Below are 72,089 nucleotides of genomic sequence, written 5' to 3' on the forward strand. Positions count from 1 at the left end.
TGTAAGACTGCAAGATAGCTTAAGACATAGGAGCAGAAATAAGCTATTCAGCCCATTGAGTCTTCACCTCCATTCAATCATGAGCTGATCAATATTCCCACTCAGCTCTTCTGCTCAGACTTCTCCCCTTATTCTTTGATGCTCTGGCTAATTAAGAACCTATTAATCTCGGTCTTAAATGTGCCCAGAGACTTGACCTCGGCATCCACCTGTGCCAACAAATTTCACAGATTCACCACTCTCTGGCTAAAGAAATTCCTCCATTGCTCTCTCCTAAGTGAACACCCTTCAATCCTGAAGTTGTGCCCTCTTGTCCTAGATTCTCCCACCATGGAAAACAACTTTCTATATTTACTCTGTCCATGCCTTTCCAAGTTTGAAATGTTTAAATGAGATCTCCTCCTCATTCTCCTAAATTCTAATGAGTACAGGGCAAGAGCTGTCAAACACTATTCATATGATAATCCTTTCTTTCCTGGTTCATCCTTGTGAACCTCCTCTGAACCCTCTCTAACATCAGCACAACCTTTATTAAATATGGAACCCAAAATTGCTTGCAATACTCCAAATGAGGTATCACTAGTGCCTTATGAAGCCTCAATATCACATTCTTGATCTTTTATTCTATTCCTTTTGAAGGGAATGCCAGCATTACATTTGCTTTCTTCACCATTGACTCAACATGCAAGTTTATGACAGGTTATCCTGCATGCACACTCCCAAGTCCCTTTATATCTGAGAATTATTTTCCCGATTTAGAAAATAATCTGGTCACTTAAATTTTCTTCCAGTGCATGACCATATATTTTGTGACATTATATTTCTTTTGCCACATCTCTGGCCATTCTCCTAATCTATCTAAGTATTTCTGCTGCCTCCCCGTTTCCTCAACACTACCTGCTCCTCCAGCTACCATCTGCAAACTTGGCCATTCATTCCATAATCTAAATCAATGATATGAAATTATCCACTCCCTTACTCGGAAGAGCAAGTGCATGGATAGGCACTTGAGATGGGACAGAGGAGCCATCATCAGGAAGACTTGAGAGACTGAGTGGCCAACATTTTCCAATTTCTACTCTGATCTGCAGGGAAAGTCTCTTTAAAAAAAAAAACACCCCAGAAATTTTCATGGAAATCATCTGGTGTTTTTATTCAAAGAGGGGAAAAAAATGAGAAGTTTTAACTCCACAAAAAGTGATTTCATATTAGAGGTTACATTGTCTGAATCACATTAACATTGATTTCTTTTTCTTCTCAAAAAAGGGTAACCTTGACTAAATAAGATTAGTCACTGTAGATATAACAGACATGCACAAAGATATAATTTTTCTCCATTAAAAAATTCCATGTTTGAAACTGACGAGAGTAAACAATGATTCTCTTGCTTTTCTGAGGTTTAAAATATCCCACCCAGTCTGTGATAGTGAAACAGCATTGTTCCATGGACTTCTTTATGGACTGAATGAGCAAGATTGATATTTGCAATCAAAAAGCTTGTTTTGCCTGCTTAAATAATCTCAGTCATGTTCTCATCAACAATTTTAATTAAACAGGAGAACTGTCTTTCTGCAATGTCTCCAAATAATGTTTCCATGCAAGAACCAGCTGAGGCAGAGACGATGGCTGCCAGAAATTGAAAAACTGACTGTTGTGACAATAAAAGGCTGAGATAATGAGTTGCAGAAGAAGTGATCCCTTAAAAACCCTTGGCAATTTGTAGACTCTAAAATAACATTTCTGTAGATAGGACGAGAGGTATAATAGGATCATTGCCCTGTGTTGCTACACTCAATAAATCCACAAGCCACATGTCAGACGATAAGTAGCATCCAGAATGCAAAATGAAATATCCTACTGATGCAGAGGGAGAAGAAAATACTTTGCCACACTCGAGTCCCATCTGTGCCCCATCTACTTCCTTTAGGTCAAAATGAGAAAGAACAAAAACAAAAATCAAAAAACAAATATTTTGATGTGAAACGTGAAAGACCTTTAGACCAGTAAGATTAAATATAACATGGACTGCTTAGCTTTATGAAAAATGATTGTATGAAGTATACAACAGGGGCTGTCTTTGGAGATGAAACAAAAATTTCTGGATATTGTCAACAATTGCTGTCACATTTGAGGCAGGAGGAATGGGATGAAGGTTTCAGTTCTGCGGCATTCTAATTGTAATGTTCAAGTTCAAAGCAATAAATATGGATTTTGGTAATAATTTTCATCGTGCTACATTTTATTAATAAGAATATAATTTAAATCTTAGCTTTTAAATCATTTGTGGAAGCCCCTATGTTCAAATCAGTGTACATCTTCCATTGGTTATGGAGTTCGCACCCAGTTTTGTTAATCATTAAGATTTAGGAGCAAAAGTTAATAACTGAATGTTGGGCAATCGAAGTATATCGAGAGTAATTTTGCAATTCATTCTCAACACAGAGCTCACCAGTGCAGAATGCTAGTAAGCCATTTTTCCAGTTAAAAATCAACATTGATGGTCATCAAGTTGTTCATGTTCTTAATGATGAATCAAAAGAGGTCCATTCATCATTTGCCACTTTATCCTTCTAAGTTCCTCAGTGAACTTGGCTATGAGCTCAATCATATGTGGGGCCTGTATTAGAAAAGATCTGGCCAGCTCTGACATTGGATGGATTAAACTGCACCAATCAACACAAGTCATATATGGCAAAAGTTGATCCCAATATTGTGAAAGATGGTGGTGCGGGTATAGCCCACAGTGGCTACTCAAGATTACAGTTGCTGCAGGAACAAGTTTCAGAGAACCTGTCTGCTGAAGAACAGAGATTCAGGTACGGCCTAGAGGAAGAGGTCGAGCCACTTTGTGCTGATGTAGCCCAGCTCAACATTGCCAGAGGTCGAGAGGAGAGGATGGAGCGGCAGAGTTGGAGGTGGCATCTGGATCTGCGGATCTGTGCTAAGTTCAGGCCTCATTGCAGCATGTTCAGAGGTCAAGAATATTCATTATTTTTTCAATTACTGGCAGTTTTTGTGATGTGGTATTTCTCTATTAAGTGAGCTGAGAAAACTCAAAACATTTCAAGAAAAACTATAGTTATTATCAATGAGGAGCTACTCATCCTTCGGCATGTGATAACATTTCACCATGAATCCTGAATTGTACCTTGTGGTCACGTGTCAGATGGTGCAGAGCTATTGGGAGCACCGAAAACTATGACTGTTATCTTTCAGTTTCCTCTAATGCTGATGGAGTTGTAACAACTTCTGACCTGTGATGGCTGTATGACTAGCAGCCCACAGTGGCCCTTCAGGATCGGGGGACATTCTTCTCCACTTGAACTGACGGACATTTTTAACATCTAGTTTGCAACCAGTCTTTACTTGTGCCATTGTTTCATATTTTTGTTAAGCCGCTTTTGTAAAATCACTGTGGTCTTGGAAATGTTGTATCATTTTAATTCCGTTGCAACTTGGTGCTAAAGTGACAATAATAGCCAACAGACTGACCTTTCGGCAGTAATTTAGTAAGGTGGATTGCCTCACCATTTAAAAAACTGGTGTCCATTTCTCTGAAAATAGCCATAAAACACACAGGTAGGAAAAGATATCTACTTCTTTGCTAAACACTTCTAAATTCCAATTGATTTTTTTTCAGTTGCACTGACCACAATGTACAATTTAGGATCCATGGTGAAATGTTATCACATCCGGAAGGATGAGTAGCTCCTCATTGATAATAACTATAGTCTCTTAAAATGTTTGAGTTTTCTCAGCTCACTTAATAAGAGAAATACCATGTCACAAAAACTGCCAGTAATTGAAAATAATTTGCTGTAAACTTGTTCCCTTTTCAATTAACACCATTTTGAAGAATTCATGTTGTTAATGCAGAGGGCATTTAGCATTGCACCCACTCTGCCAACCATATCCTGTATCATTTTTGACATTTAAGACCGAACCAGCAACCCCAAGGTAGTGCTTTTACATAACATAACAATTACAGCACGGAAACAGGCCATTTGGCCCTTCTAGTCCACACATGATGGAATATCTGCAACTTACTCTATTAGATCTTGGGATAAAACATCACTTGCGAATCAGGTTTTTACTGATTAACCCTAACAATCACCTTCTTGTTCTGTTGGTACATCTTTTGACTTAATGGGAATGACTTGCCATAGACACCAATTTCAACCCACTTTCATGTGGGAATACATTAAAAACACAGTGAACTTGGGGTGGAGAATAAATGGATTTTCACAGAATCTTTCTCGACCCTCATCACCCAGGCCATGCCCTCTTCATATTGCTACCATGAGGAAGGAGGTACAGGAACCTGAAGGCGAACACCCAGTGGCACAAGGACAGCTTCTTCCCCTCTGCCATCAGAGTTCTAAATGGACAATGAACCACAGATATTATCTCACAACCTATTTATTTTTAAATGTAATTTTAGAGAAATACCTGCACTGTAATGCTGAAAAAACATCAAATGAAGTGACATGTTCATAACAATAAATTCTGGTTCTGATTAAACAATCTGGAAAATCCATTGCCAGAGTTACAGTACGTCTTCCCAGGACATAAAATTAGAGCACAAAGTTTTCTCTGAATATCAACCAAAAGATATCTCAAGCTAGAATCTAAACACATCTGATCAAGAAATAACCTTACAGACCATCATTCTTATCTTCATAAGAGTGTTCAAAAATATTATGATCTATTTCAGATAACTTGTAAAATATTTATCATTTGACATGCAGCATTTATATTTACTTTTTACGGTGGGGATTGGCAGGGTATCTATTCATTTTTGTTTTACAATGGATGGAGATGGAACAATGCAATGAGAAAAAGCTCTTGGTTCAGTTAACCCAAGTCAATGCTGTTATTCTTATCATTAGAAAACTCCTAATTGTTCGTAAGACTCAAAGGAGAGTTGCTCATGTAACCAAGCTAACAACTTTAAGTAATATATGATCCTCCCACGAGAATCACATCCCAACCATAATCAATTGAATGTACTTTAATTCAAGCAATAATTTTCCTTCGATTTTTTTGGGGTCAGTTTTTGTAGTCTATTGCAACATGTTATCCATTATAATTGTAGTGTCATCAATGAAAACAAAAAGTAATTCACAATACATAATTAAACATGACTAGTTAATGCTTTCCAGAAAGCCAAAGAGGCAAAATTAGTCTCCATTTAATTAATTTCATACATTTTACTTCAAGAATAATTGTGGAAGACTGTTTTCAAGACCATGTGAGTGGCCCATTCAGCCCATTGCTATAGTTTGGTTGATCAACTTTAAAAATAAAATATCGACGAACTCCACTAATCTGCCTGATTCTGCCTCACCGATTCAGCACAAATCCATCAAACTCCACTTTGAAGTGTTCAGTTGACATGTTTACAGTAACATTTGCGCCGCCCTTTTACATCCAATGGATCAAAACCACTGGTACGTTTTGAATGGTGGAAGGAAACCAGAGCCCCTGGAGGAAGCCTATGCAGACACAGGGAGAATGTACAAATTCCTTACAGACAGCACAGGATTCAAACACTGGTCCCAATCGCTGGCGCTGAAAGAGCATTGCACTAACCGTGTCACCCCAAAATGTTCAGCTTTTATTTTGTGTTCCATAAATTGCAAAGATAGTTTCTCTTTAGCTATATTAAGAATTCTGTTTCCGACACTTCGGGCCAGGAAACCTTTGGGAATATTTAATATTTTCAAAACCCATAAAACTTTGTAAATTTCTGTATATACTTTGAACTGCTTGTTTGATTTACCATGACCAGATTTGCTTACTCTCAGTGCAGTGAAAAAATATAGCCCATTCATTGTTTAGAAACTCCTGATCATCTGCAACTGACTTTATTAGATCTTGGGATAAAATATCAGTTGTAAGTCTGGTATTTACTTATTAAGCCTGGCAATCACCTTCTTATACTGTTGGTGTAATTGTTATGACACAATGGGAATGACTTGTCCTAGACCTCAATATGAGCCCACTTTCTTGTGGGAAAGTGTATATAGAAGCAAGTATTTATTGATTCTATCTGTAATGAACAAACTACAGTAAAATCCTCGTTTTCCTGAATTCAAGCAACTGGAAAAAAGCATCTGTCAAAAGAAAAAAATTGCAGAAAATTATTAGATTAAAAAAATACAGAAGTTTAAAATTGCTGTGCCTCGCCAATCCATGCAATATGTAATCTCAAGCAACAGGAAAATTCACTCATCCAGCATCTACCAATCCCCAAAGGTGGTGGATACCAGGGGCTTTCACTGTATTTATTACCTTTCTATAACTATTCTGGCATAATTTTGTTTCTTTTGTCCCTTTCTGCCATCCAATATTTAGCTGGGTACTACTATTGAATTGGGCAGGTTCACCCAAACTCTATATCCAAAAAAAAGACACCATCCATTTTCTCAGTAACCAGTAGAAGCAGGCAGAGCAGGCACAAGGAGTTGTTGGCATTGCCTGTTTCCTTAAAGTGCAGACAGGTCTTTGCAGAAATCTCCCGGACTAACTCCTACCACGAGAACCTGATGGGAGCCCTACAGCCTCCAATACACAAAGAACATGCTTCCTGCTTTTTACAGCCTGTCCAGGTCCCTCTCATTCTACCAGCCCATTGCAGAATCCATTTAGTCACAACAGTCCAGCAGCGGATAGGGTGCTGTCTGCACTGTGGTGTGTCTCACTGAGAGCTAGCTTTAGAGACCTTACCCTCTGGGCTTGTATGTCAGCAGCAAGAAGAACTTTATACATTTTTCACAGTATAGTTAAGGCCAACATTTATTCTCCAACCTGATTGCTCATTGAAGATGGTAAAGTTACAACTATTGGGGTGGCTTGGTCACATGGCAGTTAGCACAATGTGTTACTGTGGCAGCAATGCAGCTTCAAACCCGCCACTGTCTGCAATTAGTTTGCACATCTTCCCATGTCTGCATGGGTTTCCAGTGGGTGCTCTGGTTTCCTCCCTCCAAAATGTACTGGGGTCGTAGTTTAATTGGGGTTTTTGTGTGGCACTGTCTCATGGGCCTGAAGGGCTTGTTACTATGCTGTATACCTAAATTAAATTAAAACTTGAAGCCTCTGAGATGCTACTATTTTATCCATTTCCAACACCATATCTGGCAGCCTGTTCCAAACTCCTGCCACTCAGGTATATTAAAAAAAAAAGCTTGTCCTGCATATTTAACTCCCTCCCCTCCATAACCTTAAATGCACAGTTTGTCCTTTCATATGTGAAATTTTTACTCTAGGTAAAAGATTCTGTCTACTTCATCTATGCCTCTTATATAAACTTCTGTCAGATCTCCCCTCAGCCTCTACTGCTCCAGAACAAAGCAATCCTAGTTTGCTCAACTTCTTTTTGCTCATACTGTCTAATCCAAACCACAACCTGGTAAATGTCTTGTGTCCTTTGCAAAGCCTCCATGTCCTTCCAGTATTGGGAGGCCAGAATTACCCATAATACTCCAAAGCAGCCAAATCAAAGCTTTATGGAGCTGCAACATGACCTCCTCCTCTTAAACTCATTGTTCTGCCATATGCATGATATCTCATCTCCTATATTTGATGCCCTGACTGATGAAGGCAGGCATGTCAAATGTTTTTTTCTCCACCCTGTTTGCCTGTGTCATCTCTTTGAACTAAATATGTACATACAACCTTTGGTTTCTCTGTCCAACATCACTCTCTAGGGCTTTGAATTCACTGCCATCATCTGACTTACAAAACCTCATACTTGTCTGAGATAAATTCCATTTGTTTTAGCTTGTCTCACATTGACCTGGACCTTTTGTAATCCTAAATAGCCTTCCCCACCATCCACTAAACCAGAAATTTTTGGCTCATTCATGAAAATATGGATATTATGTTTACAGTACCTGGTATAGATTTCAGACCTCAGCCAACACTTGCAACTCAATGCTTATGCTTTGTTTTTCTGTGGTTATTGAAATAGAACTGTCACAGGGTATTGCTGCAAGATGAATGAATTACGACTGCTGTAGTGATAGAGTGACACCACCAGGAGGAGTTGGAGATGGAGTGTGTAGCAGCTAAGAAATGTTGCATCTTTTGAATATTGTGGCATCTTTAGTAGATTCAAGATGAATGCCTTCCCACGAGGTCTGCTATTTGTGTGTTATTTTCAGTGCTGGTTGTTTAGTTAATAAATCTAGCTGCTTTTGAATGAACCCAAGATTCTTATTGTAATAAAAGAAACATCACATGATATCAGGAGTGGAATAAACAGCCAAAAGTGGAAAAAACACATAGGACTGGAAGAAGAAAAAAGTGTGCATAGTGAGTAACAGACGATATCAGCAGAGAAAATATTGAGGGCTTAAAAGGTCCTAATGCTGTAAAATGGACTGGAAATATCCACTGAGTGGACATTGTTTAAGCAAATGTTTATGCTTTACCTGCAAGTGATTGGAATCAATAGCCAACTAGACACATGGACGATTGCACTGTGACTTACTGTGGTGGGACCTCAAGCTCTAGGTTTTCAATACATTTGTTTTTGCCAAGGCAGAAAACCAGAGCAAATGCAACAAAATTATCAAAAGGTTTGATGAACAATGTTCACCAAAAAAAATGAAACCTTCGATAGGTACATGCTTCACTCATGCATGCAGCTACAGGGAGAGAGTATTAATATTCTTTTAACAGACTTCAAACTAAAAGCAAGAACGTGTAATTTTGGATTGTTGCAAGATTCACTAATCTCATCAAATTCTGTTCAGGATTATTGATAAGCAAGTGAGAGAGAGGTAGCTGCAAGTGACAAAGCTTACTTTGATGGGAACTGTGCGATATGCTACTGCAGTGAATTAGCTCTGCAGCTCATGAAAAAGTTTGGTGATAAGGCAAAAGCCAGTGAAAATGAAGACACAGTTGTAGCCACAGTGTCTGGACACAAACAAAATATGAGATACAGAAACCAACAAAAGGATGGAAAGACATTCAATTGTAAACAATGCAGAACCAAGCATGTGCCAAATCAATGCCCAGATTATGGGAAAGTCTGTAATAAATGCAAAGGGCAGAATCACTGTGTAAAGCAATGTTTTTCCAATGGAAAACTGAACAGAAGTAAAAGTGTGCGCGCGCTCGAAGACACCGCTCTCAGAGATACACATTTTGTGGACATGGTGGTGCCAGGAGTGAACAGTGTTAAGCAGAATAACTGAACTGTGTCATTGCATACAAATGGAATAAATATTCCTTTCAAGGTAGGCACAGGGGCAAAGGTCAATTTTATTTGTGAGCATGACATCAGGACAATGAAGATAATGCCATACATCTATACAAATCCTTCACTACTCAAAATATACAATGGACAGAACATCAACATGAAAAGGACATGCAAGTTCAAGGTAAAGTTAAAGATAAAGAGCATTACCTCAGGTTCACAGTAGTCTCAGATGGACATAATTCACTGCTTGGTGATAAAACTTAATCTAGTCCAGAGGGTGCATCACATTAACAGTGATCATGCAGAGAACAGTGTAGAGAAAATGCAGGATCAATTTTTCCAACATCTTCAAGGGAGTTGGAGTTAAAATAGAATGCACAGCTGGTAGTACATGCCCAAGGTAGGTTCTAATGCCACTAAAAGAAATGCTCAAACAGAAATTCAACTGAATGTTGGCACTAGAGGTCATGAAGAAAGTGGAGGAGCCCACAGAAAGGGTGAATTCAAGAAGAACCCCAAAGACTTGAATGCCAATATAAAGAAGAATTTGGTTCACTTGGTGAGGAGCCTTTCAGCCACAAGAGTTGTTGGCTTACAGGTTGCCTTGAAAGTCAAGTGGTGGCCTAGTGTGCAGGTATGTGACATTAGTCAAGCGGGAGAATTTAAAAAGGGATGGAAGGCTTACCTTGCTGTTCACTTGGTGAGGAGCCTTCAGCCAGGCAAATCTGGTGACTGCTGGTAATTTATTATTGTGGGTGGAATTAATTGAGTAATTAATAAAATTAGCAGGAACCAATAAAAAAGAGGACTTGCTAGTGGGACTTCAAGGATTTGGTTCAAGAGGCTTCAGTGAGTAGAGGAAATGGTAATATTTGGTAAGTTTTTTTGAGTTTATTTTAACTATGTTAATTTAAATTGAAGAGTGGGTGATGGAAGCAGTTAGGGCAGTTGAGTACTCCAATTGCAGGATGTGGGAGGTGAGAGGCAGCACAGATGTTTCTGATGACTACACCTGCAAAAGGTGCATCCAGTTGCAACTCCTGGGAGACTGGGTTAGGGAACTGGATCTGCAGTTGGATGAACTGCAGATTGTAAGGGATGCAGTGATAAATAGGAATTATAGGCAGGCAGTCACCCTGAACAGTCAGGGAAATGGGTGACTGTAAGGAAAGGGAAAGGGGGAGGGGATAGGGAAAGACAGGCAATGCAGAGTACCTGTCAACCACAAGTATCCTGCTTTGGATATTGTTGTGGGGGGGGAGGAATGATGAACAAGGGACGTCATAGAGTTTGGGTCTCTGGCACAGAGGCTGGACCCTTGACACAGAAGGGAAGGGTAGGCTTCTTGTAGTTGGGGACTCACTGGTTAGGGGAGCAGATAGGAGGTTTGCTAGATGAGATCGGGGGGTCCTGGTTGGTATGTTACCTCCCAGGTGCCAAGGTCAGGAATGTGTCAGATAGTCCACAGCATTCTGGAAGGGGAGGGTGAACAACCAGAAGTTGTGGTCCAGATTGGGACCAATGACATAATTAAAAGTGAGGATGAGGTCCTAAAGAAGGATTATATAGAGTTAGCAAAGAAGTTGAAAAGCAAGACCTCAAGCTGCCTGTGCCATGCACTAGTGAGGGTAGAAATAAGAGGATGGAAGTGTGGCTCAGGAGCTGGGGCAGGGGTTTAGATTTTTGGATCATTGGGATCTTTTCTGGGGAAAGTCTGACCTGTACAAAAGGGATGGGCTGCCCTTGAACTGGAAGGGAACTAATATCCTGGTGGGCAGGTTTGCTGGAGTTGTTGGGGAGGGTTTAAACTAGTTAAGAAGAGGGGTGGGAATCTGAATGAAAGGAGGGAGGAAGAACACCTAGATTGGAAGGAATGGAGGGAACCGAATGTAAAAATAAATGGAGGGAAGAAGGTGAAGGTAGTTAGTAACAAAAGGAGTGTATCTTGAGGACAGTCTTTCAAGTGCATATATTTTAATGCAAAGAGCATTATAAATAAGGAGGATGAGCTTAAGGCATGGAAATATGATATTGTGGCCATCAGTGAAACTTGGTTGCAGGAAGGGCATGTTTGGCAGTTAAATATTTCATGAACAGTTGTTTTTAGGCATGATAGAACGGCGGGGGGGGGGGGGTGGGGGGGGAGGAGTTAAAAGTTGGAGGAGCTGCATTGCTTATTAGAGAGAATTTTACAGCAGTGCTGTGACAGGATGGTTTGGTGGGATTGTCCAGCGAGGCTATTTGGGTAGAATTGAGGAATGGCAGAGGCCTGAAAACATTAATGGGAGTGTGTTATAGACCACCAAATGGGCTGATGGAATTAGAGGAGCACATTTGTAGGAGATTGCACATATATGTAATAAATACAAGGTGGTAGTTTTGGGAGATTTCAACTTTCAGAACATTAACTGGGACACCCATACAGTAAGAGGGCTGGATGGGGTAGAGTTTGTGTGTTCAGTAAAGTTTTCTTAATTAATACATAGAAGTACTGACTCAAGAGGGGTCAGTATTGGATCTCCTATTAGGGAATGAGAAAGGTCAAGTGACAGAGGTTTGTGTTGGGGAACAGTTTGGGTCTACTGATCACAACACTATTAGTTTTTAGGCTAGTAATGGAAAAGAATAGAGTTGGGTTAAAGGTTGAGATTCTTGATGGGAAGAAAGTAAATTTTGAGGGGTTGAGAAAAGATTTGGAGGATGTGGATTGGGTTAAGATATTTTCAGGGAAGAATGTAGCTGATAAATGGAGGATCTTCAAAAGAGAAGTTCTGAGAGTGCAAAATTATGTCCCTGAGTGGATTAAAGGAAAAGTTAGAAACTGTAAGGAGCCTTGGTTTTCAAAAGATATTGGGAACTTGGTTCAGAGGAAGAGGAATGTGTACAACAGGTATAAACAGCAGGGAATAGGTGAATTGCTTGGAGAATATAAGGAGTATTAATAAAATTTTAAGAAAGAAATTAGAGGTTTAAAGGAGACATGAGGCTGCTTTGGCAGGCAAAAGTAAAAATAAATACAAATGGTTTCTATTGGAACATTAAAAGTAATAGTGAGGTTGACCCCTTGAAGAGGAGTGGGTTAGGCTCCTTAAGAAGCCAGAGGAGATTTTTGAAATTTTAAACTTTTTTCTTCAGTATTCACTAAGGAAAAGATGAAGTGAATAAATATAGTAGGGTTCTCGTGGATAATATAAGAATTGATGAGGAGGTAGTTTTGGCTATATTAAAAAAAGATAAAGGTGGATAAATCTCCATGTCCTGACAAAATATTCCCTAGGACCCTGGGAAGTTTAGTGAACAAATAGTGGGGGTGTTGACAAAAATATTTAAAATGTCACTGGCCATGGAGGAAGTGCTGGAGGGTGGCTCATGTTGTCCTGCTGTTCAAAAAAAAAAGGATCCAAAAGTAAACCTGGTAATTATAGGCCTATAAGTCTGACATCAGTGGTGGGTAAATTAATGAAAGTATTCTTCGAGGTGGTATATACAACTATTTGGAAAAGCAAGGATTGATTCTGAATAGTCAGCATGGTTTTGTACATGGTAGATCATGTCTAACAAACCTTAGAGTTTTTGAAAAGGTTACTAAAAAGGTTGATGAAGGGAAGGCAGTGAATGTTGTCTATTTAGACTTTAGTAAGGTTCCCCATAAGAGGTTGGTAAGGAAAGTGGAAGCCTTGTGTATTAATGATGAAGTAGTAAAATGGCTTCAGCAATGGTTGGATGGGAGATGGCAGAGAGTAGTGGTGGAAAATTGTTTGTCGAATTGGAGACCAGTGATGAGTGGAGTGCATCAGGGATCGGTACTGGGTCCATTGCTCTTTGTGATTAATGATCTAGATGATAGGGTGGAAAATTGGATTAGTAAATTTGCAGTTTATACAGAGGTTGGTGGGGTTGTGAACAGTGAGGAATATTATCGCACCTTACAGGGTGATATTAGGACAGTTAGAAGAGTGGGCTGAAAGATGGCAGATGGAGTTTAATACTGATAAATGTGAGGTGCTACATTTTGGTAGGACTAATCAAAATAGGACATCATGTTAAATGGTAGGCAATTGAGGAGTGCAGTGGAACAAAGGGATTTAGGAGTCATGGTATATAATTCTCTGAAAGTTGAATCACATGGATAGGGTGGTGAAGAAGGCATTTAGCATGTTGACTTTCATAAATCAGAGTATAGAACACAGGAGTTGGGATGTTCTGTTGAAATTATATAAGGCATTGGTGAGGCCAAATTTGGAATACTGCGTGCAGTTTTGGTTGCCGAATTTCAGGAAGGATATAAATGGTATATAGAGAGAGGGCAGAGGAGGTTTACCAGAATGCTGCTGGGTTTCAGGGTCTGAATTATAGGGAAAGGTTGAGCAGGCTGGGACTTTATTCCCTGGAGTGAAGAAGGTTGATGGGTGATTTGATAGAGGTATTCAAAATTATAAGGGGGAAAGATGGTCAATATGGATAGGATTTTTCCATTGAGAGAGGGGAGATTTGAACAAGAGGGCATGGATTGAGAGTAAAAGTGGAAAAGTTTATAGGAAACATGAGGGGGAATTTCTTCACGCAGAAGGTGGCGGGGGTGTGGAATTAACTTCCGGCAGTGGTGGTAGAAGTGAGATTGATGTTAATATTCAAGCAAAGGTTGGATAGGTATATGAACAGGAGAGGTGTGGAGGGTTATGGGCCAAATGCGGGTCAGTGGGACAAGGAGGGGGAAGATGTTTGGCATGGACTAGTAGAGCCAAAATGGCTGTAAATGTTTATATGGTTATATTATCAGATTTCAACTAGGGATGAAATTACAAGTGAGATGGCTAAATTCACTAAATTGGATGTATCCCGGGGGCTCTCGCAAATGAAACTGCATGAAGATAGCGCAAGATAATGTATATTGAATATGCCATTTGGCCGATATTCCTGTCTGAGGATCCCTTTTGGAATGTCCTCAGGTCTGGAAGTGTTCCACAAGACAATGGAGCATATCATAGAAGCCATAAATGGGGTATGTGTGTACATGAATGACATGATTCTACACAAAAACAACACAATGAGAGGCTCATCAAAATACTACAATGCATCCAGAAGTATGGATTAAAGTTAAACAGAGAAAAATATCAGTTTGGTGTGAAGGAAATTGCCTTTCTGAGAGATAATCAGTCAGAGGCAGGTGTAGAGCCAGACAAGAGCAATGTGAAGGCAATTTTAAAGATGCCCAGACCCACTGACAAAAGGCATATTGAGAGTGCAGGGAATTATCAATTTCATTGGTAAATTCATACTAAATCTGTCTTCCAAAACAATGTACCTAAGGAACTTGTTATAGGACAAATGTGAATTCAAGTGGACAGACAACCACAAGGAAGAATAGGGACGACTGAAGACCATTCTAACTACAGAACCAGTACTTTTGATGCTCTTTGATGCATCCAGAAAGTTGAAAATATCCATAGATGGAAGTGGTGCCGTACTACTTAAGGCTGTGGGAGAAGATTGGACACCAGTCGCATACGCATCAAGGATGATGACAACATCTGAATGTCTATATGCTCAGATCAAGAAAGAGTGTCCAGGTCTGGTCTATGGACTTGAGAAATTCCACAGTTATGTGTATGGTTGACTAACATTCATGGCAGAGACAGACCACAAGACATTAATAGCAATAATCAAGAAAAATATCAGTGAAATATCATTGAGATTCCAAAGACTGATGGTGAAGCTGCAATGTTATGACTTTGAATGGTGTACACATCAGGGAAACTTATTGTGTTAACTGATGCGGTCAGTATCTAGGGCAGTAATGCTCACTGAGTTTCACAGAGACACATGTGAATATCCATGTTAATCTGAAGTGAAATCTAAGCAGATCGGAGCTGGAACATAAAAAGACACAGTTCCACAAAAGTTCATCAAGAATCTGAATGAAGAATAGCCTAAAGGTGAATGTCAGGCATACAGTAACATCAGAGCTGAGCTGAGTGTTGTCAATGGGCTTCTACTCAGACAAATGCTGAAAATTGTGCATTAGGGGCACCTTGGAATTGAAAAATCCAGGAGGAAGACCAGACTGCTGTTTATTGGCCAGAGATAAATGCTGACATTGACAGGATGGTTTCAAGCGGTGAGACATGTTTGGAAAAACTGCACATTTATAAGGGTGGCTGCTGACATTCATATTACATTTGTGTTGAATGTTTAAATTGAAAAAATATTGTATTAATGTGTCATGTTTGATTAAGCATCTAAAGGAAAGGGGATGTAGTGATAGACTGCTACCACCAGGAGGAGTCGGAGATGGAGTGTATAGCATTTTGTGAATGAAGTAGGTTCAAGATGGATGCCTTCTCATAAGGTCTGCAAGTGTGTTCTGTTTTTGGTGCTTGTTGCTTAATTAATAAATATACTTGTTTTAAAAAGAACCCAAAGTTTTTTGTTGTAATAAACAAAGCATTATAACTGCTGCCAGATTAATAGGTATTAATCTGCACTCGTTCTGGTTGCATACACATTGATGGACTGGAGTCCCTTTTGATTCAGGTAAATGACCAAGTTCAATGCAGAACATACAATGTGTGTTCAATTAATAACAATCTGCAACAAGACAATTCTGCAATCCATACCAAATCTCATGGCTACTTTTCCAGTATGCCCATGGCAGGAGAAAATAGAGGAAAAAAAATTAATGTTCTTTTCCTAGAGAGTCTCCATATCTCCATTGAAACAAACTGAGTACTTCCCTCTCCAGAAGCAGCATGTAATGCACATGAAGGTTCTGAGTCTATATCTCAGGAGTCAATGTGTCAGATGGAGAACATTCTAGAATCACAACTCCATTCATTTTTAAATGTTTATGTTTGTAGGTAAAGGGTGTCTGACAAGTGGGAAGATTTAAAAAGAGAGATGGGGAAAGCTCGGGGACAGCACATTTCTGTTCAAGTGAAGAGCACAGCTTGCAAGATTCAGAAATCATGGGTGATCAGAAATATTGAGGATCTGATCAAGAAAAAGGTGCAAGTTATAGACAGTTGAAATTAAATTAATCCTTTAAACAGTATAGAAGATGTGAGGCTTTACTAAAGCTGGAATTAAGGGGGGCAAGGAAGAGATATGAGATGGCTCTGGAAGATGAAGTTAAGGACAATGTGAAAGGCCTCTGCAAGTATATTAGAGGCAAAAGGATAAAGAAGAGAGAGAATGGAGCTCCTTAAAAATGAACAAAGTTGTTTGTGTGGAACCTGAAGGGATGCCTTTTGAGTATTTCTCATTTCAAATTACAATAAAGATGTGGAGGTTTGGGAACTCTGCATTAAGTTGCAATGTCTTGGAAAAGAATCCCGGTTACAGAAGAAGAGGTGCTCGCAGTCTGAAGGTTCATCAGATAAACTTCTAGGGTCTGACCAAGTGTATTCTTGGACATTATGGGAACATAAGAATGAATTTGTAGAAGCCCTGGAAAAGATTCTTGCATCATTGTTGAGCAACAGTGAGATGCCAAAAGATTAATGAGTGTCCAATGTTGTGCCTTTAAGAAAAAAAATGTTAAGGTTAAGCCAGGGAACAATAGGGCAAGATCTTTACATCAGATATGTGCAAGTTAGTAGAGGGGATTTTGAGAGACCGGGTCAGTTTTGATGTTGAAATACAAGGACTTGTTAAGCACAGTCAATATGGATTTGTGTTTGGGAAATAATATCTCAAAAACCTGATTCATTATCTTATGATATAGTGACTCAAAACATTGTTAAAGGCAGGACTTTATGGACTTTAGCAAGGTCTTTGACAGGTCCAGCATGGTAGGCTGGTCTGGAAGTTTAGATTGCATGGGATCCAGGGTGATCTACCTCATGTAATATGGAGTTGGCTTGATGGTAGGGGAGTAAAGGTGGTACCTGTAGTAGAAGATTGTTGCTCAGATTAGAGTTTGGGGCTAGGTCCACTATTGTTTGTCAGTTCTGTAAATGATTTGGATGAAATGTCGTCAGCACAGTTAGTAAATTTGCAGATGACACTACAATTGGTAGCATAGTGGGCAATGAAGAGGGTTAGCTAAGATCTAGATGAAATAAGAGAGGCCCAGGAATGGCAGATGGAACTTAACTCAGACAACTGAGGTGTTGCTCTTTAGCAGGTTGAAGCAGGGCAGGACTTGCATGGTGAATGGTAGGGCTCTGGAGAGGGTCGGAGAACAAAGAGACTTGGGGATACAGATACATATTTTCATGAAAATAAAGATCCAGGTTGACGGGGTGTAACACGAAGCGTCACCTCACTGTTTAGAAGTCATGGGTTGAAGGTCACTTCCTCTTGTCAATTAAAATTACTCCTATCCATAGATTGAGCCTGTTCTGTCTGGCCATCTTCCAACCAGAAATCATGTGAATGAATATCCCAGACTAAGCCACCTTCCAATTGGTCATTCTCCTCACCTGAAGTCGTGACTTGATCCCTGTGCCAGTCTCTAGCCCCAGGCATCTTTAAAAAAAAAACAGAGCATGCGTGATTGTTTCTCTTTGTTAACCTGAGCTGGCTCCTGAATGTGATCTGCAGGTGATGCTAGAAAACCAATTGATAAATGTGTGGCAAATGGGGTGGGAGGCTGAATGTGGCGTGCACATGGGGGACCATAGTCGTTCACCCAGTTTAACAGTTTAACTGCACATACACTTAATTTCGTTAACCCAGTGGTTCGCAACCATTTTCTTTCCACTCACATACCACTTGAAGTATTCCCTCTGCCATAGGTGCTCTATGATTAGTAAGGGATTGCTTAAGGTGGTGTGTGGGTGGAAAGAAAAATTTTGAAAACCAGTTTTAATCGTACCTAATTGACTTATGTGCTCAGTTTCTTAACTCTAAAGGAAATGGGCCAATGACAATTTTTCAAAATATTTCAGTGATAATTGGGTCCAGAGCAGTGGTTCTCAACCTTCCCTTCCCACCCACATAACACCTTAAGCAATCCCTTACTAATCATAGAGCACTGATGGCATAGTGGTATGTGAGTGGAAAAGAAAAAGGCTGAGAACCACTGTGCTATGCCTGTACATTGGTGAGTGGGTGAGGAACTGTTTGTTCTAACCTTCAGTTGGATGAATATCTTCTCTAGGAATTTGTAGTTTGGTGAATTTGCACACTGGTGATACTGGTTCATGGGAATGTGTTCTGTCTCAGGTTTTGTGTTTGCTTCTGGTTGTAAACAAAATTTGAATTTTGTTGCTAATATGTGTTCAGGGTTGGAAGTCCTTGAACACTTTGAAACAGTTCCCTCAACCCTCACCACTAGACATGGTGGTGACAATGTTTGGCATCCATGCTTCATTGGTTAGGGCAGGGACTCTGTGTTACAACTGTACAGGATGTTGTTGAGACTGCACTTGGATTAATGTGTGCAGCTTTGTTCACCCAACTCCAGGAAAGGTAGTGTTAACCTGGAAAGGGTTGCCAAGATGCTGAATATGGGCTGGGACTTTTTTCCTTGGAATGTAAGCAACTGAGGGGGTGATTTGTAGAGCTTTACAAAAACATGAAGAGCATAGTCTTTCCCTTTTTTTTTAAAAGGGAAGGTGAATCTAAAATCAGAGGGCATACTTTTAAGATGGGAAGGGAAAGATTTAAAAGAGAATTGAGGAGCAACTTCATGTTGCAGAAGGTAAATGGTGCCAGTTGCCAGAGGCAGTGATATATGCAAGGATAATTGTGACATTCAGAAGATATTTAGACTGGTATGTAGCTAGGAAAGCTTAAGAGGGATGTGGTCCAAATTGAGGCAAATGGGGCTATCTTGGTTATCATGGACAAGGTGAAGCAAAGGGCTAGTTTCTGTGTTATAGAACTCTGACTTAGTAATCCTATGACTCAATTGCAGTGGTTCTTAACCTTTTTCTTTCCACTCACATAACACTTTAATCCCCATCTCATCAATGCTCTGTTTATTAATAAAGGTTCAGGTGGTATGTAGGTAGGAAGGAAAGGTTGAGAATCATTGCTCTAGACCCAATTGCTTTTTTTTTTGTAAACTTTATTTTTGATTTTTTAATACATATAAGAAAGCAAAATAAAATAACATAAACAAAACCCACTCTCCCCCTCCCACCCCTCTCCCACAAAAACCCACAAGGGGAGCAAAAATCATAGATCAGTTGATTATTTACATATGTTGTGTGATATTACAAACTTACAATATGTTTAAAAAAAATTAAGATATATCTAAACCCATAATTTCTATATAAGGTGACCACATCTGGACAAAAAAAAAAGTATCATGCAAATTGTATATTTTCTCCATATAAATGCAAGATCTCAACTCATCATGCCAGCGGGCTATATTTAACTCTACATTATCTTTCCAAGTAATTGCAATACATTTCTGCGCTACTGCCAATGTTAAATGAATAAATGCCACCTGAAACCTGTCCAACCCTAAACCAGTCAAAGATATAGCATAACCCAGCAAAAAAATTAATGAATCTAATGGTAATTTAATCTTAAATAATTTTTCCAAAAAGACTCTAAATTTTTTCCCAAAATAGTTGAACTTTATCACAAAGCCAAACTGCATGTACAAATGTTCCAGTATGGAGTCCACATCTAAAACATAAATCTGAACTACTAAAGCCATATATTTTTTTAACTTCTCAGGAGTCAAATACAACTGATGTAAAAAAAATTATAATTATCTAAATTATATCCTACAAATCTTCCCATTCTTCCTAAAATATATTAAAAGATAAATCTTCTTCCCATTTAATTCTAGATTTAGTTAAATCTGGTTAATTTATCTTGTCTTGTAACAAAGCATACATATCTGAAATAAATCCCTTTTTTAATGTATCTAAAATTAAAAGCTCAAACTTAGTCAAGTTTATTATGCCATCATTCCTATTCCAAAATTATCTATCACCAAAGCTCAGACTTAATAATATACAAATAAAGAATTAAGTGGTATCCCAAATTTTTCCCCAAGTCTAGTAAAAGAAAGAAACTGTCCATTTTCAAAACAATCATCAATCACCTTTATACCTTTAGAATACCAAATCTTTAAATATAAATTATCCATCGAAAAGGAAATAACTTTATTTTGATATAATAAAGTTTGGGCCGCAATTTTGCCTCCAGAACCTATAGCAGAATTACTTTTGGTCCAAATCGCTAACAAATATTTTAAAACTGGCATATTATATCTCTAACAAATAACTATTCCACTTAAATATAAATTGATGAACTTGAGATTTAGATATCTGAGCCAATTCAACTTTAGCCCAACTAGGAGGTTGGGAAACATCCAAAATCTTATTAACAAAATTTAATTGTGCAGCTTGATAATAATTCTGAAAATGGGGCAGTTGAAGTCCACCTAAAGCATATTTCCATGTCAATTTCTGCAGTGCTACTCTAGCTAATTTACCTTTCCACAAAAACCTCCTTACCACAGTATTCAATTCTGGAAAAAATGCCCTTGGAAGTTGATATGGAATTGATTGAAAAATATATTCATCTTAATACAATTCATCTGACCTATTAATGTTAAAGGAAAATCTTTCCACTTATTTAAATCCAATTTAATCTTTTTAATAATGGTACATAATTTAATTTGTATAAATTTTGATAATTTACATCAACAATTACTCCTAAATACTAAAGTTTATTATGCCATCATAATTTCATAATCTGTTTACACTGAGTATAATCATCATCTGCAACTGGTAATATTTCACTTTTATCTCAATTTAATTTATATCCAGACAGTAATCCGTATTGCTCCAAACACCTCTGCAAATGTTTCAAAGATTGTTCCAGATGTATTAAATATATCAACACATCATGAGCAAAAAAATTAATTTTATATTCATCTTCTGCAATTTTTATTCCTTTAATATTCTCATTATGTCTAATTGCTTAAGCCAATGTTTCTATGACCAATTCAAATAAGTTTGGCCATTCGTCACCACTCTAGCAATTGGATTTTTATATAATGCCTTTACCCAACCAGTAAAAAGTGGTCCAAAATTAATTTTTTCTAGTATTTTAAATAAAAGAACTCCATCCCACCCAGTCAAAAGCTTTTTTGGCATCAAGTGCAATTTGATTGGTCTGATTTCTCAACACATTTATCAAAGTAATCAATCTAAGTATATTATATGAAGCATACCTATTTTTAATAAAACATGCTTGATTAACATGTATCAATTGTGGTAAATATTTAGCAAGTCTATTACTAATACTTTAGCTATTTTATAATCTACACTTAATAAAGAAATTGATACAAAGCTACTTTCAAAGGATCCCTTTTTCTTTGGAATTATTGTAATTATCACTCTCAAAAAAGAATCTGGTAATGATTGCTCCTCTGCCTGTTTAACTATGTCTGTAAATATAGGAGACAAAATTTCATAAAATTCTTTATAAAATTTACAGTAAATCCATCATCTCCAGCATATTTCCCATTTGGCATAGCCTATATAGACTCCTTAATTTCAAAGTCTGTAAATGGAGACTCCAATGCTTTCACATCTTAAAACTGGTAAGTCTAAAGCAGATAAAAGAACTATTCAATACAACCATTATCCTGAATCCTTTCAGAAGTATGCAACTTTTGGTAAAATAAACAATTGATCATTAATTTCCTGTAACCATCAAATCATTTCTGACAGCATTAATAGTCCTAGATGCCTGCTCAGTTTTCAACTGCCAAGCTAACACCTCTATCCCCTAATTCATAATAATGTTTAGATCTCTGAATTAATCATTCATATTGATATGTTTGCAACCTTAGACCCAATTGTTACTGAAATATTTTGCTTGAGAAAAATTGTCATTGGCTCATTTCCTTTGAAGTTATGAAACCGTGCACATAACGAGTCAATTAGGTACAATTAAGTGTTTTTCAAATTTTTTCTTTCCACTCGCATATCACCTTAAGCAATCCCTTACTAATCACAGAGCACCTATAGCATAGGGAACACTTAGTGGTATGTGAGTGGAAAGAAGAAGGTTGAGAATGACTGCATTAGGCAAATCACTGTCCCAAGCAATGGAGCTGTGACTGTGGCAGAGAACAAATTTCGCTTTTGCAAGTTTCGCTTTGGTGGAAAAAAATCGTGAGCATCATTTTTCACTGGAGTTTACCCCACTTACCATTAAATATTCTGTTCAGGTATGGTCTCTGAACATGGGTCCTTCTACTTCTTCCTCTTTCCAGAAGCTTTTCCTACTCATTCACTCAATCATATATATATGTACTTTATTCAGTCTACAATTGTATGATTGTATTGTGTTGTACATGTTACTGTAACAACAGGCAAATATATTGTTATGCATTGTTTGTTCTGTTCCATTAAAAGATCTTTAAGTTACACTAGATTTCTTCTGGGAATTGCCTTGTATCAGTTGCTGCTTTGAATTAATATCCAAAGGAATGCTTGGTGGCTCAACTGTGAAAATTATTTTCAGTAGGTGGTTGCGATGAAATATTTTCTATTGCAGCCTCTTTTCTATGAAGTCATTTTGTCAATACCCTTGGGTATAATTTTAAGACATCAGCATCCACATCACTCTCTCAAAACATCAATCCTAAACATAGACTTAGTAGGGCAGAATGATGTACTCATGGGCTGACATGCAAATGGGTCCTCAGAGGAATTATTATGACTTCATCTCTAAAAATTAAATCAGATACATTCCAGCACTTCATTATATATTTTTCAGAACAGCAGAAGCTACGTTCATGTCCAGGCTCCTTAATGTTTCAGGTGTGAATATGATGTTTTATCAAATCTGACAGCTTGTGTTGCTTTATACCTAAAAGTGACTAATTTGATTCCAAACTTCTTGCCTTCAGTAGTGCATCCTCCTGCTTGCAACATTGACAACCAATTATTCACATGCAATTGCTGGGCTAATGCTGGCCTATAATTAGTGAAAACATCTATAACACTCGGCAGGTCAGTTGGAATCTGTGGAAATAGAAGCAAGGATAATGCTCCTTATCAAAACTGGATCTCAGAAACTAAAATATTATCTTTGTTTCCCTTTCCACAAATGATGCATGACTTACTGAGCTCTGATATTTTCTGATTTATTTCAGATTTACAGCATCTGCAGTATTTTTTTTTCATTTTGTGCTTTGCCATGGTTTCAATTGCAATCAAGAATATCACATCTACATTTAAAATATCTGAACCTTCCTATTTTATTTTGACCATGATAGAAACAAGTCAGCCCTTGGAGGCCTGCAATAGTTTTGTGAGAAAACCAACAAAAGCTTCAGGCACATGAGATACTGCAGATGCTGGAATCTGGAGAAACACACACTCTAATGGAGGATCTGCGTGTTGAGCAGCATCAGTGGTAGAGAAAAAAAAGAACTGTCAATGTTCCAGGCTAGAACCCTTCATCAAGACTGTGGGTGTGGACGAGAGAGAGAGACCTGGTATAATGACAGAGTAATGCTAAGTCCATAAGGCAGAAGAGCAGAAATAGTCTATTCAGCCCATTGAGTCTGCCCCACTTGATCCATTTTCCCACTCAGCCTTCTCCCCATAGCCTTTGATGCCATCACTGTCTAACAACATAGGGGCACTCCAAAGCTGCATTCTTAGTTACCTGCTCTATAGCCTGGACACTCATGAATGGATAGCCAAGTTCAGTTCCAATCCAAACTATGAATTCATTGATGACACTACTGTTCTTTCTGAGTAACTGGAATTAATAATCTGGTTGGGTGGTGCCAGAACAATAATCTTGCTCTTAACATCAAGACCAAGGAGCTAATTGTTGATTTTAGGGAAGGGAAGGCTGAGGTACCATGCAACTATATGCATTGATGTGATGCACGTGCAGAGGGGTAGTACCTTCAGATTCCTGGGAGTTCATATTTCAGACGACCTCTCCTGGAATTAGCACATCAAGGCATCTGTGAAGAAAGTACACCAACACCTGTACTTTTTTGCATGTTGTATCAAACTTCTGCAGGTGCACTGAGGAAAATATCCTGACTAGCTGAGTCACTGGTTTGGTAATGTGAGTGCCCAGGAATGCAGAAAGCTGCAGAAGGAAGAGAGCATGTTCAAGTGCATCACAGGCTCAAACCTCCCATCCACTGAAGATATCTGTGTGAGGCATTGCCACAAGAAGGCAGCCAACATCATAAAAGACCCCCACCACTCTCTTCTCACTTTCTTCTTTGAGAAGAAGTTACAGAAGCTTGAAGTCAGTACCTTTAAGAACATTTTCTATCCAATTGCTATCAGGCTCTTAACCTCCCTTTATAGTAATCATGGACTACTCTAACACCACAAAAAGAACTCTCTGCACAATTGTAACACTACTCTTTATTGCACTGTGGTAGCTGCCCATATTTACTATTTACCTGTTGCATTTGCAACTTTTTAATTTAACTTAGTGTATACTATTGTAGCTCTTGTCTTTGCACAGTACCTGTATGGCTGTAGTAAATAAGACTTTTGATGCAAATGTACATTGTGCAAAGTATATGATAATTAACTCTTTATCAGAGTGGGAGAGGTAGGTAAAGGGTTAATGGGGAATGGATGGACTTTGGAGAGGTGAAAGATTACAGTCAGAGGTAGTTGACTGGCAGATGTGTAGTAGAGGAGGCAGAAGCAAAGGGGTAAAGAGGAGGAAGATAATGCATGCAGGTGGGGTGGGTGGCAGGCTGGACAAAGGGTGTCAGTGCTAGAATCTGATAAGAGAAGGTGACAACAGTGATATTATTAGAGACTACATAGAACCAAAAGGGTGGTGTTGGGGGGGGGGGGGGTGGGGAAGAAAGAGGAAGAATCCAAAGGGGAAATTGGGTGGAGAAAGGAACCAAGGAGGGATAAGGATGAGAATTAGAAGCAAAAAATTCAGGTTTATTCAAGAGGCAATTGGATCTGATGTGAGTTTTATTTAAAGCATGTCGTGGGCAGAATGGTTTCCTCCACTAAACTTTGCCCTGTGTAGTTTCTACTTTTAACTTTTTTTTGCTTTGCCCAATTGCTGTCTCTCCCTCAGCCATGTACAGTACCATCACATCCTCAACCCACACATCCATCTTTTAATTTGCTGCTTTTCCTAATATTTCCTTGATTTCCTGAATTTCAGGAATACTAATGTACCTCACCCAAGAAGGCATTCTTTTGGATTAGCAGGCTGTGTTGAAGACCCCCCCGCCCCTGATCCTGTACTCATCCAAGCTCAACACAACAAAGGTAGGGGATTACAATCAAAAGTGAATGATTTTTCCCTCTGAAGATCAAAAGCACACTTTGAATCTTGAATCTGTTACAGGATCATGTTATTATTAATCTTTAGTTTATAAATGTTTCTGGGTTGGATACAGGGACACTTCTACAAAGATAGATAATACATTCATGTTAGCAGATAAGAAATGTCTTTCAGAGACAGTTCTGCTAATTCAAATTCAATCAGAAGCCATCAAAGCCTTATCATTGTTCAGTTAAAAGCCAGAAAAGACATGATTGTTCTCCATTGAAAGTTTGAATACAATGGATGTTTGTTCAGAAAGGCACCTGTGTACACAAGAAAGGCACCTGCTTGTTAACTGTGCTGACAACTTTGAGGCATTTGCTCATAAGCTTATGGAAGACATGAACTTCAAGGAAAACCAGTGGTGATGTCATATCATGTGATTGGAATAAGTCAAGAAGGCATCTTTAATAATGAACCATGCTTCATCTGAAGATAGAGATGCAGTAACCTTCAGTGAGAGAGGTACTGTTGTGTATTCTCCCTTTGATAGGGGAGGAACACCAAATCAGTGGCTTTGAAGGAAAGGGCCACTTCAGCTGTCTCTTTGTCAAGAGGGGGCAGTTCTACATGTCCATTCATAATGGTCACTTTATTTAATACTTGGCTAGGTTGGTGAAATCATTGTGTGAAACAAGTTCTGAAACCTCTACACAAGAAAGGGGAATTTTGTTTTTAAAGAAATATTCCTCTGAAAGCAAATCTACAAGAATTTGTGAGTTTGAGAACTTTTGAACAGCAGTTTAAAGACTGAATTTCAACACAAAAGATTTCTAAGACTGAACTTTAAAATCACCTCTTTAGAATTATGCCTGATCTCTCATGGTTTAGGATTTGACGCACAAGTTAAGTTTAGAATTAAGTAAGATTTTACGTTATTAATAGTTATTAATAAACATTGTTTTGAAGATACCATTGTCTTGATGAATTTCCATTGCTGCTGGTCTATGACATAACAATGATGATCAGCACAAGACCAGCTAAATCAAGAGTAATTTTAAAAATAAACTTAATTCATTTTTTTTCATTTCTATGATTTTAATTCCTCTGGGAGGACTGACTGCTTGATTTAATTTTTGAAGCAATAACTCAGTGCATCAATTAGAATACATGTATATGGATTTCAAGGTGGCCATTAATAAGATCCAACATTCCAAAAGGTTATTGCTATAGAATTCAGGGGAAGTTCTCAGATTGGATCCAAAATTAGTTTGGTGACAGATGGAAGTTGTTTTTGAAATTAGAAATGTGAACCATTGGGATCAGTGCAAGAACATTTGTTGTTTGCAACATACATTAACAATATTGATAATATAGGAAGTACACCCAAGTTTTTAAATGATTTGAAAGTTGATGGTGTGATTAGCAGTGAGGAGAATAGTATTCAGCTATAGAATGATATCAATGGGTTGGTAAGATGGGTAGGCAAACTGCATATTTAATTTCCTCCTGGAAATGTGTTGATACATTTTGGAAGTACTGATTAAATTAGGTTATACATAATGAATGCTAAGGCATGAGCAAAGAAATATTGAAGAATTAGTGTACATGACCAAAATTCTCTGATGGCAGCAGCATAAGATTGGTTAAGAAGGCAAATGGGATACTTTCCTTCAGTAGTCAGAACATAAATAAGAAAAAGATGACTTTTAGTTAGGCCATAGCAGTTCTGTGAGCATTTCTTGTACGCATTGGAAGGATGTGCTTGTGCTAGAGACTATGCAGAGGATGTGTCTGGGTTGGAGTGTTCAACTATAGAGATTGGATCAACTGGGGTTCTTTTTATGAACCAAGAAGATTGAAGAGATCTGAATAAATTCTGAGAGACGCTGATAAAATAGGCGGTAGGATTCTTTTTTTCCCTTTAACGTGAGTGTTTGAGACCAGTGGGCAATATCCTAAGGCAAGAAATAAGGGATTTAGAGGGAACCTGAAAAATATTTTATTTCACCCACACAGTGCTTGAAATCTAGATTAAGTTGCTGGAGAGAATCAAACTTTAAACTTGTCTCTTAACTTGATTAAACCCATCTTAACCCCCCTTCTGATTCTAAGCACATATGTATGTGATGTGTGTTCTTTGGTTCACAGTTCAATCTCACTTCTCATTCTTCCAAGTTCACTGGTTGCAGGCAATTCTTCTACCAGTGCACAGTGTAATGGAATATGTATTTGGGAGATAAATGGTAAAATTAGAGTAGGTTACATACATACTCATATTTTAAAACAGATCTTAATTGAAATATTGAAGAATTCATATTCGGTGAACTTTACAGAAACAATGGAGAATTTTATGAACATTTCACAAGTAGGTGCTAATTGAAATTATGTCATGAAATGAATAGACATTGTTTGGATTGGAGACTGGCTGGTTGAATAACTACAAGCCTCCTGACCTTTTTAAAAAGTGCTCACAGAAAGGTCACACCTGGGTTTTGTTTACCTAAGACAACAGCTTGATCAAGAGGGAGAACTCCTGTGGTTTGCTGAAGAAGGTGGGGTTTTGTGCAACTGAGAGAGTCACATGGGCTTTCTAGCAGTCTCAGTTGAAGAGAGAGAGAGAGGAGACAAGCACAACAAGCTCTCTCAGCTAGTGTGTGCGACACTGAAAGCAGCTGAACAGAACAAGCCAGGAGAACCTTGTTGGAAACCGAAAGCTCCAGAGCGGCAGATGGCTGGATGTGCTATCTGTCTGATGTTTCTCTTGGAATAAGTAGAACAGAAAGGAATTCTGTGGTAGCCTGAAAGAAATTGGCTATCATCTGGAGAACCCTGATGGGGCAAGTTTTATCAGTGAGACATTGAGGTGACAAATGGTGGTACTTCAGTTATGAAAATCCTGGAAAAACAAATCTCTCTCTGCAAACCCTACAAGAACCTTCCTGAGAGGTAAACATTTACCTTTTGAGCACCAAAGCCTGGTGAACTTTATACATGTTAAATTCTGTGCACAGTATAAGCTTTAGTTGCCTATTCAGAGCCAGCTCTTCAGCGAATGACGTCCTGTTTTGCGGAAACTGCCAAAATGTTCGGCCTGGAAGTCAGCCTGAAGAAAACGGAGGTCCTCCATCAGCCAGCTCCCCACCATGACTACCAGCCCCCCCCCCCACATCTCCATCGGGCACACAAAACTCAAAAAGGTCAACTAGTTTACCTATCTCGGCTGCACCATTTCATCAGATGCAAGGATCGACAACGAGATAGAAAACAGACTCGCCAAGGCAAATAGCACCTTTGGAAGACTACACAAAAGAGTCTGGAAAAACAACCAACTGAAAAACCTCACAAAGATAAGCGTATACAGAGCCGTTGTCATACCCACACTCCTGTTTGGCTCCGAATCATGGGTCCTCTACCGGCATCACCTACGGCTCCTAGAACGCTTCCACCAGCGTTGTCTCCGCTCCATCCTCAACCTTCATTGGAGCGCCTTCATCCCTAACATCGAAGTACTCGAGATGGCAGAGGCCGACAGCATCGAGTCCACGCTGCTGAAGATCCAGCTGCGCTGGGTGGGTCACGTCTCCAGAATGGAGGACCATCGCTTTCCCAAGATCGTGTTATATGGCGAGCTCTCCACTGGCCACCGTGACAGAGGTGCACCAAAGAAGAGGTACAAGGACTGCTTAAAGAAATCTCTTGGTGCCTGCCACATTGACCACCGCCAGTGGGCTGATATCGCCTCAAACCGTACATCTTGGCGCCTCACAGTTCAGCGGGCAGCAACCTCCTTTGAAGAAGCCCACAGAGCCCACCTCACTGACAAAAGACAAAGGAGGAAAAACCCAACACCCAACCCCAACCCACCAATTTTCCCCTGCAACCGCCGCAACCGTGCCTGCCTGTCCCGCATCGGACTTGTCAGCCACAAACGAGCCTGCAGCTGACGTGGACATTTACCCCCTCCATAAATCTTCGTCCGCGAAGCCAAGCCAAAGAAAAGAGAAAGATAAGAATTGCCTGCAACCAGAAAACTTGGAAGAAGTGAGATTGAACTGTAAACCAAAGAACTTTTCTTAAATTTACACACACATCATGTACGTACACTTAGAATTAGAAGAGGGTTAATTTGGGTTATTTAAGTTAATAGAGATAAGTTGGTTTGATTCTGTTTTCATGTTTAAAGATAATTAAAAACAACTTTTCTTTAAGTAACTACTTGTCTTGGTGAATGCCTATTGCTACTGGGTGTTGGGGTCCTTTGGGCTCATAACATTTTATGGGGGCTTGTCCAGTCGATTGAACACGAGTTTTGTGGGTTATTACTTAATTTTTTTTTCCCCCCAATCTAATTTAAAGCTTGAATGTATTAATGGATGTTGATAAGTTTTTGACAGAACCATCACCTGCAGAACCTAAGAGAAAAGCGGAACTGATGGTTATTTCTAAGGCATTAAAACTGATTGAAGTTAAACATTGGATGAGGAAATTACAAATACAGAGGATTATAGTGAAATATATAGGTGAGGGTAAATTTGGTCAGAAAGACTTTGAAGATTTTCCAGAGGATAGGTGAATTGGAAAAATTGAGGGTGCAAGAGGAAAGAGAGAAACATAATTTTGAGTTGCAGAGACATCAATGAGTAGACCAAGCTGAGAGGGAAAGGGAAGAGGCTGGAAAACAGAGGGTGCATGAGTTAGAGTTAGCTGAAAGACAATATCAATTAGAGATGATGAAAATTGATAGGGAGGAAAGAAAGAAAGTTGAAGCTGTAACTCTTGGGGAGGGGTTTTTGCTTAGTAGAGAGGTAAATCTAGAGCCTCCTTTTGATGAGGGAGATATAGATACCTATTTTCAGCTTTTTGAAAAGGTTGCTGAGAGCTCAAAATGGCCAAAAGGAAAATGGTCTTTGCTCAAAAGTGTGTTGAAGGGAAAAGCACAAATTGCAAATTGCTTGACTGCACAGCAAGTGGCAAATTACAATACTGTTAAACAAGCAGAATTGAAAGCTTGAGTTGGTTCCAGAACCGTATAGACAAAAAATTTAGTTTGATTTAAAAATATGGAATCAATCTTATGGATTTTGCTTTGAAGAAATCTGCATGGTTTGACTGTTGGTGCACTCCCAGAGGAATGTCATGATTTTGAGAGACTGAGAGACGATGTTAATTGAGGAAATTAAAAGGTGTGTTCCAAAGGAGATTAAATTATACCTTGATGAGAGAGACGTGGCAACATGCAGCTAGATTGGCGGACCAATTTGCTTTGATTCATAAAAATACATCTCAAAATGGTAGGCATTTTCAAAAAGTTAATGTGGAGCTGATTAATAAACCTGTTCAGAGGGTTAATGTGGAGCAGGATAGTAAGCCTCAAATTAAGTCTGGAGAGAAGGTTGGAAAGGACAGAACTTCTGGATTTTTGTAATTTTTGTAAAAACAAAAACTGGTCATGTTATTGCAAATTGTCTAGTATTGAAAATCAAAAGAGAAAAGAAGGTTTTACCAGAAGCATGTATTCAAACAGTTGAATTTAGGCAGAGCAGATGTTCTATATCTGATAAGGGTGTCATGGATGTTTTCAAACCTTTTGTTTCAGATGGTTTTGTTTCAGTCTTCTTTCTCTTCTTCTCTTTGGCTTGGCTTCACGGATGAAGATTTATGGAGGGGTATGTCCACGTCTGCTGCAGGCTCTTTGGTAACTAACAAATCCGATGCGGGACAGGCAGGCCTGGTTGCAGCGGTTGCAAGGGAAAATTGGTGGGTTTGGGTTGGATGTTGGGTTTTTCATCCTTTGTCTTTCGTCAGTGAGGTGGGCTCTGCAGTCTTCTTCAAAGGAGGTTGCTGCCTGCCAAACTGTGAGGCGCCAAGATGCACGGTTGGAGGCGATATCAGCCCACTGGCGGTGGTCAATGTGGCAGGCACCAAGAGATTTTTTTAAGCAGAGCTTGTACCTCTTCTTTGCTGCACCTCTGTCTTGGTGGCCAGTGGAGAGCTCGCCATATAACACGATCTTGGGAAGGCGATGGTCCTCCATTCTGGAGATGTGACCCACCCAGCGTAGTTGGGTCTTCAGCAGCGTGGATTCGATGCTTGCGGACTCTGCCAACTCGAGTACTTCGATGTTGGTGGAGTCATTCCAATGAATATTGAGGATGGAGTGGAGACAGCGCTGATGGAAATGTTCTAGGAGCCGTAGGTGATGCCGGTAGAGGATCCATGATTCGGAGCCGAACAGGAGTGTGGGTATGACAACGGCTCTGTACACGCTGATCTTTGTGTTTTTTTTTCAGGTGGTTGTTTTTCCAGACTCTTGTGTGGTCTTCCAAAGTCATTATTTGCCTTGGCGAGTCTGTTGTCTATCTCTTTGTCGATCCTTGCATCAGATGAAATGGTGCAGCCGAGGTAGGTAAACTGGTTGACTGTTTTGAGTTCAGTGTGCCTGATGGAGATGTGGGGGGGGGGGGGGGGGCTGGTGGTCATGGTGGGGAGCTGGCTGATGGAGGACCTCAGTTTTCTTCAGGCTGACTTCCAGGCCAAATATTTTGGCAGTTTCTGCAAAACAGAACGTCATGCACTGGAGAGCTGACTCTGAATGGGCAACTAAAGCGGCATCGTCTGCAAAGAGTAGTTCACGAACAAGTTGCTCTTGTGTCTTGGTGTGAGCTTGCAGGCGCCTCAGATTGGAGAGACTGCCATCCGTGCTGTACCGGATGTAAACACCATCTTCATTGTTGAGGTCTTTATTGTTTCAGTAAAGGAGGGAGAATCACAAGTTCTAGTTAAAATTCTTAGGGATACTGGTTCAACACAACTAAACAACTGACACAGGCAAGACAACTTTGATTAATGGTGTTTGAGGTGATGTAGAGTCAATATCTCTTCACAATATAGTGCTAAATTCAGAGTTAGTTAAAGGACCCATTGTGGTAGGAGTAATTTCAAAGTTATCCATGCAGGGGGTCTCAATTTTATTAGGGAATGATTTGGCAGAGGATAAAGTTGGGTCACTTTTGAGATTAACAAGTAGGCCAAGGAAAGATGAGGTGGAAGAGAATTTTGAGATGTATCCTGCGTGTGCAGTAACAAGGTCCATGTCTAAGAAATTATTGAGAGTTGAAGATCCAATTAACAGAGATTTGCCAGATGATTCTGAAATGGTTTTGAAAGAGCAAGGTAATTGTGAGAGTAAAGATTTCTCTTTGTCAAGGAAAGAGTTAATTCAGCAGCTGAGAGCAGATACAAATCTTTGCTGACTTAGGAGACAAAGCAGTAACTGAACAGGAGATTTAAAAAAATGGCTTATGCTCATTACCTAAAAGGTGATTTGTTAATGAGGAAATGGAGACTTCTTGATATTCCTGCTAATTAAGAGTGGGGTGGGGGTGGGGGGGGGTGATTTATCAGGTGGTTGTTCCTAAAAATTACTGGAATGAAATTTTAAATTTAGCCCACAGTACTCCTTTAGGTGGTCATCTTGGTGTAAAGAAAACCATGAAAAAGATTTTGAAACATTTTTTCTGCCCTGGTTTGAGGAAGGATGTTGTAAATTGGTGCAGGACATGCCATTTTTGTTAGGTTGTGGGGAAATGTAACCAGGGTCCTCCAATGGCTCTATTACAGGGGTGTCAAACTCAAATTCACAGAGGGCCAAAATTAAAAACTTGGACTAAGTCGTGGGCCAAACTATATATTTATTGAAAATTTTCAACAACATTTGCATGTTTTCTTTCAACATATGTAATGTTAAACTGTCTTATTAAAATAAATGTTTAATAATAGTTTTGGTTAAACTCTTTCCAGAAGAAGCATCAACAAATGACAAATAAAATATTCAATAAATAATATTTCTCTATAGCCTTTAAGCTCCTTTTAAATGTATTTTTTTTCACAAGCCAACAAGTCAAAAAAATAACAAATTGCTTCAATGAAAATCCAATCTTTCAACTATGAACAGTCCAAAGTTAACCAAAGAAAATATTAATCCAAGCTTAGCTTGCTACACTGTGATTTACTCTGATGCACCTAGGTCTAAACCAGATACTTGGCATCTCTTCTTAGATGCAAGTTCATCAAACTCTGGGGTCAGAATCTGAGCTGAGGAAATCCTCAGGACTGAATGAAGGTGCTCGTCAGTAAGACGACTCCTGTGTGGTGTTTTGTTTATCTTCATCAAAGAGAAGAGTTGTTCGTAGAGATGCGTGCTGCCAAACATTGACAGCATTTGAGCAGCTTGTGCACGGAGTTGGGGCAGTGTGTCGGGAAGGAACTGTGGGAACTGCGCATCGCCGACAGAGTCATACTTTGACTTGAGCATGTTATTACACTGGAGCTCAATCAGCTCCATTTGGAGGTTGGTTGGAGCGCTTGTCACGCCAACCACAAATGGATTGCTGAGTAGTTCAAATCTGCATTTCTGGGCTTCAAAGTCAGCAAATCGTCGGGAAAACTTCGCACGAAGTACGCTTAGTTTTTCAGCAAACTCTGCACTGGGCAACATGGCAGGTGAGATCTGTTCTTTCATATTTGGCAGCACAGAAAATGAGCCATGTTTTCCTGCAGCATCTGAGTCTCCCACAAGCACAACTTGGTTCTAAAAGCCCTCACTGCACTGTACATGTCTGTAATGACGTGCCCTTGTCCCTGAAACTGCAGGTTTAGCGCATCGAGATGGCTCATGATGTCACACAGGAATGCCAGCTCACATTTAAACTTTTTATCCCTGAGCTCTGTTGTGTCTTTGCCTTTGCTCTCCATAAACAGACATATTTCTTCACGCAGCTCAAAGCATCTCTTCAGTACTTTTCCTCGGCTAAGCCATTGCACCTCTGTGTGATAGGGCACGTCTCCGTATTCTGACCCTAACACCTCCAGAAAGGACTTGAACTGGCAGTGATTTAAACCTTTGGCTCTTATGAAGTTAACTACTCGAGTTAGTGTTCATAATATGCTCCATTTTCAAGGCTTTGCCACACAAGGCTTCCTCGTGGATTATGCAGTAGTAAACTGTAAGCTTACCTGCATGATTCTCCTGCATCTTCTCCCGAATCCTGCCCACCAGTCCACTTTTCTGACCGCACATCGCGGGCGCACCATCTGTCGTTAGTTCCACAAGTTTATCCCAAGACAGCATCATTTCATTGAGACATTTGGACACCTCATCGAAGATTTCTTTTCCTGTGGTTGTGCCATGCATGGATTTTAATCCTAAAAGTTCCTCTGTAACGGAAAGTTTCGTGTCCACTCCATGGATGAATATTGATAGCTGGGCAGTATCTGATGTGTTGCTGCTCTCGTCTACAGCATGTGAGTATGCCATAAAATCTTTCCCCTTCTCCTTCAGTTGTTCTTGTAAATTAGTAGCAAGCTCACAAGCATGTCCAGCCACGGTGTTTCTGCTCAGGCTCACATTTAAAAACGTTTCCTTTTTATCTGGGCAAATGACATCGCAAACTTTGAGCAGGCACTTTTTAACAAACTCTCCCTCCGTAAAGGGCCTGGCTGATTTGGCGATCTCTGCGGCCACAATAAAACTAGCCTTTACAGCAGCCTCACTTTGGGATTCTGCTTTGGTGAACATAGTTTGCTGTAAAACCAGACTTCTTTTCATCTCCTCCACCTTCTGGAGCTTTTGCTTCTCGTTCAGAAAGGTCCTGTTTTCTGTCTTTCGTTTGGCCATTTTTCGTAAGGGGTTTATTACATGTGAGTTGGGCGACAGGTCGCAGATGCTAATGAAAGTAAAGAGAGGAGGTGGGGGTGATTAGCGGGCTGACGCCAATGCATTTGCAAAGCATTCTGGGATTTGTAGTATTAGCTGTGCATGCGCTGTACTGGAGCGGCGGCCAGCGGGCCAGCTCTAATACATGTTTGGTATGATCTTGCGGGCCAAATATAATTATATCATGGGCCAAATTTGGCCCGCGGGCCTGAGTTTGACATGTGTGCTCTATTACATCCTATTCCTGTTGTTGGGGAACCTTTCACTAGCGTTATTGTGGATTGTGTAGGTCCCCTGCTGAAAAGTAAGCCTGGAAATCAGTACTTGTTAGCAATTGTGTACAGCATGAAGATTTCCAGAAGCTATACCATTAAGAAATATCAAAACCAAAATGGTGGTAAAGGCTTTGGAAAGATTTTTCAGTGTTTGGATTACCTAAAGAGATTCAGAGTGATCAAGGATCTAATTTTATGTCTGGGTTGTTTCAACAGTTAATTTATGAGTTGGGAAAAAACCGATCACTTCATCTGCATATCATCCTGAAACCCAGGGATCTTTGGAAAGATTTCATTCTACTCTTAAAAATGAGTATTTATTGTTTGGAGAATGGGAAAGATTGGGATGAACGGTATTCATTTATTGTTTGCAGCAAGGGAGGCTGTGCAGGAGTCATTGGGTTTTGAAATTGTGTTTGGGCATCAGGTTAGAGGACCTTTAATGTTGATAAAAGAACAGTGGGTTAATGAGGAGGTGCAGTTGGACTTGCTGGATTATGCTTCTAAATTTAAGGATAGGGTACAAAAAATGTGGAGAGAATTTAGAAATGGCTCAGGGTAAAATAAAGCATTTATTTGATAGGAAAGCTCAAGTGAGGAATTTTAAGATCGGAAGTAAAGTTTTGATTTTGCTTCCAACACATGACAATCCTTTGAAAGCTAGATTTTCTGGTCCATACACAGTTAAGTCAAAATTGAGTCAAAATTGAGTGATGTTGTTAACACTCCAGATAGAAGGAATAAAACTCAGGTGTTTCACATAAATATGTTGAATGGTAGTGATAATGGTAGTGGAGAACAATCTGTATCAGAGGTGTTGGTTGTTGACAGAGTGGAGGAAGTGGTGGATCATGAAATTATGGAATCAAAATCTTGTGAGGGTAACCTTAAAGAACTATGCTTCCTGTGCACCTGAGAACAATCTGTATCAGAGGTGTTGGTTGTTGACAGAGTGGAGGAAGTGGTGGATCATGAAATTATGGAATCAAAATCTTGTGAGGGTAACCTTAAAGAACTATGCTTCCTGTGCACCTGTCTAACTCAGAAATTTTGGAAAATTTGGAGGTGAAGTTGATTCATCTTAAGTCACAAGAACAGTTCAAGGAATTAATTTTAAAGTACACAAATCTGTTTCCTGACATTCCAAAAAAGACATCAGTAATTTATTACGATGTGGATGTCAGAGAAGCAAGTCCCATTAAACAACACTCATACAGAATAAACATTCAGAAAAGTAAAATCATGGATCAGGAGATGGAATATATGTGGAGAAATGATATTATTAGACCTTCAAACTCAGATTGGAGTTCTCCTTGTATTCTGGTACCGAAACCAGATGGAACTGTCAGGTTTTGTACAGATTACAGGAAGGTTAATTCAGTAACTAAAACAGATGCTTATCCTATTCCAAGAATAGATGATTGTATTGATAAAATTGGGAAAGCTAAATTTCTTACCAAGTTGGATTTGTTGAAGGGTTACTGGTGTATGCCTTTAATTGAGAGAGGAAGGAATATTTCAGCTTTTGTTACTCCACCTGGTTTATATGAGTATAATATTTTACCTTTGGCATGAAAAATGCCCCTGCAACATTTCAAAGGATGATTAATTCAGTTATCCAAGGGTTAACTGACAAAAGGCAAAGGAGGAAAAACCCAACACCCAACTCCAACCAACCAATTTTCCCCTGCAACCGCTGCAATCATTTCTGCCTGTCCCACATCGGACTTGTCAGCCACAAACGAGCCTGCAGCTGACGTGGACTTTTTACCCCCTCCATAAATCTTCGTCCGCGAAGCCAAGCCAAAGAAGAAAAGAAGAAACACGTACAGATGCTTATATTGATGACTGGTCACAAAAAATGACACATGGGAAGAACATTTGAAGGAATTGGACAAATTGTTTGCAAGATTAACAAAGCAAACTTAACTGTTAACTTAGCGAAGAGTGAATTTGCAAATGCCATTACTCGGGTCATGTAGTTGCTCATGGCAAAGTGAATGCAATTTGAGTTTCCTATTCCCAATGGCAAGAAAGCAGTGAGAAGGTTTTTAGGAATGGCAGGATATTATAGGAAGTTTTGCAGAAATTTTTGAGGTTGTTCTTCCTTTAACCAACCTTTTGGGAAAAAAGAAATTCGTGTGGACTAGAGTATCAGACAGCTTTAGGAAATTTCAAGGAGATGCTACACCATTATCCTGTGTTAAAATCTCCTGATTTTGATAAACCTTTTTCTGTAGCAGTGGATGCAGGTGAGGAAGTAGTAGGGTAATTTTTATTGCAGAAACATAATGAAATTAACCATCCAATTGCCTACTTTTCAGAGAAATTCAATGTTCATCAAAGGAACTATTTCACTATTGATAAAAGAACGGTTGTCTATTGGGTTTGCTCTGCAGAATTTTGATGTGCATCTCAGTAGCTCTCAGGAACCAATTGTGGTATTTACTGATCACAATCCTCTGGTGTTTATGAATAACATGAAGGACAAGAACAGAAGATTGTTAAAATGGAGTTTGATATTACAAGAATATAATCTGCAAATTATTCATAGCAGAGGTTCAAATAATATTATAGCAGATTGTTTGTCAAGATGTTAAAATTGATCATGTATAAAAATGCTCTCAACATTGTTACCTTATTATAAGATGTATATATTGTGAATTGGGATTTTTAAAGACAGTTTAGATATTACTGAATTTTAACAGTTAAAATTCCTTTAAAGGAAGGAAGGTGTAATGGAGTATATATTTGGGAGATAATTGGTAAAATTAGTGTAGGTTACATACATACACAAATTTTAAAACAGATCTTATTTGAAATATTGAAGAATTCATATTCAGTGAACCTTTTTCCGCTGCAACCGTGTCTGCCTGTCCCGCATCGGACTTGTCAGCCACCAACGAGCCTGCAGCTGACGTGGACATTTACCCCCTCCATAAATCTTCGTCTGCGAAGCCAAGCCAAAAGAAAAAAGACAGAAACAATGGAGAATTTTATGCACATTTCACAAGTAGGTGCTAATTGATATGTCGTCATGAAATTAATAGATATTGTTTGGATTGCAGACAGGCTGACTGATTGTGGAAATTGTGGAACAACAAATCTCTTTGCAAACCCTACAAGAACCTTCCTGAGCGGTAAACATTTACCTTTCGAGCACCAAAGCCTGGTGAACTTTTTACATGTTAAATTCTGTGCACAGTATAAGAATTGCCTGCATCCAGAGAACTTGGAAGAAGTGAGATTGAACTGTAAATTGAAGGACTTTTCTTAAATTTACACAGACATTATACAAGTGTTCTTAGAATTAGAAGGGGGTTAATTTGGGTTATTTTAGTTAATAGATATAAGTTAGTTTGATTCTGTTTTCATATTTAAAGATAATTTAAAAACAACTTTTATTTAAGTAACTACTTGTTTTGGTAAAGGTCTATTGCTGCTCAGTCGGAGTCATTTGGGCTCGTAACAACAGAGTTTAACATGTATAAAGTTCTCCAGGCTTTGGTGCTTGAAAGGTAATTGTTTACCACTCAGGAAGTTTCTTGCAGGGTTTGCAGAGAGAGTTATGCTCCAGGATTTCCACAACTGAGGTATCACCATTAGTCACCTCAATTTCTTGCTGATGAAACTTGCCCGATTAGGGTTCTCCAGATGATAACCTCTTTCTTTCAGGCTACCACAGAGTTCTTTTCTGTTCTACTTATTCCAAGAGAAACATTAGACAGATAGCACATCCAGCCAACCACCACTCTGGAGCTTTTTGTTTCCAACAATCTTCTCCTGGCTTGCACTGTTCAGCTGCTTTCAGTGTCACACACTAGCTGAGATCTCGATCTCTCTCTCGATCTCTCTCTCGATCTCTCTCTCGATCTCTCTCTCGATCTCTCTCTCGATCTCTCTCTCGATCTCTCTCTCGATCTCTCTCTCGATCTCTCTCTCGATCTCTCTCTCGATCTCTCTCTCGATCTCTCTCTCGATCTCTCTCTCGATCTCTCTCTCGATCTCTCTCTCGATCTCTCTCTCGATCTCTCTCTCGATCTCTCTCTCGATCTCTCTCTCGATCTCTCTCTCGATCTCTCTCTCGATCTCTCTCTCGATCTCTCTCTCGATCTCTCTCTCGATCTCTCTCTCGATCTCTCTCTCGATCTCTCTCTCGATCTCTCTCTCGATCTCTCTCTCGATCTCTCTCTCGATCTCTCTCTCGATCTCTCAATCTCACACTCGATCAATCTGCTAGAAAGGCCATGTGATTCTCTCACTTGCAAAATCTTCCACCACCTTCAGGAAATAACAGGAGTTATCCCTCTTGGTCAAGCTGTTGTATTAGGTAAACAAAATCCAGGAGTGACCTTCATGTGAGCACTTTGTAGAAAGGTCAGAAGCCTTGTAAACAGATGAAGTGTCTCCATTCCAAGCAACAGTCTCTTCATTTTGACATCATTTCAATTAGCACCTACTTGTGAACTGTGCATACCCTTCTCCATAGTTTCTGTAAAGTCCACTGAATATGAATTCTTCAGTATTTCAAATAAGATCTGTTCCAAAATGTGTGTATGTATGTATGTAACCTACTCTAATTTTACCAATTTTTCCTCCCAAATACATATTCCATTACATTACCACATCATTGCTCAAGATTGTCTGAAATAGACCATGGGACCAAATCCTTGCTGCACGCAGTCCTGCCATCATCAATTGATGTGTGTAGAAATGTACATTATGCAAGTTTAAGAAGAGCACATTAAATGCACCCATATTGTACAGAAACATACATGTGAACTTAATGCAATCAATGATTATTGTTGTGGGGTCTGGGGGAGGAACAGAATATGCCCTTGTTATTCCTCAGAATTCAAGTAACTCTGCCCGTCTCTCTACTCTTCCACAGGTAGATTTTAAACATTTCTGCTCCTGGTTTTGTATCCACAGAATGCAAATTGAGACCACTGAGGTCAGCAGAACCTGCTGAATTTTCCACCCATTAATTTTATGTCAATGAAAAATTAGATTTGAGTTAATGCCTGGTGTGTGAGAACAGTGGAAACATTTATCACTGCTCTGAGCCAGCTGCCATGCTAAAGCATGCAGGGAAGAACTGAGTCTCTTTGCTCTTTTTAGCAACGTCATTGGTTCACTCAGAATATTTTTATAATTTAGTTTTGCTTTTCAATTGAAACAGTATTTCCTTCAAGGATCGAGGTTAGCTCACCATAAAGAGCAAAAATTGCTTGTTCAGGACTATGATTCCTTGTTAAAGGACAATTATAATAAAGAAGCAATTTTGCTCATGATGGGATAAATAGACTGGGCTCATTACGCAGAGTTAGGCTTTGTGATTGTTTACTAAGTGAGGAAACAGCTTCACATTTTCACCAGAGTACTGGTGGAGGAGTCCAAAGTCACATAATATCGATATAAGCAGGTTGCTCATCCCATTGAGTTTGTTCTGTCCTTCTACCCTCAAAATCAGAATTTATTGTCATGAACAAGTCACAAAATTGTTTTGCAGCAGTATCATGGTGTAAACATTCACATAAAACCACATTACAACAATAAATAAAAATAGTGCATGAAAAGTCAAAGTGAGGCCGTGTCTGCTTATGGGACAGTTCAGGAATCTAATGGCAGCAGGGAAAAAGCTGATCTTGTGCCACTGAGTGCTCGTCTTTAGGCTCCTGTACCTTTTCCACGATGGGAGCAGTATGAAGAGGGCATGACCTGGGTGGTGGTGGACCTTGAGGTTAGAGGCTGCTTTCTGCCTCTTGTAAGTGTCCTCAATGGAGTGAAGTCTGGTGCCTGTGGTGTCGGAGGCTGAACATGTGTCACAAAATTTGTTATTTGTGGCATTGCAGGTGCAAAATTGCTATAAATTGCATTTAAAAAAAATGAAATGCCAATGAAAAGTGGTTTATTGTCCATTCAGAAATCTGATGATAGAGGGAAAAATGTTTTTGTACTATTGAGTGATCATCTTCAGGCTCCTGTACTTCCTTTCTGATGGTAACAGTGTGAAGAGGGCATGGCCTGGGTGATGAGTGTCATTGAGAATAGACCATAGATTCTCAAAATGGGACATGGGAATATTTTGGTGGGGTATAGGAATATTTTGGAAAATAAATAAAAGTTGATTTGGGGGAAAATAAAACATGTTGGTGTGAAAGATGTGACCTGGCAATACTGTCACTACAACACAATTGTGGCAACTTCCAACTAAAATCACTTTGCCCTTTTTATTTTCATAATGTGTTTTTGGTCTTGGGATATTTCTCTTATTTTAACTGTTGTTACCGCTTTTTTTCTGCCCGGTTTTATTTTTATCCATTCCAAATTTTCTCATTGGCGATGAGGATTCCTCATTATTTCAACAATCATTTCTCTGTCCATACCCCTTAACTTTTTCAGTTCAGTAGTGAGTGAGACCTGTATCTGTATGTACCTGAGAGCACTAGTGTATTGATGATAAATGGAGGGGGGGGGGGGGGGAACGTCCCAGGTGCCAGCCAGAGGGGGATGCCAAAATTGGGGGGAAAATAAGGACCCCAGAAAGTAAAGCACAAGGCTAGTGCAGTTTTGATACACTCTGAGAGGGGAAAAAAAAGTCAGAAATCGTGCATTTTTTATGATTTTTTTCTACAGTCAATATTCTTCCTTTGATTCGATCATTATTTTTATTACATTTTTCAATTTGAAGGCATAATAAAATATTGATTAATCTGTTTCAGAGAGCTTGTCCTGGTGTATATTCAAAATGAGCAGATCAAGCATGCAAAAAGTTCATCAATATTCAGTGGAATTCTTGAAGTTGGGGTTTATACCTGCTGTACACCATGAATGTACACTCTCTTGCCTATTAAGCCAACAGAGTTTGACAAAGGAAACAATGAAAGCAGGCTGTCTTGAAGCTAATTTGAGGGGAAAACATCCTAACCATGTCGATTCAGAATTGGAATATTTTAAATCACAGAGAAGTTTGAAAATTGATCAAAAATCATTTCATTATTTGTAGTGCAAACTACAGCCCTGAATCAAACCCTATGAAATTTCTCTGCTGATAGCAAAACATGGGAAGAATCATATGATTGGGGAGGAACTGATTACACCCGTAATAAATTTAGCGGCAGCTACATTGCTAACTGGAATAATACACAACCAGATGGGTTGAGCTCAGTGTGCAGAACTGATTTACTGCAGGCTGCCTGGCTGGCCTTATACTCCCAGCCCGGACCTGGCTGAGAACTGCGCTGGGGGCGCTGACGTCACCAGGGCGTCACATGGGTCCCCAAGCATGGGCTTCTGAGCCTGGTGTCGAGGTTGAAGGGGAAACCCCCGACGGTGCCATTTTGGCTGGCTGGCTGCCCCCCGAGAACCAGCGCCGATATCCTTTATAGTTGGGTGACCTCGCTTCTTGGGCTGGGCTACCACTACTGGTTCGGTGGGGTTGAGGTGTGCTGGCTTCAGTCTGTCCACAGTAAACAGTTCCCTCCTACCGCCGATGTCCAGCGTGAACTTGGACCCTGAACACTGGATGACTTTGTACGGCTCTTCGTAAGACCTCTGCATAGGTACTGTGAACGGGCCTCACCAAATAAAAATGTACTCTGTGCTGTGCTGCTCACTGGGGACATAAGTGACTCGTGTGCTGTGTCTGGGCGGCAGTGGATGTGCGAAGGAGCCCAACTGGGCCTGGAGGTGGGGAATAGCTCATGCAGTGACTGCTGGGAGTTGTGAGGTGCGTTGACGAACTCACCGAGTAGCACTAGTGGTGCGCCATAGACCAACTCGGCTGATGATGCCTGTAGATCTTTGGGCATCGAGTAGATGCCTAGGAGTACCCAAGACAGTTCATCCACCCATTCGGGACAGGTGCCAACTTAAGGTGGTGGTGTAGTCGCTCGACCAGCCCATTGGCCTGCGGGTGATAGGCCATGGTGCAGTGTAACTTGATCCACAGCCTGTGGTGAGCTGTGCCTAGAGCGCAGAGGTGAACTGGGCACCCCGATCGCTGGTGAGATGATTCGGGATGCTGAAAAGGGCGACCCAACTGTGCAACAGCACTCGGGAGCAGGAGTGCGTGGAGGCGTCTGGCATCGGGATCGCCTTGGGCCAATGAGTGGTGCAGTCCACCACCGTGAAAAGGTAACGGTTACCCCGCGCAATGCCTGAGATGAAATGGTTATAGAAATTGACCATACCCGTGAACTCCTACAGCCCCTTGAGGTTGTCTGGGCGTAGGAACACCTTGATTGCGGCGACCTTCGTAGCATTGGGCGTGGCTCCTTTGGCCATGATGGTATGGCCCAGGAACTGCATGAACTCTTTCCCGAATTGACACTTGGCTGGGTTGATTGTGAGGCAGAAGTCGGCTAGTTGGGAGAAGAGGGTGTGCAGGCGGGCCTTGTGTTGTGCCCAATCCCTGCTGGCAACAAGGATGTCATCCAAGTAAATGAAGACAAAATCTAAGTGTCTGCTCATTGAGTCCATAAGGCGCTGGAAGGTCTGGGTGGCTTTCTTGAGCCCGAATGGCATGCGATGGAATTCGAACAAGCTGAAGGGGGTGATGATGGCCATCTTGGGAATGTCCTCGGGTGCACTGGGATTTGGTGATACCTGTGCACCAGGTCGACCTTGGAGAATACACTCGCACCAAGCAGCTTGGCCATAAAGTCCTGAATGTGAGGGATCGGGTAATGGTCAGGAATTGTCACCTTGTTGAGCAGTCGGTAGTCTCTGCAGGGGAGCCAGCTGCTGGAGGCTTTCAGGACCAGGTGTAGTGGTGAGGCCCAAGGGCTTTTGGAGTGCTGAATGATCCCCAACTCCAGCAGATGCGAAAAACTCTTCCTTCGTCACCTGGAGCTTAACAGGCAGGAGCTGGCGGGCCTTGGCGTGGACTGGTGGGCCTTGGGTTGGGATGTGATGGAACACCCCATGGTGCGGTGATGCAGCGGAGAACTGTGGCTTGAGGAGGGCTGGAAACTTGACCGGGGAGGTCCTCAAGGCTGGTTCCTAGACACTCTGGCCATGCCTGGAATTACACTGATCTGGGCCCTAGTGTCGATGAGGAAACGTCGGCCGCTGACTGAGTCCCGTAGGTAGAAGGCTGTGTCTCTGGCAAGTCGCCGCAACCATTAACAGCGGCTGGCCTGCTCGTTTCCCTGGAACAAGCAGGGCTGACAACACTTCTGAGCCTTGGCTCCCCAGCGCTGGTGGTAGAAGCAGAGGCCTGGAACAGATGTCTTGCCTTGGTTATGCTCTTTGTGGCCCCTGTAGGGACCAGGTGTTCTACTGCAGCGCTAGAGGAAGCCTTGCAGTGGTCGTGCCCATGACTCTTGACCTGCTGGACTGCTGAACACTCCGGGAATCCCTCAAGCCATAGCTCTTGAGCCTTCTGAGCAACCTTCCTCTGGTTAGTCAAGCTCTCTTGTCACAGTAGCGGACGGATGTCCTCAGGCAGATGGTAGAGAAAGATACGCTCAAAAAATGGGCAGTTGGTGTGATTGCCCATGATTGGGAACCTGTCCCCCAAGGCATCAAGGTGCAGCATCCAAGCAGCAGGCTGATGCCTGGATAGTCTGAAGGAGCTGGTGAGCACCCACTTGATGGTCCTGTATTTATCTTCCACGGGTGGGTGTTGAACGAGGTGCAGCACACATTTGACGGTGGCCTGGTCCAGGGGGGCGACCACATGGTAGATCCTAGTCATGTCTGAGGAAATCTAGCAGTGGTGAAACTGAGCATCTGCGTGGCTGAACCAGGTCTCCGGCTCCTGCACCCAGAAGTCAGGGAGCTTGACAGCTATAGGACTGACCGAAGGGTCGCTCATGTCGGGGTCACCAATTGTAGCGGCATCTACACTGCTAACTGGAATAACACACAACCAGATGGGTTGAGCTCAGTGTGCAGAACTGATTTACTGCAGGCTGCCTGGCTGGCCTTATACTCCCAGCCCGGACCTGGCTGAGAACCATGCTGGGGTGCTGATGTCACCAGGGTGTCATGTGGGTCCCCAAGTACGAGCTTCTGAGCCCGGTGCTGAGGTCAGAGGAAACCCCGACGGCGCTATTTTGGCCGGCTGCCCAGCTGCGTGTGTTACAAGCAGGGCTGGTTTGCCTGCCTAATGGTGTGCCGCCACAAGCTCTTTTATTGGCATATGTGAGATATATTGATCAGGCAGATTTTCCAGAGATGTTGTGTTATGAATCATTAGAAACAACCCTGCTGCAGTTGTTATCTACAGCAAGCTCAAAATTATTTGTATGAAAATGAAATACCAAAAGGAAACATGTATATTGTGCTGCAGATGGTGCACCTGCTATGATGTTTTTTTAAAAAAAAGTATGTTTAAAATTAATGAAAGATTAAAATCCAAACCTGTTGGTTGTGCATCATGTTAACAACCAAGAAAATGTAGTGGCCAAGAAAGTTTCCCCTGTTCTACATGAGATACTACATTCTGTGATCGTGTATCAATGCCATCAAAGCTAATGCCAAATGTAAATATTTGATTAAGCACTTTTGTCGATTAAAAATTGCAGAACATATGAGATTATTGCATCCCACTGAAGTAAGGTGGTTGTTAAAGGGAAACTGCTTCAAAAGGTTGATGGATCCGTTTGGTCTCCTCAGCAAGTCTTTGACAGACATTTTTGAGAAACTAAGAACATTGAACAAGCAACTCCAAGTAGCAAATATGATGGTCGTTGAAGCAAAAACAAAGATATTTGGATTCATGACACTTCGAGAATTATGCCAAAGAAATATTTCTGTAAGAAATTTGTCAATTGTATTAGTTGTAACTAATACTAACTTTTTTTTTCTTTCTTTTCTTTGGCTTGGCTTCGCGGACGAAGATTTATGGAGGGGGTAAAAAGTCCACGTCAGCTGCAGGCTCGTTTGTGGCTGACAAGTCCGATGCGGGACAGGCAGACACGATTGCAGCGGTTGCAAGGGAAAATTGGTTGGTTGGGGTTGGGTGTTGGGTTTTTCCTCCTTTGCCTTTTGTCAGTGAGGTGGGCTCTGCGGTCTTCTTCAAAGGAGGTTGCTGCCCGCCAAACTGTGAGGCGCCAAGATGCACGGTTTGAGGCGTTATCAGCCCACTGGCGGTGGTCAATATGATGGTCGTTGAAGCAAAAACAAAGATATTTGGATTCATGACACTTCGAGAATTATGCCAAAGAAATATTTCTGTAAGAAATTTGTCAATTGTATTAGTTGTAACTAATACTAACTAATGCTGCTACAAATGCCACTGGTGACCATTTGAAAATGTTGGTTACCGATTTCAATGTTAGATTTTGTGATTTTTAAAGGCAATGGATTTTCCCTCTTGGTTAATTCAGCCATTGCTGTGGACTTATCAGAAGTTCCAGTGCAATACCAAGAGGAGTTATCTGAGTTGCAACATGATGAATCTGTGAAAACTCACTTCAAAGTGCAAGGAACCATGATGTGTCTGTCTAATGAGATCGAAAAGAAATACACAAATTTGACTACTTAAGCAAGGGAACTATTGACACATTTTCCATCATCTTATTTAATAGTATGTGGCTTCAATGCTGTTAGTGATTTGCTGCAAGCTAAGAGAAACCGGCTAAAAATTACAAAATGTGGAGATTTAAGATTGAAACTAACAAAATTAGTCCCTCTTTTAAAAATAAATCTGCAGCTAGCATCAGGGGCGAGTTTCCCACTGAAGTGTCGACAATTGTTGAATGTGTATTTGAGATGGTTGACTTATTGATGTTGTAGTTGAATATGTAATGTGTTCTCCCAACCTTAATTGCACTAAATCATTTAATTAAAACTTCTTTTGAATATATAACTTTTTCCACTAATGGTGGGGAGTTTGCTTTTTGAAAAAATTAGTGGTCCCTAGGGGGAAAAAAACATTGAGAAGCTGCTTTCTTGAGACACCAACTTTGGTAGATATCTTTAATGGAGTAAAGTCTAATGCATAGATGGTATTGCCTATAGTCATTTTCAAGAGTCTTTGGTAAGATACCAAATCTCCATAAACTTTTCATGATGTATCACCACTAGTGAGCATTCTTTGTGATTGCATTGACATGAAGGTCCTAGGATAGATCTTCAAAAATGTTGACACCCAAGAATTTAAATTTCTTAACCCTTTCCATGGCTGGCCCCTTGATGAGGACTGGTTTGTGTTCTCCTGATTTTTTTTTCCCTCTTGAAGTGCACAATCAGTTCCTTCATTTTGCTAACATTGAGTGCTAGGTCGCTGTTGTGACACCACTCAATCAGCTGATCTATCTCACTCTTATGTTTCCTTAATGCTATCTGTGATTTTTATTGATGAATGTTGTCATTGGCAAATTTGTGCCTTGCTGCACTGTCATGTGTAGAGCAGTGGGCTAAGCACACATCCTTGAGGTGCGCCTGTGTCGATTGTCAGTGAGGAGGAAACTTTGTTTCCGATTTGTATTGACTGTAGTTTTTTGATGAGGAAGTCAAGCATCCAGTTGCAGAAGGAGGTGCTGAGCCCCTGCTTTTGAAGCTGGTTGACCTGAACTGAGAGGATGATGGTGTTGAACGATGAGCTATAAGGAATGGAAAAACAGCCTGAGATAGGTATGTATTACTCTTGTCTAAGTGATCCATGGCTGAGTGAGAACCAATGAGACCATCTTTTAATGGCTGACTTCATAACTTGGTCACTACTTTGCCTTCTATTCAATAAGCATTAATTAAAAAAAAATGCATGCAGGGAATTAATATACACAGATACATCCCTCTCCCTGTAAATTTATTCATGCTTAATTGCTGGCAAATTCTGCTGGTGCAGCAAAACTGTATTGGGACAGGACCATTCCAATCAGTAGAGCTGTGCCCCTCATCAAATCTCCTATGACGAACCCACACTGTTCAACATATCCATTGACCCACCTTATCTGGTCATGACCTGTGCAGGGGAGCCTTTCTCAGGTTTGCAAAGGCATCTCCTTTGATAAATCTTCAGCTTCAGGCTCCCACATTGAACCCCAGGTGTACAATTTCCGCTCAAGAAAATGTGTTTGGAGTCTTCCTTGACTTTCAGCAATCAAGAGTTCAGATGTATGCATATCATTGCATTTATATTTGTTCAGATTCTTCCTGATCTCTATGAAACTGCATGCACACGTATAAAGATGAATCTAAACAACAAATACAAAGAAACACAAAAATGAAGGTGAAATTCTCAACAATATTCACCAAAAAAGCGATAGGGCTTTAAAAATAAAAGCCATTTCTGGATGAACTCTGCATTACATTGGGGTGCTACAGGTGTCTTATAAGAGTAGAACATACTCCATCTATGTTAAGGCTGTTGGAAGTACTGAGGAACTGAAGGACCTTGATACTGACCTGGGATTGGAGAACTAAATGAATGGAAAATGTGATACTTCAATGAATATGAATGTCATCCATCATTTGTGGCTTGCGCTATTGAGCATAATGATCTTGCTCTTCTCTACTGCTGCCTATTGAGAAAACCTTGAGCAGCAGATGCTCAATATCTTTCCAGAGCAAACCAAATTTTTCCAATATGCTCTCCTATGCTAACAAAGTTTTTACTCCATCTAAAATGCTGAACTTCTGGTTTTGGAACATTATAAAGACTGTACAACTTTAGAAAGATTTTAGTAAATATACATACATTTGCGACATCAGATTGCAGTAAGTTCTAGGTCAAATTTTCAAACTCAGCATGAAAGAAATGTCTCCTTTTCAGCCTCCTTTACACCATAGAAAACAAACCCTGCCAATCCAGATTCTCTTCACAACTTGTAAGTCTCATCTGCACCCTTTCCAGAACAATCACAACCTTCCTGTGGTGTACAGTGTCCAGTATTCCTGCTGTGATGAAACCCAAGTTTTCTTGCACTTATATTCCAGACTTCAACAAATGAAGACCAGTGTCCTGCATGATTTCTCATCTTATCCACCGTTATCTACCATTAGGGACCCATGAACTTGAATATTAAGGTCCTTCAGTTCCTCAGTACTCCCAAGGGCCTAAACATACATGGAGTATGTTCTAATCTTATAAGACCTCCAAGAATTAATCACCAGGAACTTGTTGCAAATGTCCAATCTGTTTTTGCTCTGCCCAATTGGTTCATATCATTCTATAACTGAAGACACTTCTTCACTATCAACAATACCAGCAATGTTTGTCATCTGCAAACAAAATAATGATACTTCCTACAATTTTATCAAATTATTAAATATAGTAAGGTTCTTTGATCTGAGTTCTGTCCTAGACTTCCAACCTCTAAAACAACTCTCCACCATTGCCCATTTCTCCTATTACTAAGCCAGGTTTGGATTCTATGTGATAACTTGCCTTGGTCTCCATTGTCTCTAATCCTTTGGACCAGCCTTTCATGCAGGACCTCGTCAAAGTCCTTACAAATTCCCTGGAGTTCACATGTCAAAACACTGCCTTCATTGATATTTTATTTGTTCTTCATGAAATAACCAAATGAATCAGGTGGAGTTCCTCTCCAAAACATCCATATTGACTATTTGAAATCAACCACTGCCTTTCCAAGTGTAAATTAGTGCCATCAAAATGTTTTATAATTCCTTCCCTACCACTGATGTTAGCCTCACTGGCCTGCAAGTTCCTGACATCTCTATTTGCCTGCTGTTTGTAGAGTGCCCTTAGCAAAACGATGATCTTTCTTTGACTCCTAAACTGTTCATTTGGCCTTACTTGAATTCCTTCCTTGACATCTTCTCTGATTTCTGCAGTGACGGTTTCTTTAATTGGTATGGATTAATTTGTAGGGGGCCCTTGAACACTGTATTTGGGCGTAAGAAGTAGCTTAATATGATCCCCTCTGCTACACTAGCATCCATCATTGAGTAGAATTGCACTCGATCTGCAACAGAGAAAGAAGTCATTGATCACAGCTAGAACGCAACAATAGCAGGAGTGTAAGCCAGCAGCTGATCATGGTAGCCTCAATTTCTTTTCTGTGCCTGTTCTGTGAACACTCGATTCCTTGATCTTTTAAATATTTATCTCCACCTTAAATATATCTTATGATCTGGCTTCCTCAACCCTCTGGGCAGTATGTTGCAGAGATGGACTTTCCTCTGAGAAAAGAAATTTCTACACTGTTGTGAGATAAATGAGTTGATATTCATAAATCACACAAAAGTCTATGATCTATATTATCTATGCTGTGCAATTCAATAATTCTAAGTCCCCTTAATTTCTGTCTGTCTCTCCTTCTATTCCAACTTGGTCCCCTAAAAGGTCCCAACCCAAAATATTGATTGACCATTTCTGCCTATGGGTGCTGCCTGACACGTTGAAGCCCCAAATCACCTCTCCACCCCACTCCTCATCTCTTTATCCTCTCATGCACATCTTTCTTTCCAAGCCCACCTCTCCAGCCCTATCTGCATCAATCCACCCATCATAGGCATACTCACCCGTCCCCTTGGTTCCTTTATGACCTCCCCTTGATGCTTCCATCTGTCCACCATCTCTCCCTCATTCACTCATGACCTTCCCTTCTTATCAAATTCCATAATCTGCTGCCTTTTGTCATCTCCACTGATCACCTCTCAGCTTCTCCCACCTAATTCTGTCTGTTCCTCAACTGGATCCATGTATCACTTGCCAGCTCCTGTCTCACCTGGCCCCTCCCCTCTTTATACTACCCATCTCCCTTTAGCATTCTCAGTCCTGACGCAGGTTCTCAACCAGAAATGTAAACCGTCTCTTTCCCTGTCTGACCTCCAGTTTCTTCCAGTACTTTGTTTTTTTTTGCTCCAGATTCTAGCTTATTTAGACACTGCCTCCCAGCTATGAAGTGCAGGGAAGGCCAACTGTGGCAATACCATTGGAATGTCAACACCACTGATTTGCATATCATCCCTATATGGATATAGCTTCATCATTTCTAGGACAAATTCCTGTAATTCTGCACATAATACCATCCAGAGACCACCTTTAGATCAATGATATGTACAGGGAGGAGTGGGGGTGTTGAAGACAACTGGCAAAAAAATGTAGCAAGAACCATGGAAAAATGGCATACGTTCTGAGAAAACATGGTATCATTTTACCTTGATTGACAAGTATTGCTGTGAAGGGTCATGAATGTGACATTGACTGCCCCATCCACATTTCTCTATGGACACGGAGCTGCTATTTTGATCATTTCTGTCTCAAATGACATGAAACTGGTAGGGTATGTGAATTGTGAGAAGGCTGCATAGCCAGCAAAGTGATTTACGCAAGCTGAGTGAGTGGGCAAGTACATGACAAATGTAACATCATGTGAAGAGATGTGAAATAGCCCACTGTGGTATGGGGAGAAAGGAAAGACAGAGCATTATTAAAATGTTGATGCAATAATATACAACGGGATCAAAGTGTCCTTGTGAGTAGTGTCTTGTGTGTCCTATGTTCATTACAGCAAATGTGCAGGGTCAGAAAGGTAGTAAGAAGGCAAATTCTTCGAGGGGTTTTCAATATTACAATTATACGTGACTTTGGTGAGGCTGCACCTGATGTACTGTGTGAAGTTTAGTTTTTTTTATCCAAAAAAGGATTTACTTGCCATAGAAGGATTGAGACTTGCTTGAGGAGACATTGGATTAACTAGACCTACTTGGTATGCTCATTAAAGTTCAGAAGAATGAGAAGAAATCCAATTGAAACTTGTACAATTCTGATAGGGTATGATGGACTGGATTCTGGTAGAATTTTTCCTTGAGAAGGTCGCAATCTCAAGATAGAGGGTAAAGCATTTTGCATTGAGACAGAGAAATGTCTTCATTCAGATGGTAGTGAAATTGTGGAAATCACTGCCACATGGGGTGATGTGGTCAGTGTGTTGAATATAATTTCAGAAATAAATGAGATTTCTGGACACAAAGATCATGAAGGTCATATGGGGAGCCAGAACAGGAATATAAACCTGAGATAGAGGATCTGTCATGATCACTTTGAATGGTCAAGAGCATGTTAAGGGTAAAAATAGCCAACTCTTATTTTCTATATTTCTAATTGTTTCTCCTTTTCCTCATTGCATCTTGTGATACTTTTGAAAGCAAAGAATCATCCTCTGAGAGTGAACTGGATCAAGAATGAGGAGGACCCTCCACCAATGACAGCACTTTGAAAGGCCTATCAAACTGTTCCCACTCCCTTGGCCTTTCCCCATATCACAATATTTTATCCCTTCAAGCATTATCTAATTGCCTTTTCAGACATTTTTGCATCTGCTTCTTCTCCTTCAGGCTGTGCATTGCAGATCAGATCAAATCACTGCCTTCAAACATTTCTCACCTAACTTCAGAACAATGGCTTGCGTTCAACGGGCAGCAGATGAATGATAATGTTCCTATTCTTTGGCTTGGCTTCGCGGACGAAGATTTATGGAGGGGGTAAAAAGTCCACGTCAGCTGCAGGCTCGTTTGTGGCTGACAAGTCCGATGCGGGACAGGCAGACACGATTGCAGCGGTTGCAAGGGAAAATTGGTTGGTTGGGGTTGGGTGTTGGGTTTTTCCTCCTTTGCCTTTTGTCAGTGAGGTGGGCTCTGCGGTCTTCTTCAAAGGAGGTTGCTGTCCGCCAAACTGTGAGGCGCCAAGATGCACGGTTTGAGGCGTTATCAGCCCACTGGCGGTGGTCAATGTGGCAGGCACCAAGAGATTTCTTTAGGCAGTCCTTGTACCTTTTCTTTGGTGCACCTCTGTCACGGTGGCCAGTGGAGAGCTCGCCATATAACACGATCTTGGGAAGGCGATGGTCCTCCATTCTGGAGACGTGACCCACCCAGCGCAGCTGGATCTTCAGCAGCGTGGACTCGATGCTGTCGACCTCTGCCATCTCGAGTACTTCGACGTTAGGGATGAAAGCGCTCCAATGGATGTTGATCACCGATATGGTAAAAGGTGAATCGGATGATTGCAATCGGCAGTTAAGAAGGTTTAATAACTGTAGCATTATTCATACCCAATCTCCAAATTGGTGAATTCCCAATTCGAGGAATTCCCATGGCTTGGAATATATCCAGATCCAGTAACAGGAGCTAAACTGTAAACAACAATGGGTCTGCGCTCCTGCCAACAGCAGGTGTAAAATCTGCTTGGATTTGCACCTCAGTGTAAATCAAACAATCTGTGGTTTAGGTAGATTGTAGAATGTTTCCAGTACCTTATCCTTCAAATCACAATATCCTAACTTGCTCCCCATTGATAGGAAGCTTTGTCTGCCAGTGACTTAACCGAAACCTGGCCGCAAACAGTATAGTTTTCTGTCAGCGAAAGGTCAAGTGCACTGTTGCCAGCAGTACAAAGAAAGGAAAATAATTCAGCTGACCCTCCACTTCATTTGTTGGGGTGTCTGTGAGATATTTAAAACTCTTGCTCACAGACTGCTACCCATCCTATACGAAAGCAAACAATACTAGGGTAAAGAGTGGCAACTTACACCTGGATTACCAATGTTCTTTATGGTCTGCAAACATAATAAAATATACTTTCAGAGGACTATGAAATGATCATATGCAACACAGTTCATCTACTTAAATCTCCAGGCAACCATTTGCATGATGGTTTTAAGTACAGCTCAAACAGGAAAGCTTTTTTTTTCCTGAGACTGATAAATTGTGTGCAATGATTATTCATGTTTGTTTAAATCATGGACACTCACTGATGCATAGCAAAAAGTAAAACAAGCACTTGGCGTCCTCAAACTTTGAGGAAGAGTTGTCATTATCATCAGCGGTGAAGGGTTTTTTTTGTTGCAAAAGAAAATTAAGATGCATTGGTGTGTCTAATGCATCTGTTCATCTTGCCATCTTTTTGTCTTCTGTAAATAGCTCACCGACTTCAATGTCCAACAGAGATCATTTACGCAAATGATGAAGCCTATATCATTAATATTCAGCCATTGTCTGTCACAGACATGTTACTGTACATCTGTTATGCAAATGTATGCAAATTATATCTCACTGACAGCTGCCATCATTTACTCCATTTTTTGGTTGAAAAAAATTCTTGCATTCTGAAGTTTACAATCTGCCACAGAAAAACCTTTACCTAATGATTAGTAATGAGAATTACATGATGAAGAATGGAATTCAACACTCAAAATGCAGAGTGTGTATTACAACACAGTTAATGAGATGACAGAATGTGGAATGGGTTGTAAAGAAGTTGGTTGGAACACTTCCTGATTGATTTATATTTTCTAATTTGCTTTTAGCTTCAGCGTTTTGTTCTTCCTTGCACATTTTTGCAGAGCTCTGATTGTTTGCCAGCATTCATCCAAAGGCAAAATTAACAATTCCCATGCATGACTGCTCAAAAAGAATGGGATTTTAGTTTAGTGCTTATTTTTTAAATAATGTGACTAAAAGTAGACAATGGGCTACACTTAAGAAATGCTTAATTAAAAATCTTGTTGGGATTTCATTGAACGCCTTCAGTTAAAAACATTGTTAATCCATTTTCTGAAGTTGTCAGGAATCTCAGATGATTCCAGATGTAAGAACTTCTGAACTTCTGGGCAATTTGAAGATGGCCATCCACTTTAGACTGCTTTTAGTCTTCTGTTTGTCAGTTCTTCGCTGACCCTTCTAAACTCACAATGAAAGCCAGGAGTCCACTCCACTACCTAATTCTGCTTGATGCAGAATTCAATGGCGCATACATTCTCCATGACTGGTCTTCAGATATGATGATAAGATAACTTCTGGTGGGTATGACTGGGTAGAGACACAGTTACAGGAAAAACTCAGTTTAGTATCAACATTGTCCTGTACCAGGAAGGCTGAAGAGGTATGTCTGGACAGACACCTTTACAGGAAAAGCTCAGTATGGTATCAACATTGTTCTGTACCAAATGCTGTAGGTCAAATGTTAAGCTAACTCCAACAACACTAAAGTGTATTATATTTTTCAAGTAGAACTGGTGGCACAGTTAGTGTAGTGGTTAGCACAATGTTATTAAAGCTCCACTGACCCGGGTTCCAATCTGGATCTAGATGAGTTTGTACATTCTTCCCTTGTCCGCACAGATTTCCTCCAGGTGCTTCAGTTTCGCCCCATGTTCCAAAAACAGATGGAGTTTGTAGGTTAATTGGTCACATGGGTGTATTTGTGCAGCATGGGATTGTGGGCCAGAAAGGCCTGTAACTTTGCTACATCTCTGAATTCAAACAAAATATAAAGTGGTGCACTCAATTAACAGAGGAACCAGTGCACAATCCCTTCAACAATAGTGAATCTCACTCCTATCTATGGCTCAAGTGTCCAAGAAAGTGCTAAGGAAAAGATTAGCTAAATCGATTCTCATGAATTCTCTAACAGGAAATGAAACCTCATGTTCAAAGGTGGGGTGTTTCTCATTTAAATCAACCATCAGGAAGGGAAGGAAAGATAAGCAGCTGAAAACTCAAATTCTGCAGGGATTAAAAAAAAATTAGAGATACACTGCAGTGTAACAGGCCATTCCGGCCCATGAGCCATGCCACCCAAATATACCCATGTGACCAATTAACCTACTAACCTTGTACATCTTTGGAACGTGGGAGGAAACCAGAGCACCCGGAGGAAACTCACTCTGTCGTGGAGTGAATGTACAAACTCCTTACGGAGAGCAGTGGATTCAAACCCCAATCAATGGTGCTGTAATAGGATTAAGCTGATTACTTCACTAACATGCAGTCCTTGTTGCTAAGTGAACTATGACTATAAAACCAAATAGTCCAATTGCTATTTGTAATGTGAATAAAAGGTCGCACGACTGGAGGGAGAACAAACACTTTCATTAGCTTATAACTATGGGTAGGGTTTCACAGTCATCTTTGGAAGGTTCTGCGTTTAGGCGGGAAACCAGGGTTATATGTGAGCAGATGGGGATGGAGCCAGCCATCAGCACCACATACTACAAGTGAATCCTAGTTCACTCTACTATTGTCACCTTAATTGTAATTACTGTCATTCTGATGCACTGTTTTGACCCAAAATGATTACCTTTTGCCTTGATAGATGCTGCTTGACCCATTGAGTTCATCAAATAGTTTATTTTCTGCTCTTATCATTCAGCTATTGCCATTCAACCAAAGTAGTATTTGCTACCTAGGTGGTAGATTACTATTTGGAAGATTTTTTTTAATGATTAAAGTATATATGAAAGGACGTCCAAAGTATCAAATTAAAATGTGGAGAAGGAATTGAGCCTTCTACAGTTCGTCAAAATTTACAATCAGTAATCAGTATAATTCACAACTGCAACTGAACAAGGTAGTTTAGGAAACTTGGCAGTCATGTCGAAATGTTGCTTCAAGACAACAGAAAAATGAAAGCAGATCTTCACAGACACTATGAACATTGTCCTGTTGTGAAGGCCATTTATAATTCCAGCTTTCAGAGATGCAGATCTATGTGCAATTGGCCTTCCATTGTCTAATTGAAGATGCTCTTGAATGTTTCTATCGAAGGTCAGGTTTAATTCACTGATTAAAATGCAAATACATCTCTTGGAGGCAAACAGAAATCGCTGAAAACAGTCATCAGGTGAAACAGTACCCGCAGAAAGAAAAAAGTCAATTTTTCCAATCTGGGTCTCTTGCCAACGATGGCAGCTGGCTAACTGAGATTTTCCAAGATGGATGATTCCTTTACTGCCATGTAATAGAACAGGACACAGAATTGATTTCTGCCTGCCGACAGTTTCCATTCATGTTTCCCAGTACCCCTTACTGAAAGAGAAGCAAAAAAGAGTCAGTTAGTGTCCATGGATTCGTCTCTAGTTCTCCCACAACCTCTGCAGCTGCATAGACTCCTGTTCGATTCATTGGTATCCTGAGCTCCAGATCCAAACCTCGGACACAATCAGGAAACTTTCAGCACCTGGGGCACTTCATGAGCCCTCCTTGTCCTCAATACTCGAATCCCAGGGTTGATATCTGGTTCCCATGAGCCAGTGTCCAGCTGCCCACAGTCTGGATGGGTTCTTCAACAGCACATTGCCTGCAACCTGTGTGGGCTCCTCAGCCGCTTAGCCTCCTCACTGGTGCGCTGCTGTGGTCACCGTTTTGTAAGATTGTCTCTTCTGCTTCTTCCCACTTATGGTGCCCTCCACAATTTGTGGCTTCCCGGAGACTGCAACCCCTCGTGGACACGGCCGAGCACAGGTAATAAAGTGATGACACTTCAAAGTATTCTTTCCTGAAATGTGCTTAGGACATCCTGAATTTATACAATTATGCTATAGATATCCATGTCTTTCTTCCATTTCCTTCACTTTTGAAAGATACACATAGTGTGTGCAGCATAAGATGAAATATCCTCTGGGAAACATGTTTATAGATTCAGATTTAAGAAGCTGGCATTAAATTAGGATTCACAACACAACTACAGTAAAATGCACATCAGGTCCTCAATGCTTGCCTAAGTTATTAAAGTCTGTTAAGAGCAAAGAGCAGCCAAAGAATATATTCTCCCGTGCATCCTGAGTTTTATTCAGTAGCAGGATCTGAGCTTTTAGAACAATATTTAGGCACTTCCCATGTTATTGCAATATCACCAACACATATTATGGAATAATATCACACATTACCTTCATGGATTCATAACCAAACTCAAATAATGCATTTTCAAGACCTTAGTAAGACTCATATAGAGTGAATAGTTTTGGCATTTCAGTGTTCAGGCTTACATTTTGATCAATGCTGAGTGACAGGAATCGAGTGAATCCATGACTTCACAGCTGCCTAAACAATGGTGCTGCAAGAAGTAAACATTCTTGTGGTCAATCTATAATTTCATGGACTAGATTTTCTGACCATTGACTCAAATGGGGGGATGAAAATGAATGGATTACATTTGCAGATTCCCTGCTCCAAGCTCAGGGGCCGGTGAATTAATTGGGGGTACCAGGTCTGGGTTCCAGTGTCCGTTATTTGTTTTGGCATTAATGTGGTCATTGATACTAGGAAGGATCAATTCTCGATGAGTTAGGGTGAAGGTTGTTGAATAAAGAAAACAAGAATGAGACACAAAGGTCAACTGGCCCATTTCAAAGATATCCAGAACTTTTTTGGCTTTATCCCAATAATTAGAAAATTCAGAGTGTTGCCAATTCATAATGCTGGACATTTGACATTATTTCTCTTTCCTGTCAAATGGGTTGAATTAGGACTGGAGTCTGAACATTTTCCAAAAGGAAATTTTTGTTTCCTCTCTGTTACACAATATTGAGGCAATGCCAAGTATTAATGAATATTAATGACTCCTTCTTGATTTTCTGACATTATCATTTATCACAGGTTTCCACAAAAAAAAACTTTTAAACCACCTGGAATTCAAATATTCCCATCCATGGAGAAATATAAAAATATTCACATTAAAACTGTCAATTCTTTCAAATTGAATTCCAAGAATACATTTTATAAGACTTCCTTGTCACTAGCAAGGTATTATTAACAGTTGATGGATTGACAACATTACAGAAATGCTACCCACCATTTTAAGTTCCTCATGGAGTCAGTGAAGTGTCTTTTCAGATTAACACCACTTTATCCTTTGTGTTTCTTGATGTAGAAAGGTAGAATCCACATTGCTTCAAAGTCCATTCATTCTCTGCAGTACCATGGCATGAAACCAACGTGTATTCTCTCTTTTGTTTATTTTATCTTTCAACTTATCATGTAGAATGACAAAGCAACAAATTACTCTGCCAAATTAAGGACACAAATTTCTCCATTCTCTTGATAGTTAGCCAACACATTGTATATATGAATCAGATGCTGAGGAATCAAATGTATTGCTGCTCTCCCTTAGTAATAATGGGGCAGGAATAGTTAGAACTGGGATCAAGCTGATGGCTTGCTGGTTCTAATCCCTCCTATAATGCTGGTTTTCAGCAGTTGTTGGGGGTCTCCGTCCAGAATGTTTGCAGGTTGAAATCCTACTACATCAATGGTGCTTTAATTGTTGCCTGAACAACAAAGCAGCTCCTGCTTTCGAACTAGGCAAGTGCAGGATTCCTGCCTGATTCAAGGTGCAATGTGATTTTCTGGTAAATCAAAATCTTTGGGGGAGAGACGAGCAGAATTGTTTTTCGTGGCCCACAAGGAAAAGACCTGGAGACCTTTGAGACTGCAGATGCCGGGATCCGGAGCAGAAAGCAATCTGCTGAAGGAACTCCGAGGGTCAAGAGGTGCCAGTGGGAGATAAAGAATTGTCAACTGACAATTTACAGCACGGAAACGGGCCATGTCGGCCCTTCAAGTCTGTACCGGTTCACTTGAACAACTCCACGCATTGGAGATTGTAGATCCATTGGAGATTGTAGATCTATTGGCGATGATCTTCCAGAAATTGATAGACTCTGCAGATGAAGAACTTGGTGAGTTTCCTCACCCTGAAAACTCGCACAAAAAGCTCGCTTTTTGCTTTAAAAGGAAAAATTCTTCCCTGCACAGTCATGTCTCCATCCTTGCCACCCTCTCACATGACATCCCCCAAACCTTTTTCTCAACATCTCCCCAACAGCAGGCAAGGGTTCGGTAACATTTGGTGCAGGGTCTGGACCCAAAATGTCAACTCTCCATTTCTCCCTGTCTTGCTACTTGATGTTTGTCCCTTCTACAGGTCGATTTCTTTTAGCTCCAGATTCCAGCATCTGCAGTCTTGTTTTTCATATGTTCTGCAATGTTTGTTTCCCAGCAGCTGCTCTGCATTTTATTCACAGTAGTTGTAGCTAGAATGCAGGCTGGTGGTTCCAAAGTAATGCCCAGCAGTTAAGAATCAGCTTGGCATTCTGCTCTCTCTCTGCTGGGCAGGAAATATTACTGGATCAATTTCCTGGTTGAAATCCAGACTGAATTAAATTCCAATCCTGGGTGTTAGGGAGCAGTATAAACTATCACTATTGCACTTGCACCCATTCGAACTTCCATAAGCATACCCACAAGGTTCAAGGAGGTCAGGCTGACACCTTGTTCTGCTTTCCATTTGAATAGAAGCCATTTTTAGTTTTGTGAAATTAAAATGAGGTTCCAAAAATTGAGAACTCAATTGGAGAATATAGATCTTGACAGCAACTAAAACCATGCACCAATGTTGGCATCAAAGGCATCCACCAATGTGCTTGGTACACGACCATGATCAGTGTGTGTAAAAGTGGGTACAAACGATGGCCAATAGTATTGTAAAGGTTTAGCACCAGCGACCAAAGTTGATTTTCTCCCTTTTTCTCTGCTATCTAAAGCCTCTTCTGATATATTTCCCCTCTTCCTAACAAACTCCAACAAAGTAGTAACTAAAATGAATCCGCAAATCATTCGTCAATGTCATTTAATTAATGAAGTGAATGACAAGGATGTCCTAGAAACCTGACAGTTCCCAAGATCCTATTTTCATATTTAAGAGGATGATTTGTCATTGATCCCTTTATTTACATCACATTTCCTGGCTCAGATGGCCAAGACATGTTTTTTCTAATCACAAGACTACTTTTCTCCTACTAAAAATGTAATATAAATGGAAAGAGAAGAAACACTGCTGGGCTAGATAATGGAAACCAAATCATTGGTATTTTACCATCTAGTAACCAAAGCATTGCTTCAGACAAGTACCCTTGGTAATTGCTTGCCAGTTTAAGGTACCTGTGTGGAGAGTAACATCACAAGAACAAAGTACTTCCTTTGTGGCCCGAATAGCATATTTGGTCCATTTCCAGTGAATTATCAGTTATAACAAAATTGAACGTGGCCCATTAGCTTTCATACAATTAAACTGGGAGGGTATAGATTCTGTCTTAGAATTGTTTCTCACCTCTAAATATGGCACCTGTTGCTGCCAAGATGTGCAGCAGTTAAGACTTTGAGCTATTGAATATCTTTTGCTTATTTCTATTCATGCATTGTGAGGCATGCAAAGTAAGTAGAGTGAGTCTGAAGCCAGGTTTCAGTTCAAGAAATGAAAGATTAAGGGTAAAAAAAAATGGTTGGCAGTCAGGTACTCAGCTGGATCCAGAGACTTAGATTTGATGTTTGGAGGTGGTGCTCAGAGACTTGGATTCAATTTTTGGAGATCATGGCAGTCAAGGGCGTGAAAAGAGAATTGAGGAGAACAGTTGAGTTTAAAAAAAAATCAAATATGTTCCGACTTGGTTTTGTTCCAAGTGCTGGAGGCAGCCATCTTTAAATAAAATTGTTATCTTCCATGTTTGTTCTGTGAGTGACCAGCAATAGGTTTCTCCTAAGAACAAAGATCCAAAGATTACTGTTGTGTTTGGGAGAGTATCAGGTTTCGTGGGTTCACAGAGAGACTAGACTGGGAACAATTGTTACAATCACAGGTAATTTTATGGAATACACGGGAGAACACCAAATTATACTCAATTACTCAACTACTAAACAACTATATAGACATTAACATCAGACCTAGATTAGACTCGGATGCAAATGGCTGCCTATCTTCTTCTACACACTCACGCACATCTACACATGTTACAGACAAGGACTTTCAAGCACACTCCTTGTTCCCTATACTAAAGCGAGTGCATCTCTCTGCAAGCACTGATCTATCACGATAGTAAGGCTCAACTCAGTGTCATGCATAATTTACCTGCAACTCCTCCTGCAATGTCCAGAGAAATGACCTGATGTAGAGCAATGTCTGGGGCTAGGATCATGAGGCAGAGAGAAAGAAATGTGCTATGCATTGATTTTTTTTAAACACAGTTCTGAGCTGGGCATCTGGCAAATTATGACACTTAGTCATTTAAATGGGCCAACAGCAAGGTGTGCACTAATGGGTGGCCGGAGTCCAACCTTGAATGGCAGGTGATGCAACTTCTAAATAATTTTCAGACAGGGAGGCCACAAGACCATCTGAAATCCACAATGTTCCAGACAGACAAGGAGACCATGTGTTCCTCCACAATCCACATGCCACATTTATCACATGGAGAATGATGTCATTGTTGGGTGACGGTCATAGGGAAATCACTTCATCAAATGGAAGTGCCCACTGGTCTCTGGAGTGGCTTGTTTCAATTGAGAAATTATTTTAGATGATTTTTAAAAATCTCTGTAAATAAGGGATTTTACCATATCAAGGCCATGTGACTAAATTTTCAGACAACTGATTCATAACCTTGAACTTGTACAATAGTAAAGGCAAATTGCAGTGAGCTGCTTACATTAAACTCTGAGTGTGCTGGCAATTCACTGCATTTAAGGCAGATAATTAATCAATGTGTTTTGTGTGGAGGAAACACGGCCTTCCTGTCTGTCTGGAATGTATATATTGCAGGTGGTCACGTATCCCCTCCCCATCTGAAACTTATTCAGAAGTCATATCACCTGTCAATCAAATTTGACCCATAAGTGCACACCTTGCTGTTCGCTAATTTAAATCACCTAGGGCCATTATTGATTAGAAGCATAGATTACCACCGACACACAGCACATTCTTTCTCTCTGCCTTATGGTGCAAGCCCCAGACATTGCTTCATGCCAGGTTGTTACTGTGGACATCGCTGGAAGTGTTGTGGGTAAGGTGTGCACTACACTGAAGTTGAGCCATTAGTAATGCAATAGGTTGGTACTCACAGAGATCCACAACCCAGTTGGTCAGGGAACCAAGAGTGTGTGCGTGTAAGAGTCCCTGTTTGTTGTGTATGAGCAGGTTGAGTTTAGGTTTACCATTGTCAGAGTCCAACCAAAGTCCGAGGTGAATGTCTATAACGTCACTTAAGTGAAATAGTGATCGAGTACCGTTTAAAGTTCTCCCCTACGTGTTAGTAAAAGTTGCATGTGATTGTAACATTTGTGTTCAGACCCGTCACTCTGTAAACCCACCAAACCTGCTACTCTTCCCAACAGACACAAGGGCAGTTTGACTTTCTGTTTCCCAGTGAGGTGAACCTCTGAACATGTGCCTAGTAGGGATCCTTGTCCACCTGCAAAGCATTTCTCAAGTTTAAAGAAGTGCTCCTGAATTTCAGAAACAAGTAAAATTTCTCAGGTGCTGAGCAGCAGAAGCAAACACAGGAAACACTCAACCTACTCAGGGTGCAATCTGTGAAGAGGGTATCAGAATCAAGCCACATCAGGATTTTGGCAAATGCTTCCTTGCAAGGAACAAGCCTGCTCACCTGAACTCAACATGTTTTCAATTTACCACAAGATCATTGAGTCCTTCAGGAGTCCTGCTGCGGCTTCAGTGGAAACCATGGTGGCATTCAGGAGAAAGACTGAAGGGTCTTCCTTATTAACATCAATTCTGATCAACAGTCACAGCTATGAAACAATGGCAGTTTCTTTCTTCTCAGATGCTGAATAACCTGCTGAGTGTTTCTGGCATTTTCTGTATTTTCCTGAATTTTCAAGATGGCTCTTGGTGAAGCAACTCCTCAGCAGTGCAGCAGTTTCATGAAGCTGCAAAAGTCATCTGAGGTTTCAGTTCAGACACATTCCTGACTGGAAGTAGAAGTCCAATATCCTGTTCAGGCTTAAGAACAGGACTTGTCCTTCAGGACCAGAAACTAACCTTCAAATCTTAAAAGGAAGAAGAAGATTAAAGACTTAATACAAAAAAAAAGCATGAAGCTGTACAGAGAATATATATAATGGAGATTGACAAATGTTAAATCAGGGATGAGAAACTATAGTTAGAAAGAAAATGTGCTCAAGCTATTAGACTGGAGTGTTAAAAGAAGATTTAATAATTTTTTTTAAAATCTGAAGCATTTTGAAAGAATGAACATGATACATATGTTAAACAATAAAAATATTTATAAAAGAAAGGAAGAATAAACATGATAACCAAGAGGAAGGTTGGAATGAAGAAAATTATGCTTCTGTGGTGGATAGCTAGACTTTGAAATGCTCAAGGCAAAGCAGAGATCAGGAATCTCCAATCAAGGAAAAATGATAGTTAAAAACACAAAAATGCAGAGGAACTCAGCAGATCACGCAACATCCATAGGAGGTAAAGATAGATAATCAACATTTCGAGGCTAAATCATTCCTCAAGTACACAACCGTGACAGCCCCACACCCCCTCAGCCTCTGAGCCTTGCAAGAAGATGACTGAATGGAACTGTGCTGCTATGTAACGGTCTGGAGGGCTGACAGTTCAGCCCAGTCTTGTACAAATCTGCAAGTTAGACAATGCACGGTGTGACTGGTAAGAGTGGAACTGGTCCTCTGACTCTGGTCCTGATGCCAAACATGGACTGTCGAGATATGCTGTCCAACCTATCCAAGGAAAATGTGTCAGCTTTTCCATTCCTGTCAATCACAAAAGTCTTTAGGTGGCATCGTAAGACCTGAAAAGGACCATCATAAATGGGATGAAGTGGTTTGCGAACAGCATCATGCAAAAGGAACATGTGTTCAGCGTTTTAAATCATTCGACTTATATACTGCAGGTGACGACTGCCACGTAGGAGTAGGTTGGACTAATGTCATGTTTTCCCAAAGACCATCAACATTGTGCTGGATTCAGATTCACCAACTTGCCGGGCAAAGTCAGTATAATGCCACATACTAGCTCTGCCACTGAACATCAAAGATCCGCCTTAACAGCAGTATGCACGGCAAGTAGAACCATGGAAAATGTTTCTCCACATAGATGCATCACCACCTGCTGTTAATAAATTGTTGAAGGAACGCTCAATGAGGCTTGTGGATGTTAAGCCGTAATGTGAATATGGGTAATGGCCAGAAGATCAGTGAGAGCTTTGAACAATGCTGACTCGAACTGAGACCATCAATCCATTGTAATAGTACCCAGAACATCGAAAGATGAAATCCAGTGAACCATCTCCACAGAGATGTCAGTGACAGGAATGGCCTCCTGCCACCTGATAATCTAGGCCTCACATGTGAGCAGATAAGTACATCCCCAAGTTGGCGGAAGTGGGCTTACCAAGTCCAGGTATGTGTGCTGGATAAGGGAATCTGGAACAACAAAATCCCCAGCTTGGATTTCGTGTGACTGGAGACTTTAGAGAATTGCACGGAAAGTGGGTCCTTCCCTATAATCCAACATCCCATTTAACATGAGGCCAGGTAAAACATTCCCTCATCTGTTTGATTGATGCTCTTGTACCAGGTTAAGATAGATTTTGAAGAGACTCAAAAATCTCCGGCCTCATAGCCGCAGCCACAAAAGGCCTTGCTGTGGAAAAAAATCACAGACTTAATTTCACCCGATTTATCCCGGGTCACATTTTGAAGCTGGAGACCAGAATTGATCCTGCAATACCGGATGAGATCAGGATCGGTGTGCTGTGCACAGGCAGTGAAATTGATGGCAGTCATTGTATGTAAGACCTCGATATTGTGTCACGTCATTCACTTTTCCTCGGATGTACCATATGTCCAATGAAAATTATCAGATGAAATCCAAGTGCCAAATTTCTCTGGGCAAGTGGAGAAGTGTGCTTGTACTCACAGTATGTGTCAGAGGCTGGAGGTCTGTATAAATGGTGAAAGCAGAAATGCTTCACTGCAAGATAAATGGCTAAGTGATCTCAACCAACCATACTATGCTTTTCCTAAGCTGGTGATAGCTAAGCTGAAAAAAAAACATCAGAGGTTCAAATTGCCCACAAAGCCTTTTGGGAATGGATTTATCAGATCCTTTTCATTGTTCAGTAAGGGGTAATAGAGATGCTGTGGCATTTCAGCGGCAACGGTGATAAAAATTCATCAGGCCCAAAAATCGTTGCAACTGGCCAAATGTAAACGGTGAACGAAAATCTCAAATTTCTCACATTTTCGATTCATCGGGCAAAATATCATGTTGCTTAACTCTGTCTCAAAAATATTAGATCCGCAGCAGTAAAAACACGTCTACTGGGATTGATCACATTGCTAAATTCATCCAGCCTCTGAAACAATGAGATAAGATAGGGCTTGTGCTCCTCTTCATCCACACTTGCAACCAGAATATCGTCGATGTAAACAAAATTGAGGCAGCAAGTATGTGGTCCATAAACTGCTGGAATGTCTGAGCTACATTCGCAGGAACATAAATGTGCCAAAAGGGTTAACTAGCACCATTTTGGCGATATCAGAAAATTCAACGGGAATCTAATATTAACCATGTCCTAGATCTATTTTCACAAATACACCTTTGCCTTGGAGGTTCACTAAGAAGTCTTGTAAATTGGGGATGTTGTATTGGTCATGCACGGTAGATTTGTTCAAGGCACAATAATCAGCACGAGGTGGCCAATCCCCAGGAGATTTTTTTGGAAACATATGCAACAGTGAATCCCAGCAACTCTTAGATCTGTTGACTATGCCAAACCCTTACATATGGTTGAATTCCACTTTTGCAATTTTAAGCCAGTCTGGGGGGGGGGGGGGAGTAATCTATGAGCCTAATGCAACGGGAGGACCCCAAGTCTCTATATGATGGGTTACAGTATGTTTAACATCTGTATAGCAATACAATGGGGTCACTAGGTGAGGGAAACACTTGAAAAGAGCTCAGAAAAGGCAGGAGCCAGGTTGAAGGCTCATCAGGCGGCTGACGTCATTGGAGGGACGACAAGTGCAGTTCATTTGCAGCAAGATCTACCATTCATGACACAGCAATTTTTCAAATCCACCAACAATGAAAAATGTGACAAGAAACCTGCTCCCAAAATAGAATTTGCCACGTTTGTAACCATGAAAACCCACCAGAAATCTAATGTGAGTTACCTCTGGCCATATATTTTAATATGAGAATCATTCTCAGCTGATCGAACACATGACATATTATGGTGTCTACATTTGTCAGGAGTTGGAGCACTAAAGCAATCTCTCCACCAGAATGACAAGAAATTGAACAACTGAGTCTTTGAGGAAAAGACAGTGGCTGACTCTAATTGCGGTCCTGGTTGTTTCCCAGTTGTCATTTGTAGAAGTTGCAAGGTGGCCGACAGGACCAGGCAGCAGCACCAAATCTCTGGTGCTTCCAATAAATACGTCGCCTGTTGCCGCTACCATCTCCTCGACCATCACGATTCCAACCAGGTCGATGGAAGGAATTCTGTTATGTGCATGGTCAGTGCTACTCCAACTCAGTTATCTTTGATTGATATGGTGCTGGCGCTTCACAAGCTGCAGTAAGCAGTTGTTCCAGCTCAATTTTCCCTTGCTGACTTGGAGAAGAAACAAATTCTTTTATCTTCATTGCGAAGGTCGCTGACTTAACAAGGTCGGCATAAACCACCAGCTATTTGAGGGTGGACATTCGAAATACACTCTACAAATGTCCTTGAACATGACATGGTAAACATTGAAGGAACCTCTGTTTCCAAAAATCAACTACCTGTTCCAGGTAGCCTGCACCATATCCTCAACATCTGTGACAGTTGCCTATTACCTAGGCTGTCATCAGCTAGTAATTGGGCAATACAAGTCTCTCTCGATGGCTGAGTATGCTGCAGAATATCCATCTTAAGCATGTCGTATGGGAGATGACCATCCAGATCTTCTAAGACATCCTTCACTTCACAGGCAATCAGCTCTGGAAGATGTGCCACTAATAAACCGTACTTTGTCTTTTGACTTGTCACAACCAGGGCAGAGAAATGCACCTTGAGGATCGTGAACCTTGCTGATGCATTACTAATAAGAAAAGGGAGGAAAATCTGCAATTTTACCCCCTCAAATGCTCCTGTAAGGGGTTTATCCTCACCACTATCCAGTTTATACTAGAAGGTGCTGTGAACTCATGATGTCACCACTTGGAATAACACTAATTTACCCCAGCTAACAAACAATGAAAGAATAGACTCAATCATTTCTTTCAGCACAAAATCGAGTCGACTTACTTATTCTCTTCAGACACAACACTGAATCCTTCAACTCACCAACCACCATCTTGCCAATGCCCTCTGACATTCTCATTAGCTCACTGCCACCCGGGTAATCCCGACGGTCTCACTCTCCTCCTCCTGCATCCGAGATGCATCACCTCTATACTGACACTAATGCACCCATACATGACATCGTCAGCAGCATCTGGCACCGCTCCTGACTTGGGTAAGTACATGACCACGACAGTACCTTATTTAGATAGAATGCGTTTCAAAGGCCAATGAAAAACATGAGGAAAATCTTGAAAGATGATGCCAACCTTATGTAACAGGGTGTGATTTTGCATCACTGTTTCCAAGATGTGGATGTTGCCCAGTTACAAATCAACCATACTTTGAAATCTGTTTGCAATCAATTGGTTAATACAGTAAAGGCTACAGTTATGATTAAAATGTTGTACTTTTATCATAACCACTGCTCGTACGTTGTATAAAACCTTCATTTGTATGTCCGCAAGCATTGAATCCATGCTGCTGAAGACCCAACTGCGCTGGGTGGGTCACGTCTCCAGAATGGAGGACCATCGCCTTCCCAAGATCGTGTTCTATGGCGAGCTCTCCACTGGCCACCGAGACAGAGGTGCACCAAAGAAGAGGTACAAGGACTGCTTAAAGAAATCTCTTGGTGCCTGCCCCATTGACCACCGCCAGTGGGCTGATATCGCCTCCAACCGTGCATCTTGGCGCCTCACAGTTCGGTGGGCAGCAACCTTCTTTGAAGAAGACCGCAGAGCCCACCTCACTGACAAAAGACAAAGGAGGAAAAACCCAACACCCAACCCCAACCAACCAATTTTCCCTTTCAACCGCCTCAACCTTGCCTGCCTGTCTCACATCGGACTTGTCAGTCACTAACGAGCCTGCAGCAGGCGTGGACATATCCTTCCATAAATCTTCGTCCACGAAGCCAAGCCAAAGAAAGACTTAAGTAACATTCAAAATTATATACGAGTATTATCAGATTTGAATGAAGACATTTTTAATGATTAATGATTCATAGAAAGACTAATGTTTATTGACTGGAAACATATTATTCAATATATTATTTAACTGATTAACTTGTATCATTCTGATATTCATGAAACATAAAATATGCAAGGAAAATGTTTCACTGATAACTTGACGCTGAACATCTGATCTGAATCACTCTCTGTTTGTAGGAGATAGCGATGCACGTGGGTAAAGTGAAAGGGCCCTGATTGAGTAAATGTGCGGGATTTTACTCAGGCATTGTCAATGTGACTGGTTTGATTTTGTTTGTACCTCCTCAGTTTGCCAGCAATTATACGAAAAAGCCATCCATTTGGAAATGCTCCGGTTAAATTAGATCAAACAGAATTAATACAGAATTACATGTTCACTTCTGCAAGAAAGATTATGCAGGTGATTTTGGATGCCAAAGAAGATAAATCATAAAATTGAGATGAACCTCAAAGGAAACATGAAGTGATAAAGCTATTTGTTTAATGCACATAATTTATCATCTTAGTTTTCACCTGCTATTCTACTGAAGCTTTAGTCAGCAAAGAAATTGGAATGTAACTGAACTAATTCTATAGAAATGTGGGGGTAAAATCAGCAAACGGCATCGTGTGGAGAGAGAAAAATGTAATCATTTCAAGTTAATGACTTCTGATGAAGAATTGGATGAAACGTCATAAACCTGAAGTGCTAATTCTGTTTATCTCTCCACAGATGTTGCCAAGGTTGCTGAGTAATTTCCAGTGTTTCTATTGGAATTAGTTCAGAGAAGGATGCTGCCTGACCTGTTGAGTATTTCCTGGATACTTTCTGTTTTATTTCAGATTTTCTGCAGCTGCAGCTTTTCACTTCTCTGATATAAAGTGAATGGAACTTAAATTTTATCATCTCCCATCATGAGCTCAGTGAATACATCCAGGCCAAACACAACCAATGAAGGCAGCATGAAACTTCATGCGGACTGCATATTGGTTGATTGATGCTGTAACCAGTGCTAATTTAGATATTTATGGGGTATCCTCTCAGGAAAGTCTCAGTTTTCCAAATGTCAACAGCAAATTAACTAGAGATCTGCCATCTTTTAAGAGGGGTTAAATTGTGACTGCAGAAGGTGGTGCCTTGCTAATATCATTCCTGCTACAACATTAACAGTTCAGCATGGAAGGGACGTTTTCCAAGCTATTCTGGAGGTTTTTCTAAAAGATGTAGATCAAAGGAATTGGAAATACTGGACACTCTCAGTAGGTCAGTCAACATCTGTGGACAAAGAGTTCAAGAAGTACCTGGATAGATATTTGGATAAACCATAAGCATAATGGGCTATAGAACTAGGAAATGGGATACACTGAGTTTATTTTTACCTAGCATTGATAGGATGGGGTAAACAGCTTCTTCTGTGATTCTGTATTGTTGATGGTGTCCATGCAAATATGGGCAGATTACATTGCAAGTAATTAGAAGCATAAAATTAAAGATATACCTGTAAATACAAACACAAAAATACTTAAATGAGAAAATAATTAGTAATTGGTATACTGGTAATTGTTGACAGATTTGTAACTAAATTATCTTTTGTTATAGAACAAGATCGTTCAAATTAAAAATATATACTCAGGATGATGAAATGGTAAGTTTCTAATTTGTCAAGGCAAGTTAATTTTTTTAACCTATTAACTTTAAGAGACAATAACAAGTCTCTCCAGCATGCTTCGTTAAATCAATCTCTAGAAAAATTAGGTCCTTAAAAGGTTTAGGAAATCCATGAATTAATTATTTCATGAATAAATGCCACTTTGTGATTAAAATGTGACACTGCGGAGACACAGACCAATAGTTACTGGGGATTCAGAGAGGAGGCATCTGTTTCCCTCCTAAAGGGACATGATTTTCTCTGTCAAATACCTGCTGTCAATCAGCTCTGGTCAGAGAAGCCAGCTGAAACAACAGGCTTTTTAAAAAATTTTTAAATCAAGGACATTCCCTTTGGCAAAAAATAACTGGGCCACTTGTTCACATTCATGAGAGTTTTTGGATTCAGAAGGGTCACAATCTTTTGTTATTCTCAAAGCCAAACGAGAGTGTGTCAAAATTGGGAATGGATTATGATATTATTATTAATGGTTTCTCAGTCCTGGCTAAATAGAAACATATCAATAGGCTATGTGTTTATGACTCACTCTAGAGATAAGCACATACTTCAAATGAACACTTAAGCTCTTCAGTTTTGGAAATTTCCCTTCAGAGTCAATTTGGTCTCCACTTAACCTCTCACTATTGAAGGATTTCACAGTTCATAGAAGTTGACGTGCACTCCGCCAGTGTTCTGGGCAGCATTTACTAAATATTGGACTATCTAGCCATTTATCTCTTATGGTTCATAGAATCTTGTGTCCTACCCTGAAATTCACCAGTTACAATGCTTCAGAATGCATTCCGTGAACAATGAAATACTTTGGAAAATGTTATGGTCCAGAAGGGTGTTATATAATTTCTTGTAAAAACACATTTAAGTAGTTTAGATTTTAATGTCAAGGGGCATATAATTAAATAGAAAAACAGGTGACTTATTTTTGGATAAAATTCTCTTCTAAGGAATAGTTTGCTCGTGCTGAGCAAAGCTCCATACCGACTGGAAATTTGAGAAATTTCCTCTTTGATGTTTAGTTTATAATTAAGTAGCTACAATGCATCTTTCAAATCTGTGTTGTTTGATCCAAGACTTCAAATCTGAATTTCGCAAGTAAATAAGACCTGCAGACCACTGGGATTCCGAGACATTCCATGGATGAGAGTGAAGGTAGAAGACAATTTTGAATCCATGTTGG

At 40.3% G+C, this 72,089-nt stretch overlaps 1 pseudogene; it reads right to left on the minus strand.

Annotated features, from left to right (window-relative positions):
• Positions 1-24,167: 24,167 nt before the first annotated feature.
• Positions 24,168-43,227, minus strand: LOC138756732 (general transcription factor II-I repeat domain-containing protein 2A-like; annotated as a pseudogene).
• Between the last annotated feature and the right edge of the window lie 28,862 nt (positions 43,228-72,089).

This window comes from Narcine bancroftii, chromosome 3 (assembly GCF_036971445.1).
Source record: "Narcine bancroftii isolate sNarBan1 chromosome 3, sNarBan1.hap1, whole genome shotgun sequence".
Classification (NCBI taxonomy): Eukaryota; Metazoa; Chordata; class Chondrichthyes; order Torpediniformes; family Narcinidae; genus Narcine; species Narcine bancroftii.